The 70854-nt window shown below is 41.3% G+C and overlaps 5 protein-coding genes across 9 annotated transcripts in view; 1 reads left to right on the top strand and 4 right to left on the bottom strand.

Annotated features, from left to right (window-relative positions):
- Positions 1–12709: 12709 nt before the first annotated feature.
- Positions 12710–22001, bottom strand: gxylt1b (glucoside xylosyltransferase 1b). The gene is made up of 7 exons (XM_054624707.1): positions 21718–22001; positions 20259–20469; positions 20011–20142; positions 19171–19422; positions 18842–18965; positions 18436–18608; positions 12710–14480 (listed from the first exon to the last, which is right to left on the bottom strand). Exons 1-7 carry the CDS (start codon positions 21921–21923, stop codon positions 14319–14321), a joined length of 1260 nt encoding a protein of 419 aa, XP_054480682.1. The 5' UTR covers positions 21924–22001; the 3' UTR covers positions 12710–14318.
- Positions 22002–23667: 1666 nt separating this feature from the next.
- On the bottom strand, positions 23668–39550 carry yaf2 (YY1 associated factor 2). The gene is made up of 4 exons (XM_054624485.1): positions 39376–39550; positions 38704–38829; positions 27446–27601; positions 23668–27029 (listed from the first exon to the last, which is right to left on the bottom strand). Exons 1-4 carry the CDS (start codon positions 39399–39401, stop codon positions 26777–26779), a joined length of 561 nt encoding a protein of 186 aa, XP_054480460.1. The 5' UTR covers positions 39402–39550; the 3' UTR covers positions 23668–26776.
- Positions 39551–40924: 1374 nt separating this feature from the next.
- Positions 40925–43242, bottom strand: zcrb1 (zinc finger CCHC-type and RNA binding motif 1). The gene is made up of 8 exons (XM_054624902.1): positions 43136–43242; positions 42898–43000; positions 42721–42749; positions 42186–42297; positions 41961–42068; positions 41698–41807; positions 41537–41612; positions 40925–41312 (listed from the first exon to the last, which is right to left on the bottom strand). The coding sequence occupies exons 2-8, from the start codon at positions 42979–42981 to the stop codon at positions 41163–41165; spliced, it is 669 nt and encodes a 222-aa protein (XP_054480877.1). The 5' UTR covers positions 42982–43000; positions 43136–43242; the 3' UTR covers positions 40925–41162.
- A 31-nt stretch (positions 43243–43273) lies between these two features.
- pphln1 (periphilin 1) lies at positions 43274–60451 on the top strand. 5 transcript variants are annotated; one of them, XM_054624896.1, is made up of 11 exons: positions 43274–43347; positions 43946–44001; positions 44438–44502; positions 44912–45127; positions 45934–45995; positions 47986–48102; positions 48397–48575; positions 48820–48897; positions 50973–51028; positions 54778–54918; positions 59465–60450. In XM_054624896.1, coding segments are annotated over exons 2-11 (1188 nt in total). In that variant the 5' UTR covers positions 43274–43347; positions 43946–44000; the 3' UTR covers positions 59738–60450. The 5 variants fall into 5 exon arrangements, with proteins under 5 accessions (XP_054480871.1, XP_054480875.1, XP_054480876.1 ...); XM_054624897.1 differs by having other exon boundaries at positions 43300–43392; XM_054624898.1 differs by having other exon boundaries at positions 43302–43347; positions 43984–44001; positions 59465–60451.
- A 214-nt stretch (positions 60452–60665) lies between these two features.
- prickle1b (prickle homolog 1b) overlaps positions 60666–70854 on the bottom strand; it is a 27203-nt gene continuing 17014 nt past the window's right edge. Inside the window, exons 2-8 of the mRNA XM_054624585.1 lie at positions 68899–69096; positions 67996–68109; positions 66577–66714; positions 64073–64276; positions 63768–63954; positions 62580–63590; positions 60666–62483 (exon numbers count right to left, since the gene is read on the bottom strand). Of these exons, the coding sequence (XP_054480560.1) occupies positions 61531–62483; positions 62580–63590; positions 63768–63954; positions 64073–64276; positions 66577–66714; positions 67996–68109; positions 68899–69084 (2793 nt within the window). The 5' untranslated portion in view covers positions 69085–69096 and the 3' untranslated portion in view covers positions 60666–61530. The remainder of the gene's footprint in view (positions 62484–62579; positions 63591–63767; positions 63955–64072; positions 64277–66576; positions 66715–67995; positions 68110–68898; positions 69097–70854) is intronic.

Here is a 70854-nt window from a genome sequence, read left to right as displayed (position 1 = left end):
GGTACTTCAGCAGGAGCTGCTTTTTGTGGGTCTGATATCAAGTTAGATGTGATTATTGAAATAAAAGTTCCTTTATTTGTGGCCGCAAACAGCTTTTACCTGATGCTCATTAAAAGTATATACCATTTCACTGGACAGCAGTGTGATGAACCCAACACTTATTTTATATCCTCAGGATTTGAGATGTGTCTCAACAATGATGGACCATGAATAATTGAAATCCCTTTAGAGAGGATCTGTGGATATCACAGCCATCTACTTCTGCAGAGTCTGACTTAGCCTATGAAGTTTCTTGTTAACACATAGCCCATCATGCTGATGGTAACCTACATTTCTTCCCGACAAATTTTGGCGAGTAGAGGGGTGGTAGAGTGTTCTGGAGGAGGGGCAATAAGGTTTGGTGTGTAATTATGCAAAAAATAAAGCTGTGAAGGAATCCCTGAACACAAACTATACAGCATCCAACTTATGGCTTGCAGCTTTTTCTTTTTTTGAATAATTCCTGACTTCCTGAATTAATTATTGCATTCATGGTCTTACTGAATAAGCCCCGCACATGCCAAGGGTGGGCTATCATGATGCAGCTGTGTCAAAAAAACAGTTTCAGTGCTTTAGGCATTTGAAGGTGGGAGAGTGCTTCGGAAGCTGTATCAGGCTGTATCAAAAGGGCATGGAGGCAACCCCCTCCTGTGATAGTGTTTTCTTGCATTTAGGCATGAATCCCCAAAGACTGTGAAAAGTGCTGGCTTAGTTAAGGAGCTACCAGCGGGTAAGTGAGAAGTGTGAGAGGAAGAGTTTTATGTGCTTTAAAGCGCAAGAAAAACAAACCAGATTGCCGCTGTAATTTTGTCGAGATGCCCCGCCATTAAGCTCCCCGCCGCTTTCTTTAAACAACTCAACGCATCACAAAGACGACTAATTCACCTGCAGGCTCCCAGAGGGCCTTCCAGTCACAGCCCCGCCCTTTTTCCTGTACGGTACACGTTCACATGCTGAGCATCTGTCAAAATACATACTCTCCCCGAAGCATTCCCAGACACCTCCATTCAAGGACAAATCAATTAGCAGTGAAAGACAGGCAGATGGTTTTGAAGGACGTCGGCGCCTGTGCCTCAGGTGAGAGGCATCGGATGGCAGCGAGCAACTGTCAAGTAGGATACTCGTCGGAGCGATTCCCCAATGTCATCCGCACACATCTCCCTGAGAGCCTCTGCCAATATCAGACACATGCCGCCACAAAGAGGCAGCGCGCAACCTACTGTAGGATGCAAAAATCGACGCTGAGAGAAGAGTGAATATTTCATAGACATATTATCAAACTGAATTCTAGATTAGCGTTCCTTCCAAACTACCCCAGGTGATGCCAAAGAGGCTCTGTGGAAACTGGGTTAGGGAATGTTTGTGCGCCTAGAGAGCAAAAATGGAAGATCAGAATGTGAATAATAAAATAAATCTTACAACAGAAACGCAGGGAAAAAAAATCAAAAGCATGTTGATAATCTTGGATACAACAGCGGAGTAAGCAAGCTAATCTTTTTTGCTGATTGTAGATACAATGCATCAAAGCGGCTAATTAGGTGATTTCCCCAGCATCTTTCATTTTACCTTCTAACTGATGAGATAACAAGCTAACTGAATTAGCCTACTGCTTATCTGTGGGTAACCAGGACGACCGTTTGGTTTGTTAATAATTGTATGGAGGAAGCCATTTTGAGAACCTGTGGCGAGGAGTGATAGAGGACCTGGAAGCTGAGAGAAAGGCCTATCAGTTAAAAGACTCATTGTCTCCTGTTCAGCCGTAATTAAGGCACACAATGGCGAGAGGATGCAGTACACAGTGGCTAGCATGGAGGGACAAAGCCCCGTAGACAAAGCAGCAGAGATAGGAAATCATTAATTATACAGCAGCAGCAGCTAAGAGCACTTCAACACTGGAGGTGAAGAAGGGCTGATTTAATATGAATTCAGCCTGTAGATCTACTGACGTTTGCATAAGGCTGAATCTTACTGGTAGGCTATCAATATGTTAGCACTCACTGCAGAGCAATTTGCACTGGAGAAAATATACTTATTTTTTTAAATATTTCCGATCGCAAATTAACATCTCATGGCTCATATATTTTCTCTGGCTGTTTTTCGGAATATTTCCATTCATGCAGTATATTAACTCTAGCTGACAAGCAAGCCCAGTCCAATCATGGAAATCGACTCCGCATAACTGCCAAAAAAGATCCTAATGCCTGCTAATTGAGATTCATGGCTTCAAATACCAATCAGATAAAGTGATTAAGTCTTAGCTTGTCCATATCTTTAAATCACAGCTTCCCCTCCCAGCGCATCATCCTCTGATAGTCCATGTCTCATCATTTCATTATTAATCTCTCTTTGTTTTGGAGCACTGTTGCTCCCTCGAGAGCTCAGACTTTCTGCAATTACAATATGTGATTATTCCTCTGCTGCGCTGTAAATCTAAACAATCTATATCTGCCCTCGATCTTCAACAAGCTTGCTGTCCAGTGTTCTGAGCATGTATGAGAGCACCGTGAAAAATACACCAGCATTCACACTTTCAGCCCATTGCTCAGTTGGAGTGTGCTGCTTCACTATTGTCATGCATTTCAGGGTAGACTGGAAATTAAGGCACCAATACGACACTAGGCTACGAGGCTATATGATGGAATGATAAAATAATAAAAAATGATAGGTTAATATGTTGCTTTCCAAAGCACAGACTGTTGTACATATAACTGTAATGCAACTGGTCCAAACAGAAACAATACATTTTAAGCTCAACGTTTAGTTCTTAAAGTACTCTAAGAGGACAATTTTATTTTATATATATATTAAAAGCAAAGTATTTTAGAGCCAAAATGATATACCTGAAGCAATTTACCTGCATATGCTTAATGAAGAACCAGACTAACACTGTGTCAACACAGCCAGCGTAGCAATAGCAGCATGTTAGCAGAGCAGCATAGCTTCAGTCCTCCATGTCAATACTGAATGTATTCAGGCAGAGTATTAAGTGTAGTCCACATCCGTTTTGGCAGCGCTAAAAATCCAACACACAATCACTGTTGTTAAACCAAACAAGCAAGACTTGTACTTGTAATATGCTTTATGTAACATTTATGTGTACACAGACAAACAATGAGGCAAATCCAGATAAAGGCCAGTTTCTTATTGATTACCCTTATATTTTGATATTACATTCTTGGCATTTCATCTCTCCTTGATCATAGAGGTGAACAAACGTAGGACAGATTGCACTGGGATGACATTCAGAAAAAGGTTCGGGTCAACATTTGGATTCAATCACACTATACAACACACACTCCAGACCACTGATCCACCAGGAAAGCACATTCCTTTTTGTCAAATCTTTCCCAGTAACAAAGGAAAGGCAGCCATAGATGGCTCAAAGATGTCACTGATATTTTGTACATTCGGTGAATTTTATATATGTAAACTAATAAATTGGCTGAAGTTTCTTTCTTTCATTTGCTAGTGTAATCACCATTAGATATTGAAAACACGTTGAGAGAAGAAAAGCGGTCTGCATCATTACCAGGAAGCGGAAATGACCTTGCCCTGCAGTGACAGCTTAATCGCTGTTGACCAATACTGAGAGCCTGAATCGCCAGTGATCCAAATTTAAAGCTTTAATCAGCATTGGCCAATATAACTGACAGTAAGCCTGTAGCCAGCCAGACAGCTGAGATAGTGTTCACTTCCACAAAGACTGTGTCTTTTTATGATGCCACTGAATCAAAAAGGAATTAAGCACTTTGCAAACACAACATTACCGTGATGAGCTTTGGATAAATTATGATCCGAAATTGTCATCATACTGCATGCGTGGATACTTCTAGTTGCCATCTGTTTTTATAGCTCCCCAGAGAACAAAGAAATGGAGGGTTTTCAGTGAGTAATTCTTTGGTGGAAGACTTACTTACCAGCAGTGTACTGTTAACTAAAAAGGAGTTTCCACCAGCTGTGTGAGTTCATATATATGGCTCAGTCAAATGATATAATAATCTGTAATATAAAATCTCTGTGCTTTTTCATTTTCAATTCACTATATCGATAAATACATCTCGGGGGCCAGCTGCTCTATTGAAGACGAGAGAGTGTCTTTTTGGCTCCAAAATGTTAATTAAACCATAAATTGAATCTGCCATGAAAAAAAGCAACAGCCCATATCTTTGATCGGTATAGGAGAAATGGAGTTCACTGAAGAAGGGAGGGGTCCATTCATCTTGACTTTGAAGAACATTAGGCCGATGTCTGAGCACGGTCCTTCCCTCACACGCACACACTTGCAGGGAATGTTCTATTGGACGTTAAATTAATTTCCCATTTCGAGTCATTAACCTCTTAATGAATGAGTCCTTAGAAAGTGGAATCATTCCATCGGACGGTATTCAGGGCGTCGATTTCACTTCTATTTCACCATCAGAGGAGCAGCACATAAAAGATTTGGAAGTCATCACGCTGTGCCACGACCTTGACTGCTGTCCAACTGTCGTGTTTGAAATGCCCGAGACCTCTCCACCATTCCTCTTCAATTGAGACACATGTCAGTGTCTTTTTTTATTTTGCTTTGTTACCCCTGTCTTTCTCCCAGTGTGTCTCCAAGTCCGTGCTCTCAAAAGCGTGAGCAGTTTCTTTCCCCCAAAGTGGCGGTGATCTGAGCGACAGGCTGGGATCTTCTGCTTACATAAACTGTCAGCACTGAGGACTCTGTGTATTCCCAGATCAAAGTGAGGCCTGTCTGAGCAGCTGAAGTGCCCTTAATATGTTCGCCCCAGCAAGAGGATCTATGGGCCATGTTCGTGCTGCATCTCTGCTGCTGGTTCGTGACTTGGGGAAAGTCACGGAAATCTGTCCCTCTCTTTTTATTTTAGAGAGGGACAGATTAAAGATCTTAAAAAAAGCAGTTGTATTTCCATGACTGCCTTGTTTATTAAAAAGGTGATCTCTATAAACAGATATCTGCATGATGTGACTGAATCTGGAAAGAACAGGACAAGATTTTGGTATCAGAAGCCTTCTGGTTACCGTTTGTAGTACGACTTGTATTGAGTAATCCCGGTTAAATGCAGGTAAAAAGCCCATGTGGGGTGCAAAAGTGGCAGAACGCATGACGACGATTTAGCTTTATTTAAATAAACTGGGAACTGAGTTTAAACTGGATTCTTCCTACTCAGTTCTCACGTCTCAAGGTGCTAATCTGACTGTAAACACTGACCAGCCCACAGCAAAGGAAGCCCTGGCCTCGATTTCCATTGGCTACACCGGAACATGTGAAATATTGGCCGTTGCACCAGAGATTGTATGTGTATGTAGTATGGGCCATTTACTTTAACATTGAATGTTATCATATAACAGACGGCAGGTTTTCAGTTGTCTCTCAGGGATTCCTTGAAAGGAAACGTGACTGTTCGCTGAAGTCTTTGTCTTTCTTAACACTTTTCCTCTCCTCCTTTCTCCTGCCTTCCATCCCAAGTCTCCCCAGACAATATAAATCCATCTTTGAGGTAGATAATCATGCGTTTTCCCAATTACATCCTTTTTCTCTGTGTTCCTTCGTTAGGAGACCTCGTTAGTCCCGTGTGATGCTATCAGTGATTGATCACGACCATCAGCCTCATATCCCGTCGCACATCCTCCGCCCGGAACATCAAGCGCGCTGAGCCTGATAAACATCACTGATAAACTCTGAATGCATTTGATTACGGCTACTTGGAGCCCTGCCAAGATGCCTCACCATTAGTCGCTCTGCATTTTTACTGGTAAAGAGTATTTCACGGCATATCTTCTTCATGCCTCAGTGCTTTTACCTATAAAATAATAGCGCTGTAAACAGATTGAGAAACAATGGAGTATTTAGACTTAGTCACATCTCTAAATTATGGTATTTTTGTTTATGTGTGTTTTTGTACATTCATAAGCCCTAATGGCACACTTTAACCTGTCCATCACATAACACAACGGGGAAGGAGACGGCTTTAATTAACGGAGTGGATCGTTATCGTCATGGGAACCGATGTGATAGGGTGTTACTGACGTATTTTGCCACCTTGAGAGGTTTGAGAATTATACGGTGTGAAACACTGCATGCACAGACACAGACAGACACACACACACACACACACGCACACACACACCATCAATATGAAGCAGACGTTTTGCCTTGTCTTAACAGAGCTTTAGAGCCTTACATGTGTGTTCAAGCAGATCAATAGGTGCTCACTATAAGATGGACCCAGGCGTAAATTAACACACCAGGGAGCTGCCAAAACAAGACACCAGTACAAGACTCACCGGGGTGTCATTTGGACAAATACACCTCAGCTTCCTTGGTGAACAACAAGTAGTTGGGGGTGCAATTTGCTGTTCTATTTTCATATTTATGACCGAAATATAAATACTGCATTATCATAATTTCCAAGATTCAACCTCACAAGTGAGTACAGCTACTGCAGCCTTTTTTCCAGCACAGCTTTACTTTGCACGTATCTATTATACATAGATAAGTTATTATAGGTTGTTAAAACATTTAATACATAGTATATTTTCCTTGGACTCCATGCCGTTGGCTAAATGTAATTCTGATGATCTAATGTGTTATCATACACGTTTTAGTTCCACTACTTTAGATGAATTGTTCACAGAAGCTACCTGGATCTAATAGTGTGCTCAAATCTTAGGTAACATTGTGAAAAAGACACATTAATGTTGCAATGTCATCGCCAACATAAAACCAGGCGTGTTCCACTGCAGAAGCGCTTGCAATTAATGCAAAGGAAAACACTCTCATTAACAAATCTACCATTTTTGCTGCAGTTAGAGAATAGCTGCTAAATGAATTGCATGTGCTTGTTGTGAATGATACATAATAATAAAAGAACAACAAAGATAATCCAACAAGGATGAGCAGAGAACTTTCTGGGTAACGTGTTAGGAGTCACTGTTATGCCATCATTCTCACTGTGTTCTGAAATGTTGATTCAGTTTGGGAGTTAGAATTAAAATTGACTGTGTTAAGTGCAGAGCCAGTTAGTCAACATGTTATCTTAAAAGCTTTGAAGACTGTCATTTATTTCAGATATATCAAGCTAGTTAGCTAACTGATATACTAACCCCTGGCTAGTTCAGGGAACTTTTTTTTTTTTAGTAGCACTGTCAGCAAAGTTTTTTTGAATGGGTCCCCGTTGCGTTTGTAACTTGTGCACACACGACACAAGTGTTATACGGTTTGATGTTGTTCTTATGTGATGTTGCGTTAATTATTTTTCAATCTTTTCGTGACTTTTAGAGTTTCTTTTGTTGAAAACACCCGTTGTGATCAGATATATAGAAGTAAGTTAGCTGGTGTGGCCCCTCAAAGCATTCTGAAGTTGCTTCAATTTTTCTCTTTGCAACTTTTAACTGACTCTCTGCTCATGCTGAGAGAAAACCCTCTTTAATTCGCTCCATAGCAGGGCATAAAACGTTTAACAACACCATGAATGTGTTGCTTGTTGGCACCAGCAGTATCAGAGCTGCTCCGGGCAAAATCACGCTGGTATGCTCCCACTGCACGCCACTCACATACCCTGAACGCAACACTGGCATTCATCATGTACAATCCACATACTCGCAATGAAAGTTAGGTTGATATTGTTTTGGTGACCTTAAATAAAAGTAGACTTTCTAAATTTCCGTCCATCACTGTCATGAAGTATGACTAATTAAGTACAATAACCCCTTGCCAGCTTAGACACACACACACACACACACACACACACACACACACACACACACACACACACACACACACACACACACACACACACACACACACACACACACACAAAAGACCCTGTAGAGCCTAAATAGTGTGCCCACAACGTACCAGCTCAGTATACATACACAGGCTAGGCAGACACATACAGACACAGTCGCTGTTTCACACACAGAAATATATGCACACAGACAATAGCCTGCAACTCCCCTCCAGCCTGGCAGGTAATTGCTGTCTATGGGGGGACAGGTGCTTCTACAATAGGGCGCCAGTGTCCAGGCCGACTCTATTCACTGCTACTGTAATTACCTAATTGAAAAGCTCACAGGGGAAAGAGAGAGTGTGTGAGAGAGAGTGACTCGGGTGAGTGGGGTAAAAAAAAGAGAGGAGAAAGAAAAAGATAAGCTCTGGGCTTTTGGAAATACAATAAAGCTATATACATTTCACTGCACACACATGACTCACGCATTCATAAGCACACCCCAGTTCTGCAGCCATGAAGAAATATTCACATGACCACACACACAAGTACGCGCTGAGGTATGTTCTGATACAGACCACTCCGGGGGTAAATATTGTCTAGCCGTGACTGAGGGATGGAGTGAAGGAGGGAGCTGTAATGGGAAATCTATTGTTGTGCGATGAGGATGCGGCGGGGAGAAGAGGAGGAGGGTCAGGGTACGCTGGGATATAAAAGCGCCATGGTCACTCTCATTTCTGATGTGAGCCCCTCTATCTCTGCTCCAGCTTTAAGTTTTATATGGGATCTATAGACAGGGGAGAGCGGATGGTGTGTGTGTGTGTGTGTGTGTGTGTGTGTGTGTGTGTGTGTGTGTGTGTGTGTGTGTGTGTGTGTGTGTGTGTGTGTGTGTGTGTGTGTGTGTGTGTATTTCCTCTGTGAAGGTGTATTGTGCACATGTGCATATAAATGTGCAGCTTTGTGTTCCCATGCTGCTGACATTCTCTGCAAAAGGAATATTTTGAATTAGAAATAAACCTCCTCCATTCTGCTTTTTATATCATATCAGTGCAAACATTTTGGGGAAAAGGCTCATTCACTTTCTTACTACATTTGTTTTATCTGCACAAAAACATAAGTGTAAAAATTACAATTAAGTCGCCCGGCTGCTAGTGGTAGCTTCATAATTATAATAAACGCAAGCGTGGTATTGAGCTTTGATAAAGCTAATAAGCGCAATTTTAAACTTTTGCTTTAAAAAACAACATGACTCACTCTGAAGAGAATCCCGGAGCTGTGTGCTTTTGACACTGGTGCTAGCTTTAATGTTTATACAGCAAATCTAGGTGCTCAAACCACTTCAAAACCCCTCGCGAGCCTCCCATTTTGTTGCGAGCAGTAACTCAAAAACCTCAAATGCATGAAAAGACAATAACGGCTCGTTATTGTCCTTGGATGCGTTTGTCTCACGGTAGCAGCCTGGTTTTGGCTCTTATGTGTGCCTACGGTCTAGTACAAAAGCGAAGGAGCTCATATCCCCCAAGGCTATAGCATTTCTAAGGCACACACTCACAGTGGCGTTCTTGAAAAGGTTTGGAGGTGAGAACGTCTGCAACACAATCTATCTTTGAAAGATTGAGCATCTTTGATGAGCACATTGGGTATTTTTGTATTCGCAGTGTGGTTTGTCTTTGGAAGTTTGCGTGCCCTCTGACGGGTGCAGGAAAAGAGAAATCAGGCATGAGAAACTAGGTCAGACACTGAGGTGGATCACAAAGCTAGATTTTTGAAGAGATAATGTGGAAAGATAGAAACTTTGGAATGTAAATAGGTAAGCAGGACACGTGGTTGTCAGGGTAAAATAAAACGGATGAAACGTAAAAAAAAAGGAAATAACATGCATTCAAAGCAATGAGGACAATAAAAAGGATCACATTTGGCAGAGAGACAGATAATATTTGGACATTCCCGAGTGCTGCCTCTCTTGAGAGCAGACAGATTTTTCGCAGAGAGCTGGACGGAGACATCCTTTGGCTCGGAGTCTGACAAATAAACACAGTAAATAAGCTGTGAAGTAAATAAACCAATCTGCCGAAATACCCATCACTCTCGCTCTCTGTTTCTTCACGTGACGTACCCAGTGAATCACTGAAGCAGATTCGGTGTCAGTACGAGCAGAGATGTCATATTCCATCTCGCTGGGCATCAAATGTACCCCGCAGTCGCACACATGTAAATAGGAAGAGCAGCGCATGACATTCTGTTTGTGGGGGAACGTTCAGGCCTGTGTGCCTGCCTCTCTCTCTCTCTCTCTCTCTCATCTCCTGCAGCATTGATATGTAGACCCTATTACAACATGTAAATGACCCCCTACTGTGCAATCTAGCAGTACGGTGTGACATACATGCTCAAATTTGCAGAGCAGAAGTCGTATACCGAGTGAGCGTATGTGTGTGTGTGATGCTTCTCCACCCTAATGCCTCTGCTCGCTGGTTTGAACATGTGTGCATTATGCATCCGTACACTGTATGATTCGAGCTGTCAGAATTAGACAGATGCCGTCTTGTCTTTCTATATGGCAAGTCACATGAATAGGAACGTCATGTGACTCAAAGCGTACGCTCACTGTAAATGACACATACATACAAGCAAGGCGAACGCTAGCGGAGCCCATATTGAAATAGATATGGCTTTCTAATGAGACCTACTTCTAAAGGGGTTTTCAGTGTTATCTTGTGCCTTATTGATGGTTTATAGATCAGCAATAGGAACCACATTCGGACCTGTTTCAGCAGGCGTATGTAACATCAGTCTTTTTTTTATTTTTTTTAGCTTTATTCACACTGGATGCATTTGCATTTGTGGTAATGTGGCTTGTGCTGATGGATTAGCAGCAAAGTTTCATCCTTGACCAGTTCAAAATGATGATAAAGTACATTTCTCATGCTGCACTAATCTGCTGTCGGGTAACAGAAGTTCAGACTGGGCCAGTTGATGAAGCCCGAATTACTGCTCCAACTCTTTTATATTAAATACCTATTGAAGTCTTGAAGTTTGAAAACAGACAGAGTTTGATGCAATAGAGTTTATTCCTTTAAGCAATGATTTAAACCCAAGTTGGCTCTACGGAGGCGAACAGATTTGCTTTGTCCTTAAATATATTTTTAAAATTGTAAACTCTTCCCTGTTTTCTTTGATCTGCAGGTGCGCTGAGCTATCTATCATTAAAATGTCTGTGCAAGCTTTCTGTCTTTTTTAATTGGTTTGGAACGGCCTTGACTCACACCTGCACTTTTCTGTGTCTATTCTTCTCTGCATGTAGTCACTTCTTATATGCTGAAGTGTGTATGTGTAACTTCTTCTATGCTGACGTGTGTGTGTGTGTGTGTGTGTGTGTGTGTGTGTGTGTGTGTGTGTGTGTGTGTGTGTGTGTGTTTTGTGTGTGTTTAAACAACTTTTAGTCATTTACAAAATAAAACAGGTTCTTAAACCATACAAAACACTATATTTTCACTCATTTCAGTATGCAGATGCCATATAGTTTATGGAAAGTTTCAAACATTTAGGTATACTCAGACATTTAGATAATCATTAGTGATAGTCTATTATGATTAAATCAAATCAAATCCTCAGTGGTCCTATTTGATCAATGAATACAGTTCATCCCTGCTAGTAATTCACTGCTACACTGTATGTCATCCAAATGGTTTAAAATACCTGGAATATGTTTCTTTCTTGTTTCTCTGTCGCCTTCTTTTCTTCTGATGATACCATTTATAGGTCCAACTCTGTTTTCCAGAGCAATAACCAAAAGATGGAACTCTGAAGCAGCAAAGTGCCCTAATTGCTATACTGGCAACGGCAGCCTTGTTCTTTTCTTTCATCACTAACACACTCCATCAGCCTTTTCTATGTCGTCGTCGTCCCCCACTATGCACTCATCTCTCCTCTTCAAAACATTTTGTACTGTGACAATAGAGAAAAATAGCCACCCTTACCTGGATTAAAAGAGATATATATATTTATATATTTCTCTTTCTCTTCAGCAAACACACACACACACACACACACACACACACACACACACACACACACACACACACACACACACACACACACACACACACACACACACACACACACACACACATTTAATTACTCTGTGATGTGCCCATTTTCTCCTCATCTTCCACTCTACCCATTCGGACCCTACTCTAAACGCTGGAGGTCACATATTTATTTTAAATAGTTTCTCCTCCAGATGTGATGGCACAAAAGGAATAAAATCAAGAGTTATTTATTACGATATAAAACATGTAGTTTCAGGAAAATGAAACCTTCGGAGGATGGACGATATTGAATTTTTCAACGTGGTGCTCAATCCAAGCCATTGTCTCCCTCCTCCCCGAGGACCTGGCCTGTTACATGTTGCATTTAAGCACACAGGTCAATAAAGGTAATTGATAAGCTCTCATACGGATATATAATGATGAATGACGGATATTTCGGGTGCAATGAATCAAACTACCTCTGGAGCCATAAATGGACAGTTGTATCCCCCACCTAATGGGAATAAGCATAAACTCATTCTCCATAGTCAATGCAGCACAGTGTCATAGACAGGCACGTATACGGCTGGGTTATTGGTCCATCACTTACACTTTATGAGCGCCTCAGAGCCGAAACAGAAATGGTGAAGCACCTCCAGTGGCCTAGTCATAGATTATTGGAAAGTTCATTGATCTGCCCAAGGAGGCGTTAGAAATGTAGCATCAATCTTCTTCATGTTACATCTTTATAGAATAAACTAACAAAGATTCTTTATGTTGGTAAAAATAGAAGAAATCTAATTAGATTTGTATAAATTATGTTACAGGGCACCTAAGTGTTGAAATGATATCAAGTGGAAATGATAGCAATAATAAAAAAAAAAACTCAATTGCTTTAGTAGCTTTCCCCTTATAATATTCCTTTGTCATAAATATTTTTTATTATTTCAAAAGTACCTAAACAATATGATTCATCCCTAAAGCAAGTACCAACATATCAAAAAATGCTACCCTCTGGTGGTTGGACAGGACACATTGCTGCGCAGTTTCACAAAATGATATTTAATGTAAAAAAAAAAAAAAAAAAAAACACAAAACAGCACAAAACATATAAACAAGTAAACATGTCACAAAGGATATCCTCACAATACAACCACACAAACATAAGCACTGATAACATTTAGATTTCAACCCTTAGTGCTAAAAAAAATACATTCAATGGTGCAAACCCATAATAATAGTAGTAAAAAGAAATTGCTTTGGCATTGGAGAGGAACTTGTAGCTTATTCATATTTTCAATAGTATTTTTTCTGCATTGTGTTATGCTAGCTGTTCTGTTTAACGCAAACTGACCTCACAAATCAACAAAGAGTTCATAGTAACGATTAATCATAAATTGCCAGCGCCAGAAACATGCTTGTTCAAAGTAACACAAGAAATGTATGAACTTAGAAGACACGAAACAAACATTTGTGAAGAGTCACATGACCGGACATCACAGAAATGTACACTGACATTACACAACATATACATGACCTGTGACTCTCCTCATATTGCTTTTTTTTTTTTTGTGTCAAGGTAATCTGTGTAACAGATAAAATAAAAGAGTAGGACAAACCTTTACTCAGGAAAACGGTATGCTAAACCCCCGCCACTTTAGAAAAAAAATAAATCACATATGAGGAACTATTTAAATATTGTTTACTTAATCACAAACTCAGAAACTATGATCATTATTCCATGCATGTTCTCTGAAACGACTTCTCTTCCATGTTGTTGGTACTGAAATGGTCCCTGAAGGACACAAAAGTGGACCTGTGCATACATCTCTCACAATGGGCCCTGTGGAAGCCTTTTTCCAGTTGATATGATTACTTTGCCTCTTTTAATAAGAGTGTTTCACATGGTTCAATAAATTCTCCAATATGGAAAGTCAAGAGCTACACTTCCAAACTTTTACAGATATTTTGCACCATAAGGATTACTCACCTTTAGCCAGTTACCAAAGGCAATGACAGGAGAAAATGATTGGAAGAACAAACTGGAATCTGATTGTTTTTTAAAAATAAAAATCCCCAGTTGTCAGTAAAGTATAAAATGTTGTAAAAGTCTGTAATAGAACACATAGTAAAAAAAAACAAAAAACGTGTGTCCACCTATAGTAAATAGTTTTCTCTGCTACGTTCACATAATGTAACACTTAGAGCAGATTTCAGATATTTACATCACGCTCTAATCCAGAGCAATTTAAAAGAGCTGAGCACCAATTAGTCTCAGTTTGAGACAATCCCAACTGTTTTATGGAACAGCTGATCACCACTCATTAGTTGTCCAAAAAGTAGTGTATGCACCTTTGGACAACTTAAATTATTTGTTATTGAACAGTCTGACAAGTAAAAAAGACTGTTATCAGTCAAAAAACCCTGCTGTTCAAATCAGGGATCTGTTTGTCCCGCCAGTCACAATCAAGTCTTTCTGACCAAGCTCAAGGCACACGCTCCTTTTGGTGATTCCATTTGGTCACCGTCCACGTGGAGCCTTAATATCGATGTTTGCCAGGCTGTGTGCCAGTCTCTTGGTGAGCAGCGCGTGGGATTTACCACAATAAGTGTGTGTCGTCTTCAACAGCCCTTCCTCTAGTGGATCCAATAACGACGTCACTGGGTCGGCGCCAAAAGGGTACTGGAACGACAAAATTATTCATTGCTTAGGTTTTGGTGTGATGTATTGTTTTTCTAAATTTGCTCCGAGGATCTGAAGATAAATCCCAAAGCACTCTATAGTCAATCGGAGACTAGGATTCTCAGTTTGAACGTACTGAGCTTACATACTCATACAGATTCAGCAAACAAAAAGCATCCTGATAAAAAGGAACATGTAAAACAATTGCAAACAAAGGCAGATTTAAATGGAATGAAGGAGATTTGCCAAGTGAGATGACTACTCTCCTGTTTCTACAGAAAGCTGAAACACGTGGGTGGTGGCTGTCTAAAGGTTGGAAGCTTGTAAACTTAAAATGAGCTGCTGAAATCCCAAACCGCTATCAAAACTCCCCCGAGGACAGCTCTCAACCTCCTACTGTTCCAGTGGAATTGATCAGATTCCCTCAGCAGGTAAACAAAGTGGTGCTTTGAGCAGCATTTTGGGTTTGGAGGATATCTTTCCCTGGATAAATTAAAATATAAATCCGGAAGGCTTGCTGAACTCAGAAGGGACTCCAAATCGAATCTGATGGGTCAGCAGGGCGTAACATAAAGCAGCCCACATTGTTGGAGTCAGTTTTATGCTATAGGCTTACCGTCCAGTGATAACTGGGGATTACAGAAGAAATTTCATGTCTTCCCAATAATGAAGGAGCCTTTACAATGCTCCGAGGAAATCAAAGGGGAATTACCATTTTTTATGCCAGCTCATTTGCTTGCGGTTTGGTCCCTGATATTGGGTCACAAAGAGAATGGCATTTTTATGAGCACATACTTCCACACACACACCCGCACGGTCATAAAGTTGCATTTACAGTTGGGTGTATTGATTTTGTGTGGCTGATGGGGCACTGTGGGTGTGCAGACTCTGACTCTAAACGTAACATCGGCTGTAAAATTTAACTGCGTCTTCCTGGGCTCAGCTTCTTGCAGCGGAGGGAGGGAGGAGATGCTTTATGACGGACAGACCGCGGTGGTCTGTTTGAGACAGACAGGCGGACAGACAGGGAGGAGCACTGCTGCTTGTATTCCCATTTCTTTGTGTGAGGACACATGGCATGGCCAATGATTTATGTACATTTGTATCCAGTTTATTAAGAAAATAACCTTTTCACAGTAGAATGAACGACTTGTTGTGATATTAACAATGGATGATAGGACTTTTAAATTAAATTAACAACAATTTTAATGATCGATTAATTATTAAAGTTATTTATCGAGCAAAATGCTCATTATTCACTGCTCCCAGTGTCTCAAATGTGAGGATTTGCTGCTTTGGACTGCTCGTCGGACAAAACAAGCAATTTGAGGACGTCACACGGGGATCTGAGACATTTTGATTTCAAGACTGACCATTTGCCGTTAGTAGGCGTTGAAGGAGTGAATTTTGGTGAACAGGTAGCTTGCTCGGGGCCACTTCGATCAGGTTGTTCAACTTTAACAATCGTGTAAAGGAGTCAAAACGACAGAAAAAGCTTAAAATGTGGAGGGGGACTACAACAGAGCCATCGTTAACGTTATCGGCAACACCTGTGCTCTATCTTCTGGGGGAACATGTCATTCCTCACCTGTCATCTATCAGTGCTCAGTGTGATTCCCGCCTCAAACCCTCACCTGACCTGCCTCCGGATTACACACCTGCTCCGGATTAGTAATCAGGTCAGGACATATATGTGCTCTCCAACCAGCTCGCACCCCTTTTGCCAGTTTGTCTCTGTTGCACAAGCATGCCAGGAGGTTCTCTTTAGCCTGGCTCCCTGTATGATCGGCTTGCTTCCGAGTTGAGCTCTTTCTAAATTAGACATTTTCTAAATCACAGTCAACAAGGCAGGATGGGAATGTCAAATGGGAACATAGGATTTACACTTTGAGCGGTGTTTGAAGTAGCGTTTTAGTGTGTCCACGCTCCTTCACATGAGGCAATTGTTTCTGAGAGAAAATCAATTCATGGATGACTGTCACTTAGTTCTATTCTTGAACCATGATATTCCCCCGCAACTATGCAATATTTCAAAACCGATTAAATGTTAGGGTTCAGACACAATGTTATCATGACTCTCCAAAGCCTTTGAAGCACATTTTCATGACCATACATTTTCTGAAACACATTTGTGCATACATTAAAGAAAAAAAAAAAAAAAAAAAAAAGGTCAGAGTCTGTTACCCCACGCTGAAAACAATGTTTTGTCAAGTGACGAATCTGATCTGCCATAACATAATAATATTATTGTTCAACCAACATAGGTTTTCTCAGTTGATTTTGACTGAACCACAAATATTCCTTCATAGAGGTATTTTTGAAGCAGCACCCCATGACTTTCCCGAAAGTTTGTGGGTTTATTTATTTTTCCAAAACTTATACAAGCCTGGAAAATGCTATTTTAAATACCATTGACTTACCAGATTTTTTTCATGGCTGTATGAACCCTGTAAAGAGACTCTTTATTCCAGTCTTCTGTCCTGAACCCTCACGCTTCTACTGAGCTGTTAATGGAGCACTGTCCTGTTTGTCATTCACTCTATAACACTACTCTGATTGCCTGAGATTCTGCTGCAGAAGAACAAGCAAGAAAGGGATGAAATGGTCTGTCGAGTGAGATGAAACACACAGGAGATCAATCCATACCCCTGGCCAACCAGACTTAATCACAGATCTATGAAAGTATCAATACCTACATAGGCTATTGGGAAAAAATGTATGTTAGTGCATGCTATGGGCCCTAGGGATTATGCTCGCTTATAGCTGTAGCGAAACATGTGTGTCCACTGCTGTAATTGATCCTGTCTTATAAAGCTGCAGTTTGAACTGCAGGCCATGGATAAGGTATAGATCGGCCATCGCTCTGATCTATGTTCAATGCTTTGTTAATAGGCTAGCAATGAGACTCCCAACGTTGATGGCTTCATTAAGTAAATGCCACTGGGGTCGTCAATATCATTACACTGTTGGTAAACAACCCATAAACATCCTCATGGGGGCAATTAGCTTTCACTTCAACCTTCTGGAAATGGTAGACATTTGTTTTCCAATGCAGACAATTTGATGTCGCTAACACTTAAGGTGTTTAGGGTCAGCACCAATCCAAAATCTCATCTAGGAGGGTGAAGGAACAGGGCAGTGGAGGAGAGCAGGTGTGTCACCGGGGTTATAAAAGGGCTCCTCTCATCAGATGTTGCACTAAATTACACCTTCAACACTTTGAAAAGGCTCAGCGGCCTCTTGTTTATTTTCTCTTTTAACTTTAACATACCCAAGAGACTTATAACAGGGGGCCAGTTTTCAGTCACTTTTCTGGGGGACACTTAGCGTCCGGCAATCTGTCTGTGTGGAAATAAAAATGGTAATGTGTCAAACTTGATGTGTAAAACCTGTGAGCGTTAGCAGAAAACAAGTGCTTCCAGTCAAAGAGGATTGAGGTGTATCCCCTACTGGTGATGGACTGTTGTTTGAGGCTGCATTTGCTGCTGCCATCAATACCTGACTGTATAATGTCTGTGAGACCTCAGGGGCTTCTGTTAATATTTATGTTTATTGACATGTTTCTGTAGTTAAAAGTAATTGCACTCATCTTGATATGTTGTCTTTTTATCTACCTTTTGGTCTTAAATAATTATTAGTAAAACAGATGACAAAAATACAGGGGCATCTGAATTTTTTTTTGTGTTTGATGAAGATATCTAAAGGTAACAATATTAAGTTATTAAAATATAAATGCTGTAAATTGTATGCACTAAGGGCAATTTTTTCAGGTCCCAGCAGTACATAAAACCCATCATGTCAAATCCATGTCCTGGTTGAACATGTGACATAACGTGATGCAACATTAGAAAAGGCCCATACTGTAACTGAATTCACAGAGCGTAAAGATGGACAAGTGTATTCTCGCATCTCACATACTCCAACACAAAAACACCAACGCGTGGCTCCTGCTCACCTTTCGTATGGCCTCGTAAACAGCCCTGAATGCAGGTTGTTTGTGGTCGTGGTAAACCCCTCTGTTTCCATGCAGTATGTTGATGCCGTCCTCTTCCGCTGACGCACAGTTAATGCCATAGATACAATGATCCGGACGATAATTCCACTGGCATGGAAACTCGAGCAAGCACTCTGTGAATGGAAGTGCACAACCACAGAAAAAAAAAAAAAAAAAAAAAAAAGTCAACAAATCAGTACTCAAAGTGACTTCCTGTAGACTGTGAATGTATGATAAGTAATATCGAACAATCAATAAGCAGTAGTCTCTCTTCAGTTTGTCTGTGGAGGCTAAAACGCATCATGTATAAAATAGTAGAGTGGAAATATACATGCTATGTGTGCTGCATTGGTGCGTGCAGCCTTACCAGGGTTGTGGTGGAAAATGATATTGAGAAGGTCCTGGTCACCCCAGGTTATGTTGAGTTTGTATTTCTGAAGGAGAGGCATCAGCAGCTCCTCCCAACGCAGCCTCACAGACGTCATGTCATTCTGTCAACACAGACATGTATACACAGTGTTGTTTATTATTAAGTGTTGGGAGCTTCCCATTGCCGACTCCATGCACAGACCTTGGTGCAGAACAAGTGCAGCAGAAGGAGGACATCTTGTGGCTAATAAACGTAGTACAGTAATACAGTAAAACATGGCTGAACAAATCTCGTCTGGAAGATGTGTCTTCAGAGTTCAGCGCTACCTTAAAGTACATGTTCCTCATCCGCGTCATGTTCATGAGCATGACCCCCGAGTTGATGCCCGTCCTGCCGTAGTAGGGGTGGCGGGCGAAGCGGTTGTACCAGGCGATACGGGGCTCCTCGTGCTCCGGGGCCATGGCAGCCAGCTGGGAGGAATTAAACTGGGACAGGAACGCCCACAGGCGGTCTACAGGCTGCAGGAAGAGGATGTCTGAGTCCACGTACACGATCGAGTCAACGTCCTTCAGGATCAGCTGCATAGATTGAAACAGACACGCAGAGATAGATGTCACTGAGGATAAAAATAATGTGAATGTTCTGCAGTGGCTTCACAAAGGGGATTTTTTTCTCCGGGCAACAGATTATAATCATCCTCTATCTTGTATAAAGGTAAACTGAAATGATTTTGGAACAATATGTTTGGCTCCAGTGCTCTTGAATATAAAATCTGTTATTCTACTGTCAATTTTCTTCTTCATGTATTTCAATCTTTAGATCTTAAGGTATGAACTTATACAAAAAGGGAAATATGTGACCTAAAATTGGTATAGTACACCTGCCAATCTCAATTTCATTGGAGGATTCAAACATATCTTCCAATGCAGGGCTCCAAGTTTCCATCCACCTATTATCTGTAACTGCTTATACAATTCAGGGTCGTGGGGGAAGTTGGAGCCAATTCCAGCTGACATAAGGCGAAGGCTCCAAGTTTTCCAGACCTTTTATTTTATAACTTGGGTTATATATTGTCTTTAAAAGTAACTGATACTCTCATAATGATGTCATGTATGCATTCCCACTGTGGTTCTCCTGCTTTAGAGTCCTCTCTCTTTAGAACTCACAGGTAAGAAGAGCCTCTGAGAAGCGCAGGGCTTGAAGAGTTTCTTCCACTCTGCTGCATTCTCACTGGGGAAGCTGATGGAGTAGACTGTGTAGTTGAACCTGGAGCGAATAAAACCTGGCCACGACTCCAACTGGAACACAGATGACACATTCAATTACACGAGGGGTATATTGTACAGGAGATATTCACCACAAACAAAGGGTCATTTACAATCAACTTGCAGTTTTCCAAATATTTCCTACTCACAGCTTCCATGAAGCTGGCGTGCAGCTGATCCTCGGCGAAGATGTGCAGTTGGAGATGTTTAATGCTGAAAAGCACAGCTGACTTGATCATGGTGAGAGTCTCTTCCAGCCTCTCCCCACAGGCCACCACGGCCAAATGCATGGGGGGTTCAGGTCTGCTCTGAAGGCCGCCACCACCCGCCTCCACCTGACCCCGCTGACGCATGATGTACCTGAGTGAGAGGAAGGAGAGTCGGAGTGATGATTTAAAAAGTGAATCTCAAGAGTTCTGGGTATAATAAGTCTGTATCATTACATGTTTTTTTTTACAAAAGGCTTCATCATAGTGTGGTAAATGTTTCTTGTTAACATTTGTTACTAATCTTGATGTCAAAGGGCACTTGAATCAACTGTGACTTAAATCCGGCTTACTGTCCATAACGAAAAGACAGACACATTTTTCTTTTTCCCTGAGAAAGATATTAGAAAGACATCAATGTTAAGCCACCAGGGGATGTTTTTAACTTTATTCTCTGCATTTCACTGCACAAATTGAGTATGTGACAAACACATCCTTGAATCTTTAAATACATCCTTGAATGATGGGTGTGTCAAAACTGATCATAATGTGGTCGGTCATCAATTATACCCCCAAGAAGCTAAAACTTTTAAATATGTGTACATACACTTCTTTCTGAAATAACGTCACTCAGATGTGACTCATCTTGTGTTGTGTGATTATCACCATAAGCTCTTTGTGCTGCTATAAACAAGAGCTGAGGCCTGTTTTTAAAGCAAAAATAACAATCACTCTCCGGTTACAGCCTTTCAGATGTGTTTTACTTTGTCTTACGTCAAAGTAAACTCAATGTTTATGATTTGGACTTCAGCTCGGACACTTTTTAAACTTTTTTTCTGACATTTTACAGACCCAATAGCATGTTTATTAAGTAGAAGTACTCCAAAGGACTTTCTCTTTCTCTCTCTCCAGTCTTTCCTACAGCCCTGATGGTGGCAGTGACCTCAGTCAGGGATTTAGAAAAAAGCAGAAGAAAACAGTTGTCTCCTCCTTTTTGATCTTCCATTAGCTACTCCACCAATTGATCCTCCACCTCAAACACAAGCTGTAGTTAAAGCTCAACTTTCAGTAACTTTATAAGTTGGAACATCTATTTTCAATTGTTTTTCTTTGTCATATTTATACATTAACAACTAGATCAAATGTTAGGCTAGTTTTGGTCTATGGGAGTCACACTGTGTAGGCTGTTTGTGTGACACCTGTCCAAGTCTTGCGTTATAACCATAGAAAGATGAAGTTAACTGAGGACTACTTTGTCTGCACATTCCTATACATAAAGTGTGGTACTGAGTAAAGTTTGATATCTACATTTCTACTCATGCATATCGTATGAAATGTGGTTTTTTTTTTTACCCCAGTTGAACCTCGTTAAAGGCAGAACAAACACACATTTAATTCCTACCTATTGTACCAGTGTGGGGGGCTTTTGGGCCCGGTTTTGTCTGCGGTGTCTCGCCTGCCTCCGGGGACTCTCGGTGGGATGAAAACCCTCCGCGGTCCGCTCCCACCGACCGCCACGTCCGCGTAAAATAGTTTACTGTAAACATACAAGCCCGAAAACACGGCAAACACCGTGCACAACATTAGTGCACGAATGTAACGCCGCATTCTTGAGTTTGAAACCCGCAACTCGTAGCTACAGTCATGACATAGAAACTGAGCTCATAGTATGAACTGTGAAGGTTGGCGCAGTGGTAACGCACTTCCGGTCAACGCATACAAAGTAAAACTATTATCGAGCAGGTCTATTGCGCCCTCTGGCGGTCATTTTTGGAAGACCTGCAATTTTTCACTCCACATTTTTTCAATTTTCGTGCTTTGGAAAAATATGTACAGTACCAGTTAAAAGTTTGGACACACTTTCTCATTCAACTACTTTGAAGAATCTAAAATATAAAACATATTCTGGTTTGTTTACCACATAATTCCATATGTGTTCCTTCATAGTTTGGATGTCTTCAATATTAATCTACAATGTAGAAAAAAATAAAGAAAAACCATTGAATGAGAAGATGTGTCCAAACTTTTGACTGGTACTGTAAATACATTTTCAAAAGCAGAAATACTATTTTTGTGGGATGGTCTTTTTAAGGTGTCATGTCATTATAAATTCTATAATATCATATTTATTGACATTTTAATATATTGTGTAAGCAGTCAATAGCTGTTACCTTTAGAGCTTATCCTTCCTTACTACGCTATAAAGTGTAATGCTTGATTTTGAATGCTCAATAAAGCATCATATTTTATCTAAGTCTGCACAGATACAGTACCAGTCAAAAGTTTGGACACACCTTCTCATTCAACTACTTTGAAGAATCTAAAATGTAAAACATATTCTGGTTTGTTGAGCATTTGTTTGTTTACCACATAATTCCATATGTGTTCCTTCATAGTTTGGATGTCTTCAATATTAATCTACAATGTAGAAAAAAATAAAAATAAAGAAAAACCATTGAATGAGAAGGTGTGTCCAAACTTTTGACTGGTACTGTATATTGTAGTGCTTTTAATTACCTATTATTTGTATGCTTTGGTCTGATGGAATGAGTAAATATCTTGTCTTATGAGACAGATTGGGAATACTTTAAATGTTACACACAAATTGCTTTGTACGCCACTAGATGACAATACTACGTCACAATGCAAATACTGTGTGACAATGTAAGCGTGGAAAATAATGTAGCAATACATATTGCTCCTTATCTGTCACACTTTAATTGTTTATGACTCCATATTTATTGTGCCTATGTGGCTCTGCTCATTTTAATTTTGGTTCTATTAAAATGTTGTCTGTAACATGCTCATGGCAATGCTTAAAAGCATTGTTTTGATATCTCTTGTTACACTCGTGTTCTTGAAGACTATATAGTGAGAGGAGCAGGAACTATGTGCTACATCTTTAACCCATCTCATACAAATTCAAAAATGTTGACATGTGACAATAGCACTCCTTATAGATGAAAAGGCTTGGAAATATATCCCCTAATACAAATTATATGCCAGTAATCTCCACCGTATATTGTAATACTTTCATTGTCTGAATTACTTCTGATGTTCTTTTCCTCTCTGCAGCCACGGTCCTTCACAACCATTTTAAGGACTGCATTTGGGCTTTTATTTTGAAGCACATACCCATCTTCCGGGTTTATCTATTCCCTTATTAGTTTCACTTGACGCTCAGCATCGCAACAGAAGCAGGAGGTCGGGACCTTCAATGGGGGAAGGGTGGGAGCGATACGCAGGGTTGAAGCCTCCCTCCCTCCATCCCTCCCTCCTCCTCCCCCCCTCAGGCTGTCTGCTGCAACTTTCAATGGATTTCACCTCTGAAAAGACCCCATTCATGGCTTTAAGTGACTAGTCGTCTTTATTGATGTGGCTCCACTAGACAACAGACCTGGACGTCAAATGCATTTTCATTTAGTGCAGGGGAAATTAGGTCATTGACTTATGTAGTGGTTGATTAATTAGTGTGTAAACCACACATTATGCTCATTACCTGTTGCTTACTTATGGTAAGCCTATATAATCAAGTCATAAAGATTTTTTTTTTTAATTTTAATATTGCATGGATAAACACCATTCTCTGATTTGAAAACTTTGAACCTTCATGTACTGTGTTTGAGGATAAGTAGCAGTTATCAAGTCGTTCACCAGATGGAGCTGAAACAAGAAGTACTCTGCTTATTAAAAAAAAAAAGAAAAAAAAGAAAAAGGCCAGATTAGCAAACCTGTGACAACACAAAAGGTAAAGCATGCACTTGTATGAAAGTGACTAATGACAATAGGTAAAATGATTCTTATGTTTGCATTTTCTTATTCAGACATGTAATAAACAAGTTTACACATTTTAAAAGAAACTGAGCAAAACAAACAAACAAAAAAAAAAATATCAACAAGTGACAACCAACATATTTTTAAGTCTTTCCATTTTTGCCACAACCAAATAACAAACGTCTTTTTCCGAACAGTTCTCACAAGTCCACGCAGCTAGTCCCAGCTAGTGTGGTGGACCTATGAGATCTCTGATACATTAAACGATGCTAACAAACTAGAGACATAGCCTGTCCCACAATATACTGAGACCATAATATTATCATGCCATGACAGCTCTCAGGATTCTGTGCTAAAATGTGAAAGTAAAATTCTGGACAATAACACTGCTATGATGGATAATACAACCACATCAAAACATTGTAGTACAATATTTTAGAAATATCCATTTTTATCTGTGTAGCATTCTACAGGTTTCATAAGTTAGTTTGTAGTTAGGTTGATCTATAGTTGTTCTGCTGAGGGTTTAGTATATTCTAAAGCTCCTCCACTTTGCTACGTCAAAATGGAGGAATTTAAACAGTCTCTGAAGTCCATCACACCGCAGACAATCCACTTTTGCATGTCCAGGAGTCAAAGCTCCTTTTTACATTTTAAAAGCACCATGCTGTGTCCAAACTGGCTCCACAGAGGGGGGGAGAGGAGGAGGAGGGAGGAGGACAGCATCCCCCCCCCTGGTTCTCCACTGCGACGCTGAGCAGGTGCAGCCCTGTTTGTGCAGCAGAGATTAAAAGGAGAATACCGGTGTCACTTACAGCAGCTACAGTCCTTCAAATTCTGTCTATATTTAGTTGATTCCTCAATTTGAAAACAACTATTCCTTTTTTTTTTTTTTTTTCTATTTCTGAGACATACTTAATTTTGATAAACCTGGCTTTAAATTAGCTGTTGCAGGGGGAAATAAAAGTGCCAATACAGTAAAAGCAGGAATATGTATGTACGACAACCGGTGTCATATTTGCGTAGATAGATCTTATTCTGTGGGAGTCATCTGATTGACAGTCACCACAGTGTAACATCTCGGATCTTATTGATTATTGACACATTTAGTCAGCATCATGTACTCATAATGTGACAGATAAAGTATGACCACCATTCTTAAAGCGGACTGAAGTTAATTCAAAGCTGCATTAAGTGTATTTTTTTGATAGCATGAGGGTATAGCAAAACTGCAAAAGCAACTCAAAGAAACAAAGCCCTGAGAAACAGATTTTAGCTATTAATATTAATATGTTAGCAATGCATTTCCCAATTGCATATCTAGCAGTCGTATATCAACATAAATAAGTGTTTCTGGTCTTCTGACTCATCTTAGTTCAATATTTACCCAACTTTTAGAAGCTAGCTCGCTAGTAGCTGGTAAATACTTTCTCTGCTCCAAGAACACCAAAACAAAGAACTTAAAGGCTGCATATAACCAGAGAGTTGCTCATTCTCTTCATGTTCAGCTTTTAACATTACTCAAATTTATATGATTTGATGTCTATAATCAAAAATATCACTTAATGCAAGTTTGTGGTTTTTAAACTGTACAAAATGAATAGCTGCAAAGATAGAGGAACAAAACCCTGATTGCATCTTAAACGTGGCTGACTGTATGCAAACCAAAAAGAGGAGTAGTGTAGATTATTGGCACAAACTGAAAACAGACAAAGACACCGGTATTATCCTTTAATATCATATACTTTACCTTTCTGCACCATTTCAAAGAGGGCTTTTATCAAAACCTGCCCGATAACCCTTATACGTACATAACAAGCATTACCTGAACGAATCAACCTGCTCCAAACATTACCCAGAAGCACCACAAGGTGCCAGTAGGAGTACAGCCGCTATGCTGTGTCAAAAAAAAAAAAAAAAGTCACTCCACAGCAGAGGCAGTCCACAAGTAAAAGCTTGGAGTAACTGAGAGCAGGAGCAAAGGTTGGCTGTGAGCTTGGAGGTTCAGTGTAGGGACACTGAAAGTGCGTCATGGAGGTTCAGGTGTATAACGGGTACGTAAAGCCTCCAGACAGAGGCTGAAGACTCCACATGGGCGAAGAATCGGTCCCTCTGTCGGCCACGTGAGGTGATGTCAAGGGTGGGGCTGCACATTTCGTTAAAACAAAAACATATAAAAAGAAAAGGGAAAAGCCTTGAGAGGCAGGTGCATCTGAAGGAAACCCGCTCAGCACCATAAAGCTTGTCCAAACGTTTATTCAGACATATCTCAGGTCAGTTCTGAGGAAGTTCTTCGTCAGAATAAAGCTGCAGTCTTTGTAAATATTCTAGTAGCGAGGTTTGCATGGCGCGTGGGATCCTTTTCAATTTCACCGCATGTCCAAGTGAAAATTGTAGATCACTAAAGTCTTCCATCACGGAGCAAAAGGTCTTTTATATTGCTTTCTAAATGCAGAATTCCAGTGCTGTGGAGAATATATAAACCTATTAAACTCGCCAAATCTGATGTTTGGTCATTATTCCTTTTTAAGTTGTAGTATCCAGAAGAAAAAAAAAATAGTTTTTAGTCAGTAATGTGCAGCTCTCAAGTGAAGGCAGGATGCTCCACCAGTGACCTGTGGGCCTGCAGATGAGGTGGAGGGTGGAGGCCGTGGGAGGATCGGAGGGTGGGGGTGGGGTGTGTGGACTCAGTGGGACTCTCCGTTGACAGAGCTCCCCTCCCCTCTGGGTGAGGACGAGCGGGAGAGCCCCTTCTCTGTGTTCTCTGAGCTGGAGCCGTTCTGGCTGTGGAGGTCGGCCGTGGACGCGGTGCTGGACGGCGTCGCCGAGGTGGACGTGGGCTTGGCCTTCTCCTTAAAGTCCGTTATGATGACTGTCAGGTCCCCAACCGTCACCTCCAGGTGCTGGGCGCTGCTGCGGTCGATGTTTTTTAACCTCGGCCTGGTGAGGGAACGGAAATCATCAGGGGGGGAGAGGAAAAGGCAAAAGAATCTGAGACATTATTATGAGGATATTTCTTTAAAATCCTGCTTGAGGTTCTGTTCCAAATTGCAAAAATACTATCACTGATTCCCCCATGAGTGAAAGCACCTTCATCTCTTTGCTACGATGTCACTGAAAACTCCAAAGAGCATCTTCCAGACGCTGCTTTGAAATTAATTTTCGGGTGTTTCCCACCCTCCTCACCTCGCTCTTTTGAAGTTCTTCATGAAATATGAAAGCACATCAAGCTCACTTCAGGTGGCGACATAAACACCATCTATAGTTTCTAGTGTTTCTGTTATATCTGATTCCCCTTGATCCCCGGCCCGGCCCCCCCCCACCCCCTCCCTCCAACCCGGTGTCAGCTTGTTTACCTCATCTTCTTGTGACTGTTCTTCTTGAGAGCCGGCTCTCTGTCGCTCTTCTCCCTCTCCACTCTCTCCTTCTTTTCCTTTTTGGGCTGCAAAGGCAACACGAACTGCTGCGTTACCTGCTGCTGCGAGACGAGCTGAGAGACGGGACGAGGCTTCCTGATCCGGGGAGAGGAAAGAGAGGGGAGGAGGAGGGGGAGAGAGAGAGAGGCATAAAGAGGGGAGAGACAAGAGTGTGGCAGATTAATGAGAGGGAAAATCACAGTGAGCACATGGCTTCATGCTAGCGTACCACCGTAATCAAGAGCCAATAATCACTGCCAGTGCTGGTTAGGGTGGCGCTGCTGAAGTGTTCTTAACGCTGGCAGCGAGCGGCACCACACACAAAAAAACACGGGATTCAGCCATCTGTGAGATGTGTGGTATACCTGCACAGGCTTGTTTTAGGGCTCAGAGGGATAAACATTGACAAGCTGAGATCTGCTTTTGGCGAACACAAAGACGTGATAAATTTCAGAATGCACGAGAGGCATGCATGTACGGGTAGCTGTGGCGTGGTGGAGAGCAAGGTAGTTCTCCAATCAGAAGGCCGGTGGTTCGATACCCGGCTTCGGCAGTCGATGTGTCCTTGGGCAAGACACTTAACCCCAAGTTGCTCCCGAAGGCTTGCCATCGGTGTGGACTGGATGTTGCATGAATGTTAGTTAGAGTCTGATGGTGGCACCTTGCATGGTAGCCTGTCATCAGTGTGTGAATGGGTGAATGATATGTAATATACTACTGATTGTAAGTCGCTTTGGATAAAAGCGTCTGCTAAATGACTGTAATGTAATGTACGCACTTAATTTAATGTGACTGTTAAAAATACAAAATTCCTTTCTCCATTCCAGTTTCCTACTTTATAAAACTCCAAAACGAATTCTATGAGACTTAAGAGTGGTGTGATGCTGTATGTGAAGGAGAGAAGTGAGATCAGTTCTGACTACAAGCAAAGTATGACACATTGTTATTATTATTATTATTATTATTATTATTAAAGGTCACACCCAAAATGTCTTCCTCTATCGACCCAAATGTGGAATGTCCAATTCTCCCTGGGGTCTTTGTCTCTTATATCTCGAGGCGAGGGTGTGAACCGCCATAAAACGTGTCACCGGCCGCTTCTTTTTTTACAACCAGGGGTAGCCACTGTCTTGATCCCTCACCGGCTCCCCATCCGTAATCTTTCTCAGTTATGTTCTGTCAGATTGTGATCACATTTTTCGATGATGGACTTTAAGATTTTGATTTAAAGATCACACACAAAACCCGACTTAACGTTCTTACTGCCCTGCATCAAAAGCCATGATCCCTGCTTTGTTATTGATGACAGAAAAACAATGTTCCCTGATGACAAAGCTTGCCTGATAAGTGGGGCTGATGCACCTCCATACTCAAGCTCCACAGAATATTTCAAAGGTGAATCCAATATCAAATAGAAAGTGGAACACGGTTAACAAAATGTTCCTCCTCGCAGTCACATTTCCATCCTCCATGAGTGCCTGCTGTCTCCAAAACGTTACATTATGCAATTGGATTGGCAACAGTTTGCATGCATGAAGGCTGCGATCCTATTTCTGTGCAGGACAGAGTGTGCGTGTGTGTGTGTTTGTGTGTTTGTGTGTGTGTGTTTTGGGGCTGGCAGGAGCCCTAGCCGAGAGGCGAGTGTGTTGAAAAGGCCATCTGTTGAGAGAGCCTCCACATCTAGTGGCTGATTTTGCACGCGCAGACACACAAGCACACAGTTGTATGTATGAATGCACCTATGCACATCGCAGCATGCAAATACTGCACCCAAAAGCCAAAGTGGTGTACACAAATATAGAATGGGTGCACATGAAAACGTATGCATGCTTTATAAATGCAGTTGGCACAAACACTAAAAGGCACATTGAGGCACATGCACAAGACTGCACACACACACACACACAAGCACGCACACGCACACACACACACACACACACACACACACACACACACACAAGTGAGCTGATGAAGCATGAGGGCATGATGAGAACAGCAGAAGAGCACAGTGTGTTTTCTGAGCCCTGTTGAGCACTCCTGTTTGTAATTCGAGCGAAAACAAATTAACACTGAAAACAAATTCATAAGCCAGCTTGTGTGAAATGTAAGCTTTTAACTACTGCTCATAAAATATGAAATATTGGTCATGTAAGGTAAGCTAAGTATTGATTCTCTCGTACTGTACGTTGCTGTTGGTAACACTGTACAACCGTTTCACTCGAGTGTATTAACCTGTGTGTGAACCCTTCCAAAAGTATCGCAATTACAAAACACCAGGTGCTTCAGTTAAAAAAAAATGTCCTTTTGCACATGCCTAATGCAACTACAGTAGCAGGGTGAAACACAGTACAAGTGCAGAGTGTCCAAATGCATTGGACTTGGCGAAATCCATCCACAAAATGAGTTTTAGCACCTAGACAAGTGTTGCTGTGCAATGCGCCACATTTTTTTGTTGCTAAAAAAGAGCCTCTGTGGCCTATTTAGCTTAATTTAGAGGCTTCTACCCCATTTTCTAAGGGGGAATATATATAAGCCAGGGCTGCTGGTCCGCTGTCTTGTTCTAAGGGCAAAGCTGTTGTTTAACAGTTCTGGGATGACCTAAATTGGGGCCCAGCTTCAAAGAGCTTCTCCCAGAGTCAGTTTTTTTTTTTTTTTTTTTTCTTTCCGGAGTTATCACTGCCTTCACAGAACACGCAGTGATGCTAGTAAGGCTAGAGCGAAATGCAAATGGGTCTCTTGGCCTACATAACCGTCTGATAGGGAGGAGATGTGGAGATCCTCTAATATGTCTGTCTTGTCAGCACGACGCTGCAGAACTGCTGACACTTTTTAAAGAAAAGCAGAGACCTCTCACAAGTTCTCCGTTTCCCAGCTCAAGACATTTGCGGCATTCCTTATAACCGACACGATGAAGAAATGTTTTCCCAGTTTACTGAAGCTCGCACACACAAAACGGCAACCGTCACAACAGGCTGGACCACCCTGCCCTCGGGCAAAATGTTACCAGCTTCCAATAAAATAAAATGTAAAAAAAACAAGACAGCCGGCTGCCCCGTTTCATAACCTCCTTTTGATTTATGATTTCTGTTCAGGATGTCATTATGCACTTATATGGTTCCTTCGATTTACGGTGTGTGCTGAACAGATGAATTACGACCGTCTCCGTCGCTCATTAAATGCAGTAAATGAGCACTGTATGTTGAGCTTGATGTGCCATCAAGAAAGAAAAAAAAAAAGAAAAAAAGGCCACCTGAGGCTAATTTTGCTCTTTTCTATTTAAAACCAAAAGAGTGACTGTGCCTGAGAGCGATTGGGGCCAAGTATAAACATATTTGGTACATCCTATCTTCTTCATGTATAACAATGAAGTAGATCCTCGCTAATAGAGCCAGTTCAATAACCTGAAGGTGAAAGAGGAGACGAGCTAATATCGCTCTGTGAGGCAAAGCAGCAGGCCTAAACAGGGCTGCCTCTGTTAACCCAATCAAACGGTTATTATCTTAGCACTTAGGCCTTCGCCACTGGCCTCCATCTGGAAGCTGTGTGTGTGTGTGTGCGTGTGTGTGTTTTTGTGTCTATTGATTCCAACAAGGAATTTTCTGTGCCTAATGTAACGGCCTATTCTTTCTGACATTAATACTGCGTGTTGGTACTGTTGTTCCGATCGATATCTGCTCCACTCGAGCCATCTATTCCACGGCAGCTAATGGAGTCCCACACTGGGAAATTAGGACATTACGAGGCGTGCTTAAACACACTGAATTCCATTTCCCTGACAAAGGAAATTGCAATGTTTTCATTTTTATTCGCTTTTAATGTATATCATTTAAAACATATAGTCTATCTATGAAGGCATGTTTGTTGGCGCACAGCTTCTGCTCAAGTTTCATTACTTTGATTAAGATCATTCTCAAATGTCCAAAGCATAAGTGCTAAACACTCCACCATCTTCTCTCTTGCTTTGGATTAAACAAACAATTTTGCTTTTGACAGCGAGCTGAAGACAAACTCATCCTGTGCTGCAGACTGGAGGAGCTGGAAAGTACAAATGCTGCGACTGATCCCACACACATTTCACTGACAGGGAAACTCTGGCTGACCCCTTTGAAAACATGTCATAGACACACACACACATACACACCGTCTATTGCTATCTCTCCCTCTCTCTCCCTCCTTCTGATGCACCCACTGACCTCACGCTCCTCCACCAACAAGAACCAAAGCAGTGGAGGAACCAACACTGCAAGAAAATGTCTCCTCTGGTCCTGATTTGGTCGCATAACAACTTCAGTGGGTGGTCAAATTATGACTCAAGGATGGTTTGACTGTCAAGTTTCTGCCAGAATGGACAAACAGGTCATGAACACCACAGCTCAGAGACTGAGCAGTTAACACTGGTGGTAGTGTGTGTGTGTGTGTGTGTGTGTGTGTGTGTGTGTGTGTGTGTGTGTATGTGTATGTGTGTGTGTCAGAATCTGTTTATAGATGAGAACAAATAACCTTTGAGAGAAGACGACTTAGAAACACAGCGGCTATGAGTTGACCAGAAGTGTACTCATACTAACTTTTAATTAATAAAACACATGTTTTCAGCTTTGTGATAAAGCATTTGGATTATTAAACTGGAGACAACCCATAAAGCAAATGATAGGCCTTCAGTTTATCTGTTAAAAATACCCAAATCTGAAGATGCATTCGATTTTTCCTGGACAGCAACAATTGGTTTTGCGGCCTTTCAGTGTTAAAAAAATGTAAAATGTGAACTGCATCATCCTTTTCCAAATATACCTGCAAGCTTATTCATAATTGTTCTGACTTAGAACTACTTTCTACCTAAGCATGCATACCAAATGTCAAACCACTCAAGTCTGACTGTGTTTTTTTGGGCCAGACCCAAATAAAACTGAACACAAGCCCGTAATCTCGGGAGGTGAAGTGTTTGTACAGGACAGAAAGGTCCATGCAAAAGGAAGTGCACTGATGTAGGTGGAGTTTATGTCTTAAAAAAAAAAGAAAAACAAGTTTCTTGCTATTAAATTGATTGCAGTCTTTGGGGAAAGCCTTTACAGTTTTAGACTTTTCTTTTTTTTTAAATATTTTCTCAGCTTGAAAAGGTGTCTCTAGTCCTGACGGGGCCCCTCTAACCATTATTCCAGGCATTTACGCTTAATTAAAATGTTGCACTGGTAACACGTTGCATCCATAAATCAGCAGTGCGGAATTCTGCTGATGTTTGGACTGCTCGCTAACATTTGTCGAGTACATTGTGTGATGAGCAAACAGCCCACAGGACAGCTGATGGGACTGCAAATAAGCACTGAGAGTCCGCTGCTATAAACAAATCTCATCTCGCTGTTCTGTGATGATTGTAAGATCATTGTGAAATAGCTTATTTTATGCGCTGTTGAACACGCTCAATCTAGGTAGGTGTGTGCCAGGTTTTCCATCAGCAGGTCGTAGGCTGCTCCTTGGAGCCCCTCCAACCCGATGATTAATGTCCTCTCCCTGCCTGTACATGCTACCACCATGTGTGCGTGTGTGTGTGTGTGTGTGTGTGTGTGTGTGTGTGTGTGTGTGTGTGTGTGTGTGTGTGTGTGTGTGTGTGTGTGTGTGTATAAAAGAGAGACAGATGGCTCTCCACGTCCTGTGGTTTATGACACCTTCTACAGCCCGCTAGCCACACTACACCACATACACCCCTCTCACAGAGGCCCGCCCGCCTGCACACACACACACACACACACACACACATGAATACACACACACATACATAGAGCAGTATGTCATGCATCAGTGTCACCGCAGTAATTACAGGCTTATCACGTAGCCATAATCTTGAGCCACAGTGACGTGATAACAGCCAGCTTCATTGTCCCCGGTGTACACTCCGTGTTTGTATGCAGTGTGGCTGCCAAAACCAGTAGCCCACATGACTGAGCCGACTGTGTGACTTATAAGAGGTTGTAATCATTTAAATGGGACGATCAAACACCGATTGGTGATATACAGCCGCTGTATAAATCATTTCACTTACAGTTGAGAGTATTGACTATTCCAAAAAGGAAGAATGCACACAACCAAGAGTGTCTTGAAAGACCTGGTTATGTTTTATTAATGCCTGTACTTTTCTTGGCCTATACAGTACGTGATCCCAAAGGTGATGCAGGACAATACACTACAAAACCCAGCATTTTGCTTATTAGGGCTAACGCTAAACAAAAACACGTGACAGTCAAAAGTTATGCTCTTTGCTAGTTGCACGTTTTGTGTAATCCCATTGGGGAAATGAGCACTGACGATACCACAACAGCCAAATGGGGGTAGGTTCTGGTTTTGTCTGCTAAAATCAGCTTTCTCCCACACATGTTGCCAGATAAACTACTAGATTAGATTCTGGTTTTAAATCATTTAGATTTTTGACCACGTAAAAGGTGTGAAGCTAGGAAGCTAATACGCAAAACAGAGTTGTAAGAAATGGGTAATCAAATTTATTGCCAAAATTAAAATGCATTCTTGTGAGTGTATATATGCGTGCCGAGGCAGTGAGTGGAACAATGTGGAAGTGCAGCTAATTCACACTTTATTCTCTGCATTTCAAACGGATACATTTCTCTTCAGGCAGCCTCTTAATGTATGTATACAATGTATATTAGTATTCCATGGCAGTTGCACACATTTTTTTTTACCAAGGCAGCTACTTTTAGAGAATAAACAGATAGAAAGGAGAGATAATCAATCCTTTCCTTTTTGCAATAGAAGCGTTGTTTTGCATTTTAATCCCACATTTAGAACCCCCACCCCCCCATTCACTTTGAAGATAAACTTAGTCTATACAACTCGTGCCACGGTTTCACATAATCAGATGGTTCCGTAAACTGATCAGTATTTCATATTTCTAATGGATATCTGCAACAACTGATCACTGGCTAGATTACAAAAGTTCAAGCCAAAGCTTCATAATGGCAACAATTGAATTACAAATAGCTACATCAGAATTAGTATTTTTTCCACGGTAGTCCTTTGTGATTTTGTTGATAACATTTATTCCTTTTACCTTGTTTACGTGTCATTAATAACTGCCTTCTTTTGGTGTGATGCCTAAAATTTTGCTGGCTAGAACAATGAAGATTTTTGTCTTCTCTCAGTTTTATATGCTTGTAAACCTAATATCTTTGGGGTTTCGGCCTATTTTGCAGGGCATTTTTTGACTAAATGGTAAGAAAATAATCGTCAGATTAATCAATAACAAAAATAACTGTTGGTTACTTATACGTATTAGTTTAATACCTTTACTATATATCTGTCCTGCCTCTGTTTGGATTTATTTTATTTGAAAGATATATACAATCAATAAAAAGGCTGGAATCCTGCACCAGATACTCTGAACTGCGTTATATTGAAAGCTACATTTATTTAAAGGCTACACCAACAACTATTAAGCAACTAGAACAATTGCAGGCAAATGTTTTGTGCATGGCCACTGCACATGAACTGTGAGGGCGAGCTTGTGCGGAGGATGATAAAACAACATCCAAACAGCCTCGTGCTGACAGGTTTTCAAGCCAGCCAGAAATGCTTGTTTAGGTGGAGCTGACAAAACTTGTACATCAGTCAATCTGTCACCGAGAAACGCCTTAGGTTAAGTTCAACTCCTGGAGAGAGAGAGAGAGAGAGAGAGAGAGAGAGAGAGAGAGAGAGAGAGAGAGAGAGAGAGAGAGAGAGAGAGTTACACAGAGACCGAGAAACAGAAGGAGAACAAACAGAGAATAGCTGAGAGAGAAAGAGAGGAGAGGAGAGAGAAAGGTAGGGAGAATGTGAATGCAAACAAGAGAGCCGAAGGCGGAGTGATAGAACTAATCAGGACATGATCAAGCTCGCTGTCCTGGCCTGCAGATAATACAATGCTGCTGTACCGGCTCCTGAACGCAGAGCGTGCACACGCTGTGTTTCCCTGGCGGGCCTGACTTGTCAGAGCTCAGCTCGGTGAACAGCACATGCAGGTGGTGTAAGCTAGACACAAGAGAAGGTCACACACACGCCGCTCTATTACACTCAGCCGTTAAACCCAAACCTAAACACCATCCTTAGCCAAATACTACCGTCTGTCAGCACCACTTCACATGACATTTTTCAGCTTATTCAAGCTCCTCCACACACCAGACAGGAGCATTCACTCTGAAACAAGCCTCGTCTTCCATCTTTAAACATTGTTTTTTCTTTTTCTTTTTTTTTTTTAAAGATTACACTCTAATCCAGGTCAAGTCATAATGGGTGCACTTAGGGGCCTTTGCCGTCTTGCTCAAGGATGCTCTGCCTGTATTTCAGATGATGTAGGAAACAAACCTGTGACCTTGCACTTATCAAACGGCCTCCTTTTTAAGTACACCACACCACCGTTCTGTGACTTTCATCTATCAGGCTGCACCTTTTCAAAGGGCTGGGACTGAGCCCAAAGAGTCGCAGGAAGATGAAACGTCTCTCCACTTTTTTTCTCGGGCAAAGTTTTAAGGTAATGAGGCGGCATGATGTGTTGTGGTCAAAAAGCTCCTCTAAAGACCGTTTTAATTAGAAACTGTAAGCTAGCAGCTTGCCGCAGTTATAAAAACATATTATTCCATATCAATCTGCACAAATGCATCAAGTTTGCAGCCAGCGTGCATTTTCCTTTCGCAAAATATAGGTGCAGAGAGAATATTTAAACACTCCTTTCTGGGGTTTTTTTTGCCGTGCAAGTGCAAGTCCCGCTTGTGTTTCCTCAAATTTGAATCCCTAGCTGCACAAGTTTCCGAGCCGCTGACAGAATTAGCGGAACGTCAGCCGGTTCCCTCTTTTGTCTCTCTCTCTCTCTCTTCCATTTCACTGCACCTCCTCCAATAAGCCTGTCCAATTCTGCTGATGTATCCCTGTCTTCAGTCAAACTCTCAGCCTCAACGACGTGCTTTCAATCAGCCGCCAGCTTCGGGTCCCCGCAGTAGATCATCGCTCCACATCAGAGGGATCTAGGCGGCGAGATCTGCTAAACCCCACCTTCATAAAACATTCATCTCCTTGACAGCTATCTACATGCAAACTAAAATATTTCTCTAGCTTGCCCCTGAAATGTTCCCTCTTTTAGCATCCATCACCTCTAGTACTTGCAGATCCTGCCAGGAAAAGGACATTTTATGCAGTTAGGTGGTGTTTTCAACCTGTGACTGGTGATAAGTCGATTTAAGCCACTTCCACAGAGCCCACACTGTGACCTTCAGGCTATGGGACACCTCTTCTAACCAGTGGACACTCATCGCCTGTGTTGAGCATTAATTCATTACTTGGCAGTAACAGCTCAGTCATGCTTGTTTGGTAACCAGCGAGGGGATTCGTCGTGTCCTACATTTGTATTCCGCATGTCGTACGCCCTTTACCACCTTTGGCTAGCTCGCTAAGAAATCCACTTGACTGTTGTGTTCGATCGTAACCCGCTGCGACCACCTGCGTGGCCATTTTGCTGCAATATTAGCCTGCGTGTGGTTGTTTGTGCATGGCCTTGTGGGGGAAAAAAAGAGAATACCAAACACGAAAACATTTGGGCAGCACTGCAGTTGGGAAGACAGTTGGTTTTCAACCTTAAATAAGACCTTCTCATGGACGTTTTTCTTAATTTGTCAGGAGTGCAGCGAGGAACTCTGTGTCCTTGCCAGCTTCCCCCCAAAAATGCCAAGATGAGGAAGACAGAGAATGTCACAGCTTTTGGTGATGTGAGGATTCAGACAGGTTCTTGGCAAAGCTGCAGGCTGCTTGCTTTAATGGAAGCACACACACACACACACACACGCACACACACACACAGAGTCCCTGGAGTGTCCTCTCAACAATCAACGCTCAACTGCAATAAGCTGAACCCTATGACAGCATCATATCTGCTGCTCGATCGCTTTGTTTGTGTGAGCAGCAACTGCGCACTTGAGTGTGCGATTAAACTTGCGCTTATTAACAATGTGTGTGTTTGTCTTCGTATATGCATGCAGTCATGTGTAAAATTTGCATGTTGAGTGCATCTGTGCGTGTGTGTGTGTCTGTCTCTGATGACAGTGGGCTGATTAAGCTGTTGCATAGTAATGAGCTATGGCTGTCTGTCTGGCAGCTGCTCTGACAACCTCCTTTCACAACTAGCCCTCCCACACACATACACTCAAGTGCACACGCAGGCAAATAAGAGCATGCACCAACACAAAGACCACAATTCTGAAAAGGGCATCAAAGCTGACAACTGCACTGAGTTGTTGTTATTGTAGTTAAATCATTGGGGAAACTTGTGTTTACGCATGAGAGGATACATTAAGAGGAAGATCATGTTACAATACACACACACAGACACACACACACACAGTTTCCCATAGCAAGAGCTAACGGCGACACTTCCTCTCCTTCAGCCTTTGTTGTGCTTTCATCCAGATAATGTCTGCCACTAAGGAATAGCGGTCATTTCCTGTCTCAAATCACTGATGTCATGACAAAATACCAACCAGCGTGTGTACCTACATGCTGTGTATTTTTATGCTCGGGTACCTATTTGTGTGTGTGAGTTGATGTGCATGCGTATTGGGAGCAACCCCCCTCCCGCCTGCCCCCTGGTCTGTTACAAATATCTCCGGGGCAACAAGATGGATGTGTGTGTGTGTGTGTGTGTGTGTGTGTGTGTGTGTGTGTGTGTGTGTGTGTGTGTGTGTGTGTGTGCATAAAGAGCAAGCCATCCCTCTCCCTCATTTCACGGAGGTCAGTGTGAACAAGAACATGGAGACGAATGCACTGCTAAAGAGAATAAACACGTTGAGCTTGAAGCAAACTCTGTTAAAGTAATAGAATTTCCTTTGCATAAAATCAAGCAGTAGGAAACTACTAAACAAGAACTGGTGCACACCATGCACACATTTTTTTTTTTTTTTAAACAATAGTAACAGTGGTAAAGGTTTAAACATCTGAAAAAATGAACAATTACCTTAATCCATTGTCTCATGGTACAAATGCACAAATTGCTTAAAGGAGAGGGAGAGAGGGGGGGGGTGAGATTAAACTGTTCCTCATTTTGTTCTGGGTGGAGGGGGGGCTGCTGAGTCCCCCAAGGAACCCCCCCGGGGACCCACTAGGGTATGGAAAAAAAAAAAAAAAAAAAAAAAAAAAAAAAAAAGACCAAAGGTGGTGTATATCCATCGCCTTACCTTGTTGACGTCCCCTTCCTGACATCACACATCATGCACTTAAAAGCCTCTGCCGTGTTCTTGTACGTGCACACGCTGCAGTCCCAAAACCCCTCGTCGGAGGAGGGCTTCGGTTGACGCTTCGGCCTTTAAAAAAAAAAAAAAAAAAAACAATAAATGTACAAACATAAAAAGGGAGAAGAAGAAGAAAAAAAAAAACGTGAAAGAGATGGTGGGAGAAAAAGGAAGGGAGGGGGTTAGGGGGGCGAGAGAGGAGACAACAGTGAGTTCAGCTCGCATCCACGAAGGCTATCGATAGCAAACATCTGGGTAAGCCTATAGGATTTAAGGAAATCATCTGCAAGCGCGCTGTGATCCGACACTGTAATTGGCGATGAGGTTTTTTTTTTTTTTTTTTTTTTTAACACACACACACACACACACACACACACATACATCCGTACGCGAACACAGACACATGCAGGGTGTGTGTGTGTGTGTGTGTGTGTGTGTGTGTGTGTGTGTGAGAGAGAGAGAGAGAGAGAGAGAGAGAGAGAGAGAGAGAAAGAGAGAGAGAGACCGTGGAGAAAACCCATTTTTTTCTCCCCCCCCCTCGTACGCTTGTCGATGTCCGCTCCCCTCTGTCCTCTCTCCTAGCTCTGGATATCTAGGACGCATTAACTCGGTCGTTACCTTGTGGGACTCCTCTTGTCGCCCATGCCAGACCAGGGTTTCTCTGGAGGTGCTGAGACGAGCAGAAGTCGTGTTATTTCCTATATTTTTTAGCAAAGAAGCGATGCGCCTGTGCCGCTCGGCTTCCAGCTGTCGTGGAAACTCCGCTTGGGAAAGAGGTCACATGACTCGCTCTGGCCAATCAGAGGCTGGGTTACTTCCGAGGCTGACATTCCTCTTGATGAATACATGCCGCCTTCCGGTACCCGATGTAAGCTCGTATTTATGTAAACTGAGGGTGTTGACTATGAATTATATTCTATTCATTGGTTATTTTGACAAATTTGACCTGTTATTAAGCGTTTCTTACGCTCACTAGCCGGATGTACTCATGTTTGCACACTGTCAATCGGGGAACAAATACCGGAAAAACACCTTGTCATACTGTGTTTTATTTAAAAGTCCTTGCCACATGTTTGATTCATTGCTGATACGATTATATATAGTGGCTAATGCAAAAAAAAACACGTTAAAAAACTAAAAAAAGAGCACGGAATATAACATTAAAATGAGGATTACGTGCTGTACGCATAACAACCTACAGTAATGTGTTAGATAAATGATTGGCATAACAGCCTACAGTAATGTGTTAGATAAATGATTGGCATAACAGCCTACAGTAATGTGTTAGATAAATGATTGTACGTGTATTTTAATGCATACTTTGACAACTAGTCGTCGCATCAAAGAGAAGTCTATTTATTTGCAGCTATTACCCCTGTGTCACAGACTGTGTGTCCACACTCATTGTAACGAGAGCAATAGCTTGTTAATTTCCGAAAGCACTTAAATGCAACGAAAGCCATAGAAGATAATGTTGCGTCTAAAGCAATGTGTTACCCTCTTATCAGCTCACTCTGTTGGGGATCTTCTCATAGCTCTGCATCTCTGGGTTGGACTCGCAGACTGCAGATATGCCGCAGGAGTTTAGATCACAAGCGAGCACATGAAACATCGGGGAATCCCTCGCTTTGTTTGCGTGCTGACGCAAGCGAGCATCAAAAAACACATTTCAAAGCAAACCATTAGCGTGACTCTCATCTATCATGCTGCTTTTTAAAAAAAAAATGTAATACCTTTTCATACTGGATCTTCATTCTGTTCCGACGACGATGCTTCAAATGATGCAATATTTAGGATTTACACACACACACACACTGTCTGCAGGAGGTTCAGACTTGGTCATTACAGGGTTGCCAATCGTTTAAGCCTTGTTGATTTGTTAATGTATCAAGTAGAAAAATGGTCATATTAAATACACAACCTTATGCTTAACCAGAGACTATTTAAACCGCTTTTGACATTTTATGGACAAAATGTGTTCTATGTGAATAAATAATCCAACAACTAAATTGATCATTGACAAATAAAAATGGATATTTCCAGCAGCATCAGTTTCCAATATACAATTCTTCTTTGAGCTAATAAAAGTAGTAAATTTCTTTCCGCATTCTTTTTCTGATTCTGCATTTAACACTAAACCACCAACAATCGTTTTGGTATGTGGCAGTATGAAACAAGGTTTTATTTACTGACATAAAAAAGAACGAACACATTCAATCAATTTAAGAGTAATTACAGTATTTCTGGAGCAGAAAAAAAAATTCTTAGATCTATGTACAAGAAAAAAACAAACATTTTTTTATCAGTATAAATGGAAGTATCCCAACTATAACACAATACAATTTACAAAAATAAAGCAATATTTGACATACAATTTATGTCCAAACTGCGGATTATTATTAAGTTTAGTCACTAAGCTCCTCCTCGTCACTGAAGTATGTACTCTTTTTGATCCTTGGTTTCTTAGAGTCTGAGGATGTTGATGCGTGAGCACCTTCCTCTTGAGACAGACGTGTCTGCTTCCTCTGTGTCTCCTCTTCCTCAATACGGGCTTGCTGCAGGGACACAAAAGACAGAAGAAATATGACACTGCTAAAAGATCATATCAAAGTCATAATATAGTATGTCGTAAAATATCAAAGTACAATGTGCTATAACAATGTCATTGTATAGTATGCCGTAAGAAAATCATCAAAGTTATAGTATTGCATGTAATATGTGGAAGTGAGTATGTTGCATTAGAGACATCTATTTTGGATTTCTATATCTGCACACTTACCTGAAAAGCTATGGCTTGACTCAGACTATCTAAGGTTGGGTCCTCTCCCTCTTCTTCACTTTCTTCTTCCTCTTCACTGTAAAAAGGGAAAAGAGGTAGGAATGAGACAAACAGCACTACTCATACACAGAATCTCACACTATCAGTTATTAAAGACTTACACGTGCTCATGTTCTTCAGCCTTTATCTTTTTTTTCTTTTCTTTCTTCTTTGGAGGTTCCCTCTCTCCGAGAATGTTTTTGGGGCATGCGTAGCTCATATGACCTGTATCCTGTCATGTTTTATTTAAAACACACACAAAATCAGACAACTCTCTGGGATACTTTTTTTTTCATTCCAAGGCAGAAAAAAAGATTATACTTGCAACTGTAATTCAATAAAAACATAATGCTCTCACAGGATAACATGTTTGATATGCACTGACCCCACATTCGTAACATTTGGTCTTGTCTGTGTAGTTCCGTCTTCTTATAAACTCAGTTGCTCGGCCATTGTCTTTGGCAATGCTCGCTGTCACTGTTCTGCCAAACAACTGGGAGACAAACACATTTGAAACTCAAGACAGTTGAATATCAAACATAACACAAGCAGCTTACGCTCAGTGACTTACAGCATGTGAACACTCATGGTCTTAAAGTGACAGACTCACCTGTTTATTGTTCACTGCTCTTGCACAGTTATGAGCCGATTCTCTGTCCAGGAAGAGAACAAACGCTACCCCTTTACTCTGGCGAGTGTCTTTATCCTTAACGATTGTAACCCTGCATGAAGCATGACAGTTATAAGTACCTATCTTAAAACATGTACAACTATTACAAGTCTTCAGAGCCTTTAACTGAATGCTGTGGGTTATTCATTCACCACTTATGTGTTTGGCTTACATTACATTACAGTCATTTAGTAGACGCTTTTATCCAAAGCGACTTACAATAAGTGTATTCAACATAGGTATTCAAGAGAACTAAGTGCATCTCATTTCTTAAACAAGCATCTAAGAGCATAAACCAGAGCAAAAGTACATTGCAGAAACAAACTAAGTGCAACAAACTAATACGAATACAATAAGTACAACAAACTAATACGAATACAATAAGTGCTAAGTGGAAGGCTCAGGGTAGTACTTCTTACATATTGCTGTAAGATAGAAATAACCCAAAATAAGTTATGAGAGAGACATTACTTACTTTACAACTTTTCCATATTTGGTGAATAGCTGAAATTAGAAAAAGTTACCTGTTTCAATAAAGAAGTTGCCCAGATTCAGAGACCACAGTGGAATTTGACTCTCACTTGTGTTTCTGCCATATAAAAACATTATTAACATTTCATAACACTGCTGTAGGACTGATGAAGGAACAAACCTTGTGCAGGTCATTGTTGGTAAGAGAGAATGGCAGGTTCGACACATACACAGTGCTTTTACTTGGTGCCAAACCCCCGCTCATACTGGACGCATACGACACACTGTGAGACAAAAAAAACCCCAAAAACCAGCCACATTATCATGAAAATAGGTTAATGCATAACTAGTCGCATCCTGTCTCGTTACACATTTAACGTAATTGCAACCAGCAAATTGCATTAACCAAAATGACTCACCAACACAGCCTCCAGCGTTTGAATAATATCTTAATGTGTTTAAAATAGTAGATTTGTCTGTATTTTAATGGAGCTATCGTTTCGCAAAAAGAAACAAGTGATATGTCCGCGCGTCGCAGCTTTATGACGTATGTGCGTCCCTCGTCCAATAAAAACGGACGTTCTCCATGTCGCTACCGGGAGAGGCTAGGCTAACCAAACGATAGCAGAAGGTGAGATTGTTTTCACAATTTGCGTGGAATGAAGGACCCTTTAATGTGAGTCATTCAACACGTGTTGATCCAGTAAATGCAATATTTTCCCCGTATATATGTGTTCGTTATTTTGTCTGTCAGATTAAATAAAACGTGCGGATGTTTGCAGCATACATGGAGGCTAGCTAATTAGCACCGCTAGCTTTCCGTTCTACGTGGAGCCACAGTGGTTGGGAGTTAATTCACCATCACCGTCACCATCGGACAACTTATTGAGGTGTTTTTGAAGCCTGTAGGCTGGGTGTTATCAAGCTAGTGCCATGTTTAATGTGGTGGTGTTGGTCAAAGGTGCATCCATCGATGCGTCAGCTGTTCTGCTGAAAGAAACCTAAGACAGCTCAGCTGCTGGATCCCATCTCCTGGTCAAGCAGTGCTCCCTGTTTTTATTTTTTGTGTAAATAATAAAAACCGCAATATTAATAAGTTTTAAAATAACTGCTCAAAGATGTGTAGGCTTGATTATGAAGCTTGTCTTCTAAACAGTTGTTTGAAAACGTATTACATGTGTATTGCCTTGACACTGTTTTAAAAAAAATATATATATATCTTTTGACAGATTTTGTTGACTGTATTTTCTCCATCACCCCGATTCAGAGGTCCTTGAGTCCAAAAGTAAGTTGGTGATCAACCTTTTTACTTTACAGAACATTCATTTAACACTGTTTTGTTCTACACTAGAACGACAGCACGAGAAATGCCACCACTCCCTAAAGAGATCTAACAAAATAATAGCACATGCAAGAATTTGGACATAATCAGAGCATTTCTATAATGTTTATTGTTTACTGAGGCCAACACCAAAATGCTTTGAGGAAAGACCTGTCCAGTCCCCTGTTTGTCATCAGATTAGATATTAACTATCATTCTATGTTTTTGCATATTTAGTGATCATTTATTTTACTGGAGTAATGCTGTCTCAAGAAGTTGACATTAACAAACATATTGTCAATAAATACAGAAACTAATTTGCATTATTTATTTTGTGGAACATCACTTGCACGGTTGCATGTACAAACAAACAGAATCTCTCTCTCTCTGCCTTTTGCAGTGACGTACAGGAGAGAAAGAAGTATACGAGATGTGTATGATGATCGCTTTATGGCAGAGAGACCGGTGAGTTTGTGCATAATGACTGCACATAAAAAAATAAACAAGTATGTAGACTTATTGTCATACAAGCAGCCTGTCTAAATTGTTTTGTGAAGGAGGGCTCAAATATGGCTAACCACTACAACACTTCTTTTAATTGCATATTACTACGCTAACGGCTATGAATATATGTCATTTTTCCTGATGTGGTCAGACAACAAACAAACCTGTATACCAAGGCTTTACACAGATTATTTAATTATGAATAATCTCTTTAGAGATTTATTTTCACATCAGGTGAAGAAGTCCTAGGCTAGGTTATGTGGTATTTTAGCAGACAGGCACATTCATGTAAAAATGTACAAAATAAGATCACCGCAACAGTTTTAGAAAAACAACTTGATCAAATCATTAAATGTACCCATCCTGGTAGGGTCCTTACCCACGGGCAGCTGGGGCAGCGGAGAGGAGGGGCCCCTTTGGCAGGCCGGAGGACGATTATGGCCGCGGCGGGTACGAATACGAAGGAGGTCCACGTTTTTTTCCAAATGGAGGAGGCCCACGAAATTATCATGAAGATCAGAGGGGCTACCATGGGGACAACCTTCATTTCTCTGCTGAACGCAGAGCTGTTCCACCTTCAAGGAGGGTGAGAACATTAATGTTATGCCGTTAACGTTGTTGTAAGGAACTTCCAAAGACTGCTTGTTTTAAGTTTAGTTTATTTCTAGAGCACATTTAAAAACAAATGTTTTAATCACACCAAAATTATTTTAGAATTATACATAGGCCAAAAAGTTAGGCTTTGAATGTCAGAAAAATTAGCAGCTGCCACTTTTTTACATTGAGTTTCATTGATAAAAAAACTCACCGCACAGATGTAAGTACTTTTTGGGGTCATTGTGCTCCCTGTTTATCATATATGCTTATATTTACAATACTATTAAATACTACTACATGCATCAGTGACCAACTGTACATACATTTTTCCAAGGGTCTTGAACACACTGCAGACATATTACAACTGCATATCATGTTAATATTGTTGGTTGATATTTACACTCATAACTGGCCAGCTGAGGGCGCTATAGTTGAAGGTTCTAGTTGAAATATTTTCAAGCCTTCCCTTATTGCAGTCATTTTTTGTTAATCTTTATCGCTGATTAACTAACATGGTGATATTTTCTTGAGACACATTCAAATTTTTACTAAAAAGGATGTGTTTGCATCCATATTTACCATATTTATCAGTTTGATGGTTATGAATCCATGAAGTACTATTACACGAGCTGTACAGGTGCAAGTTTAGATGTTTGGAAGTCGGACAAACATTTTAAAATCAAAACTTGCATCATTGTTAGTAGTTTCAGACTGATTACTTACAACTAAGTTCCAGAAGACCTGTATTTTTGGTCATGATGAAATCATTTGATTTATATTTTCTTTATTGTGTAGGAGGACTACCCTTACAGAGGGCCCAGGGAAGACCCACACACAGGACGGCCTTTGGAGTTTGGGTAAACTGCAGCTAATATTTCTTCCAAAAAATACCAAACTTACCTAGCAAACCTTTTTTCACAACATTAAAATCACTCATTAGAATTGGATGTTATCATTAGGGATATCAGGGGCTTTTTCTACATGCTTTTTCTACATACTCCTTTTTTAATTGGGTTAAGAAGGGGGTGTCTGCAGTAGCAGGCCTCTATTTTCAGTATGTGTTTGAAATGTTTGCTTAAATAGCAGCAATTATAAATCAAGGTCTGCCCCGGCCCGTATTGGCCTGTCTCACCCTATTCACATTTCTGGAGGTCTAGGTGCTGACCTTGCTCCACAATTGTAAAGGTTAGACCCACCTCTGCTTACCTATTGTAGAGGAACAGTGTCTCTAGTTAGGCTGCGGAGTGGATTCCAAATATCCAGGCTACTGATTTAAGTCGTAGTTGTACCTGCTTGTAATGCTGTTGTCATCTAAGAATTGCAGTTTAACACTATATAAAACAGTGTTGGCTAGGCATAAAAATACATAAATGTAAGAAATATTAAGAAAAAAACTGGCCATTGTGAATGAAAGGCTTTACCAAAGTAAAAAAAATCAATAATTCTGATGCCCTTTGTATTTTGATTTGTTTTCAGTATTACAACTGAATCATTAAGCCATTGATTTTATTTAGAAGAATAGCATCCTTTTTTAAATGTGTTTTTATTTTAATTTTTTAATTTTTTAAAGGTGTGCTGAAGTACAGTAAAACATTCCAACTGTTGCATTTGCATGGTGGGAAACAGTCATCCTTCTTAGTAATTGAGAACGTAGATTAGGTTTTCACATCGCACCTGTGCTGTTTGACGATGCCAAAACATTTTATATATGCGTTTAATATTTAACGGCCGATTGAAATTCCCATATAAAACAACAAAGGGGTGAAATAAAATAACACAACCTACCAGGATACTAGATGCTCTGCGGTCTTTTTATGAAGTCCAGTGTCGAGTGACGGGTTCAGTTATTCCATCTAAAAGCCCCTCAGTCGTATCAACACTGAGAGTTGGTTGGGGGCCAATCTTAAACATGCATTGTTGTATACAGTTGAAGAACGGGACTGAAAATCTTTTTTTACCACTTATCAGGCACACCGGTAAATGAAGACTTTCACTCCAAACAAACATTTAGAGTTGTAAAATGGCACTGATGTCAGTTGTGGCCTGTTGATTGTTGGGTTTGGTGTGGGGAAAGGTCAGAGGTCACTTGAGAATGAGACATGGTGGAGAGAGTTAGCAAAAGGGGCGCTAGAAGCTACAAGGCATACAGCGAGTAGTAAAAGGTCTGTTTTGCTCAATGCATGTACATGTTTGTTTTTCCATTCAGGATTTTTTTTTTTTATTGTGTAGCATAAACTAAATGCACCATGTGACCACCAGCACACACATTAAACATTGATATACGCTATAATTTTAAACCCTCGAGCTTCTCATGAATATTTAGAACCTCTGGAAGATCTGTTGCTCCGTTTGCAATCACAAATAGTGTCACCTTTCTTTTTGATCTTTCTTTTTTTTTTTCTCATGCATTAATGATATTTCAGAAGAAGATCCTCTATATCTAAGCCAGGCGATAAATGTTTGAAGTCATGTTAGGATCCTGACAGAGAGCTGAAGCGACTGAAGTGGTTTTGTCTGCATTATTAGATATCATCTGGCTATTGGATGAGTTCCACCGCCTATGTGTAAAGTCATACCCATACTTGGCTAGTGTGAGGTACTTTACTCAAGATTTTTTTATTTATTTTTTGCTGGCGAAAGAACATGCTCATAAATTGTCACCAAGAATAAGGGTTCACATCCCAGTAATGCAACCCATACCCTGAATACATAATCCTGACGGCATAAGTATTCTAAGGTTGTTTAAAAAAAAAGTGAAATACATATTGACCAAATGGTATCAGTTGCCATGTTTCACAGTATGGATCCGCAACTGATCACAACATTTGTGTGTATTTATTCCCTCAGCGCCCGTGCACCACCTCCTCACGGCGTGCGAAACCAGGGCATCTACCCAGCGGCCCGGTCACTCCCAGAGAGCGGGGAAGACACACTAGTGCAAGCCATCCTCAACCTGGACAGAGGGTACGATGTGAAAGCATTGCCCAGTTGTGAACGGCTTAATGATTGCAGCCATTAATGCTGCAGTCAGAGAGGAAGTGTAGAATTAGTAAAAAAAAAAAACACATGGCATCAGAGTACAAACCTGCACATGTTCTGCCTCAATGCTAGATGGCAGTGTTGAGCTATGTTGGCACGAAAGAAGAAAGGGTTCAGGACTCGATAGTTTTGTCAGATGGGGAACATGGGTTAATATGTCAATCACCAAAACACTCGATGATGTTTGACCCCCCCGTACGTTCCCTCTGCTTCTTCCAGGGAGGACAGAGACCACTACAGGAGAAAGGCGGCCCCGTTCCCTCCAATCAGAGAGCGCTCTCCCGTGCGCCGCGAGGTGGCCCGTTCCCCCCACAGCCGCTCCGGCTCCAGCGTCAGCAGCAGAGGCTACTCGCCAGACAGAGCCAAGAGCCTGCCGTTTCCCTCACAGCAAGGCAAGAGTATGTAGAATCCTTGGAGTTTCCCCCACGCCTGATGCAGTGTAGAGCTCTTTAAAACCCACTATGTGTCCATCCTGGCACATGACATTACTAGGAAGACGAAGCAGAGCATTCATAGTCATGACAGATCAAGGACAATCACCCCCCAAAATGCACATTCATTGTCAAGACCTCTTTTTTTTTTTTTCCTCTTTTATTTCACTGTCTTATCCATGACTGATAATGTGGCTGGCTGGCTTTTCAGATGTGGACGGTCCAGAGGGGGTTTCTGAGCACCATTGGGGGGCGCTCTTTCCTCAACAGACTGGACATGAAACTTTGGGTCTGTACATTGAGCAAGCTTGGACCTGGGTGACCGTAAGATGATTAGTTGTTCCTCAGACATCTCCTTGCATCCTTGTCATGTCAGAGAAATGTTAGAAGGAAATGTCGTGGCTTTCTATGCTCGAAAGATGTCTCCCACTAAGTCATGAGAAGGATGCAAGGATGGAGGACAGAATTAACTGATCTGAAATCAAATTTCATACAGAAAATATTGAAAAGTATAAGATAATACCTCAAATCAACTGACCTTATGAATTCTGACCACAATAAACTCGGATGTCCTATTTGACACTGAAATAGTTTCACTCTGGTCTGAAATAAGTTGCATCATGAATTCTGTTTCCTTATTAATCCCTTGTAATGACTTTGCTGTAATGGGCTCCCTCCTTCCTAAACCGTTTCTACTATCTGTTGTGGAGGTACATTAACATTTTCCATGGTTCCTACACTGATCTGCTGTCTAGGCTTGGAGTTGAAGTTTTAAAAGTAATTATCCAGACCAACTGAGCAGGTTACACTAATGCTGTCCAACATTATTCTCCCTTCAGTTATGAGTTATTGGGCATCACACTGTCTGCTCTGGGAATAACACATTCGATCAGCATAGTGTGAAGGAACGGTAGATTATACAGTCCATATCAAAGCATCTTCAAACTACTGATATGCAGGCATTCGGACATGCAGCTGCAATGCTAATTAAGTTAGCCTCTTTTAATGGCTGTTTGCATCTCGGGTTTATTTTGTTTCAATGATTTATGTTACTGACATTGGATATTCACTGTGACGAGTTTACATAACTAATTTCTCAGCATGTCAGCAATACAGCTTTGATTAACTGGACTGTAAAACGCATGACCTCTAGTGTAACCCTTTCGTTTTCTGCATGGTTTTTTTTGTACATCTCAACCTCCTTAGTTTCCACAAGTAGCACAGTGTTATTTAGGTCTGCTGCCATCTGCAGTGCCAGCCTTCTCTCCTTTTTAAAATTTCCATTTGATTAATGTTGCTACATGTGTTAAAATATTTTATATGTTTGATCCCAACCTCTTGAAAGAAGAACATAAAATCATTAATCATGTTTTATAGTGTAGCATTAGGGCAGTGAGTGTTCTTGCTAGATTGCTGTAAGATAAGCAGGCCTAGTTGTAATGTACACAGCCAGTGACCTTACGGTTGTGACTTCCTAGAGGGTATAAAGAGACTTGTTCTCAAAGTGAGATGACTTGTAAGTACAGTTCAGTATAGGATTGGATCATTTGGCAGTGGTTTTACTTTAAAATGTTGTTTGCTAAGGAAATATACAATTTAAGCTCTACTCCTACATGGGATATTCTCCGTGCTATTTCTTTCATCTGATATTTCTTTTTCAATACAAATCAATGGGGGCGAGATGAAATTACATGCAGTGGATTTGTTTCAGAAACATACAAAGGTTACACTCGTTAAACTTAACCTATTCCCAGTCTGGGTAACCCGAGAGACGCAGAGTGGTTTGTAATGTGTCCAGCAGCCAGCCTTCCTCCCCGCTCTGTCTGCCACTTTGTCAGGCCTCATAAAGTTGCCACCAGGTCGTGTGTGCACTAAGAGAGAAAGGGTATAGGATGTCTGATGGATATTCCTGAAGCCAAAGCTTCCACATCGGGGTGTTTTTGTTTCATAGCGGGGTTGCTCAGAGATCGTGTTTGTTGGTAGATAGGTTGATTGGTCGGTTACAAAACCTTGGATGGACTGTCAGGGAAAAGTTGGTATTGGAACAAAAGAAAAGTGTGAGAGGAGGTTGTGTGGAATTTCGATCCATCTGTATCTTGATTTTTCCAGATGTTCTCGCCTAGGTAGCTGTCCTCATCCTGGATCCAAACATCAACACCTTTACAGATCCCTGATAACCATAATCATATACTCCCTTACTTTGGAGACATACTAATTTTCCATTGAATTTCTGCTATTTTTCCTCCTTCCTTTTAGTTTATCATTTTCTCATTCCAAATCTTTTTTTTCTCGTGTTATTTTGCCCCTAACTCAAGCCTCACTTTGTCAAATTATTTTTTTGTCTCCTTTTTCCTATTTCTCCAGACAAAATTCCTGGCCTGTCACGAGAAGGCTCCCCACACAGCGCAACCTCAAACAAGGTACCAAACTGCAATACTGGATTTTTTTTTTTGTGCTTTAAAGTTGATCTGAACGAACAAGAACACAACAAAAGCCCTTCCTTCCTTTTTTGGGGGGGGGAAAAAAAGCTTTTTGTCTTGTATTTTAAATTTAGTCCCAAAATTGCTGTTTTATTTTATTATATATCGTGGGCTCTGCCTTTGTCACTGTACAGCAGGATGCATCTGGAACTTCTTAAATTCCATCCTTCTAATAAGTGTTTAGTCCCATTGAAGTATGTTAATGGGTTTTAAAGTGGCCCTCACGCAGAGCATAAAAGCCATCAGGCCTATGCTTTGTTTACCTGTGCTGTAAGCAGACTTCAATCACAAGAACTTGTAGCAATGGAGGGAAAAGGGCTCAAATGTCCATGAAAACATGAGCCGTGCTTCCTCAAAGTGCTCTTGTTTAAAAAAAAATTACTTTTACTGTTCTGAGTCGGTATTGAATGTAGATCCCTCCCGCCTGTTTTGCAACTAATAACTTGTTTTGCTGATATCATCCATCTCCAACTATGCAGAGGAGTGTAAATAGAATCAGATGTGATTAGTTGCAATGTGTCTGGCTGCGGCCACCCAGAAGTGATGAGGCTAACTCAGTAGCCAAAGTCCCAGTTTTATCATAGGATCTTAGTCCCTGACTAGCCTCCCTGTGGAACTCATTGGGGTGTGTTTACACCGTTTACAATGAACAATCATTTCCTTTTTTTTTTTTTCTGTTGAAGGGTTTGGCTGACTTTGTTTGGTAGCTGTGTCAGTCTGGTAGATGAAGCAGGTCAGTGGATATTGATGTGTAATGCAGGCGTCTCATGAAAACCAATGTTACTTATGCCACATTCAAGTCATATTGGATGAATCATTTTGATTGGTTGGATAAAATGAAGACAAGCAGTTTGCCAGCCAGTTTGATAACTTTAAACTGATAATTTCATTTAATGCCAAAAAGTGTAACAATTTCATAATGTGTCAAATTCACTTTGATCAAAAAAATCTATGAAACTTTAACTTTAAATGCTGCTTTAATGTCCAAGAAAGCTTATTTATCTCATTAGCAGCCCTTAGATCGTTTTCAGAACAGACTGGAGGTAACTGTAGTGTTGCCATATTTCTTATAGTTTCACAGAATCCTACTTTTGAGTGGCATAGTGGGCACTTTGATATCTTTATGAATCCATGCACTTTCTTTATGCTCTAGAAATTACAAGATACAAAACAGAAGCGTAGTCCTTTCCTCTCTTTATGTGCATTTTTGGTAGAACCACCCACCCATACCCAATCAACTGCTGTGATGAAAGTTTTTACTAAGAGCCCCACCCTTCCACACACTTTGATACACACTGCTGCTTTTATTCTGTTTGATCTAGCCTGTGGTGCATTGTTTTTTTGCTGCTCTGGGGGCACAAACCCGTAACCTTGGCCAAGATGAAAGGCCTGTGCCCCCAGTAAAGCTTGCACTTAAGGCCCTGGCAACTGCCTGCTGTGGGGATTCAACAAACACACAGGCAGGCTCTCTGGAGCCATCACAGACAGAGGAGGGGGTCTGAAAAGCACTAGTGGGTGGAGAGAATAACCTGTAACGGAAAAAGGTCGCCAGAAGGTTTCATCCCTACGCAAGGCATCGAGTCCATGAAGTTACAGAAGGATAACTTTTTACCAACCAAGTTAATTGATTTTGTGATAGGAACAGGGCAAAGAACACAAGTAGTCAGAGGATCACACACACTTTTCCTATAGCTCCACAATAACATTTACATTCATTTTTCAAAGTGAAAAGTCTCAACAACTGTTGTATAATTGCTATTAAATTTGGTCCAGATATTCATTTTTCCATTAAGGTATGGGCATATGATTATGGCAAGATGGTCAACAAGCTCAGAAATATTTATTTGTTGTCGTGGTCGGTTGGTGCGGTTTCTCTACTATTTTGTTGTCTCTGTTTGTATGTATGTTGGCCAGAGGTTGGCCGTCCAAACGTGCCATCAGGGGAACGCCTTGAGCGAATTTGCTCAAATTTGGCCCAATGTCCACTTGCACTTGAGGTTTGACTGACTAGGTCTTGGACAAGTTCTTGGCCAAAACTCCAGAATTGATATGCTGATTATGACAATTTCACACAGATGTCTAATAGGATAACACGATGAAGTAATGACATTTTGGATAGACGTGGATGCAAACTGCAACTTTATTGGTTTAGCTGAGGCAAACAACCGCAAGGCAGTAATTCTAGTTTGAACATCAGTGCGAGATGATGAGCCTTAAAAAAGCTCTTGGGATTTGATCCTGAGGCTGTGACTCTAAAACTTTCGTCTTTCCACGAATGTGCACGGCAGGTTAAAAATAAAGATACACCAACAAACAACAATGATCATTTGTAAAAACAAACTAATTCAGAATCTACAGCAGTAATAACTTGGAAAGGTCAATTCATGGTTCACCAGACCAAGCAAGCTCTTTAGGTCTTATAACCTTTTTTTATTAAATTCATTTTTAGTATCACATTAAAAAGAGATTACCCATACCTCCCGGCTGATGAAATTCCATTTAAGTCAAGTTTTAAATATATCTACCAAGCTTTCTAACATCCCTTCCAGATTGGGTCGTGCCCAGCGAGTTGGAAGTGAAATATTTTTTTCCAATGAGGCTAAGGAGGCTGAACACCGAGAAACATGCATGCACAAGCATACACACTGGACTCCTCCTGAGCATAGCTTCAGGGAGCGAAATGGACGGAGGATTAATTTGATGATGCTTTACGAGTTGTCCCTTTTTTTTATTTTAGACCACACTCGTCTTTGTGACGTACCATCCCCTGTGACTTCTTTACTCATTCATCAGGAGATTTCATATTATGACTTAGTCCGTGGCCTGTTTCCCATAATGTATGAGTGGACTTTAGTCATGGCTGGGCAGTTCATCTCCCTGGCCTTCAAACTCTTATAGTATCAGGAAATGAGCAAAAGAAATTGAGCGGCCATCCAAGTTGGCCTCATTTCTCCCCTTTGCGCTTTCTTTTGGCCTTAACAGTAATGCTTATGGGCACTAGAGTTTCCAATCTATCCATTAGGTGGCTCATCATGGCTTGCCTTTCCAGATTTCCTTGTAAGATATAAAAACAGCTCAAGTATCAGATTCTGCAATTTACATTGAAAAATAAGTGCAATGCTAAGCCAGGAGGTTTAAGTCATAATGTGCAAAGTAATGATAACATCGACGATACGAAGATCCACATCTGTCGTGATGAATTTGGCATATGAGCTGCAGCTTCTTATTGCTGTAATTCCCATGGATCCCCTATTCTTTGACTTGTTGTATATGTAACACTTATACATTCTGGCTTTCCAGCTTTAGGAGCTGAGCTTCATCCTTTAGTACGCCTCACCAACCACATCTTTCCAGTAAAGTTAAACAGTCAGTAGGTCAGGTCATAGTAATGCGCAGGCTGTAAGTCGCTGACCGAGGTCCTTCCACATTCTTTCCCATTATCTGTATCGTGTAATTGCTAGCATCAGTTCTGTCAACTTAGTAGTAGTAGTAGTAGTAGTAAGCAGTAAGCTTTTTTTTAAAGTTTATCTATGTTTTTTATAATCATCACTTCTGTTGTTATCTCGGACATACATTTCATGATTTTAAAAACTTAATTTCTCTCATGCTGTGACATTTTGCTCACTTTTCTGCATCCTCCTTTGAGCAGCGACTCACACCGTTCCCTCCCCTTACTCTTGTTTTTTTAGGAGGAGAACCATCCTCCAGAAGGAGAAAAAGAGGAGCCTCTGGTGGCTCCAGTCGTGGAGGAGAGCCAAAAGTCCACTACAGACAACTTTCAAGAGCGACGAGCCGCGGCCATCGCGGCCAAAGCCCAGGAGATAGAGAAGGTACGCGTCCAACTCCGATTTACATTCAGCTGATCTTTGAACTGGATGAAGTTTAAAATTAGTCGACAAGTAGATCAGTGTTAAAATAACACGTTGTCTATTCAAATGAGCCTTTTTGTGACACCCCATTGTAACAGTGCTTCATCGAAAGCGCTGCAAATGTTTTTCACACATTTTGCGGCCAACATAACTTGTCTTAAGGCTTCTCTGTAGTCTCAACATGAGTTAAAATGATACATCACTGTTTTGGACGAGTGTTAATTGGTATTCATGTTGCATTTGTAAAGGAAAAAAATATATAACATTTTGTGCCAGTTGCTCTCAGTTGCCCTTTTTGGAAAACTGCTGCATTACCAATCCTCTCATTACAAGTTTTTAATTTGCAAGACTTTTCTATAAATGTCATCTTGGTGCACACATGATACTTACCCTACTGTGCTTGGCAAACAAACCGATACATATGGTGGCCTTCAATTCTCTGACTCGCACCTGGATTATTTTACTGGATAGGCATTACTGGAACAGCCAGCTATTACGTGCCTAACAATGCAGGAAATTAACTTTTCTGTCCACCAGTCACATCCTAAACTCCACCAGCCACTTGACAGTCACACATCAGTTTTAGAGCAGAATGATGGTTAATTATCTGCCAAAGTAGCTGGTTGCCAAATGTATCACCATTATCCTCCTGGCTATTGTTAATCTTCCATCCTAACTGGCATAACTGCAACAATTGCTCGTTAGACCCTCCACTAGCTTAATATCCCACATGGCTCCAACATCACAACTCTCCCTCTGTGTTTAAGTCATCTTTACAAACGGCCGCACACAGAGGTTTGGAAACACTAGAATGATGCGCTTTGTACAGGAACACATAAACGAAAGCAGAAACACGAGTAAAGCAAAGGCATGGTAAAGATTTGTGCATACAATAAACGGAGAGCTTAACAGAGCTAAAAACCACCCCAGGCTCGAGGTTCCAGCTCTGCTCGGTTATCTAATGAACGCCATTCCTGCACCAGTGAGCGCTACCGCTGCTTTACTGGGACCATTAAACCCGAGCCAGCTCTGCCCTGGAGCTCACACTGCGCTCTCACATTGAGCTGCGCCACAGAGCCTATAGGCGGTAATAACAACTGTAGCTGACGCTGCAGCTTCTGGCCTGTTTTATAGCCTGTGTCTTTCTACCACCATCTGGGTCTCCTCACGTTCCTAGAGCTCTATTGTGAGCTTTATTTCATGTTTTCAGGTCATTTCCTACAGTATGTATGTTGGAAAATGACTGCCAAGACCCATGTGAAGAATAATCTTTAGGTTGTCCAACTCATGCCCCGTTGCTTTAATCTTCAGATTTAGTTATGAAATTAAGATCTGGAAAGAGTAGATTAAAATGGGAAAAACCAGAGGGAACAGTGTATTCCATTTTCACAGGGATATGAAGTTTCAGCTTTTATTTCAAGGATTTCAGATTATTTTCGAATTGTCAGAAAACTGATGATTATCAGCATTTTTCATCCTCCTGTGCCTTTCTTTGGCTTTTGTGATGTTCAGACTGCTTGCATGAAGGTTGTCTGTGTGTTTATGAAAGGCTGGCTTGTTTGGTCGTGATTGTGAGTTAATTCAGCTTCGTTTCTCAAACCCAGCCAGGTTAGAAATTGTAGTTTAGTAACATTTTGCCCAAAATATTTCCTATCCATCAGTCTGAAAACCCTTTTTGTTTGTTGGTTAACACTTTAACCCTTTAAAACCTTTTTGTAAACACTAATCAAAACCTGGGATAATTGCCCGCACATGACAGTTGGTTACCTGCCAAAGCGGCAGACCAAACCAACGAGCCGCTGGAAAAAACGTATACAGTAAGCACTTGTCTGCTGGCTGGTATTCATTTCCCACCATGTCCAGAACACACAGCTAAACGCTCTAAATTCAGATTTTCTTTTTCAGACTGAAACAACAAAGTTTCAGTAGGCAGTTGTGTTCAGCCACTTGACAAGTGTCGGTCAGATGTTTGGCTTTCTGCACTCAATCTGGTCTAGCCATCTTTTCGGTACATAAGGACACAAACACACTCCAGTCCAGTAGCTGCTCACTAACTGTCTCTACACTTTTCACAGATCACAAGCTGAACTTTCCATCATTGGCCAGACATCGTGCTGGGCAGCATTATACCACTGCCTCACTGTGTGTTTGTGTAGCTAAGTGAAATTGGCCCGCTGAAATTCAACCTGAAACCGCTCTCATTGTCAAAGTTGACTTTGGCTGCAGTGCAGACTAACTGGTTATAGTGAGTGACAAGGCATGAGAAGCAATAAAGGGTATTATGTTTTACTCCTCACAAGCCAGGCTGTGATACAAAGGGAGTTTTATTTCATTTGGTGAGGAATCTAAATATATTTGGCTACAAGACAAAAAAAGCCAGACTGTTCAAGCCTTTTTTGGGTTTCTTTTGGGTACAAAGATGGCAGAACTGGACTGAGGCCCCAACTCTTTCAATCTTGTTCTTTTCTGAAGCCAAGCAGGCCCACATGCTCACCCCTAATCCTTGCTTTAACTGGCTATTGAACACTTAAGTTTAAATAAGTTTTTAGAAGCAGAGACTGTTCTGGACCAACTCCACCCAAAGTCAAGTACTGGCCTTTTTTCCTTCCTGATTGGATAACAAGGGAGGGATCTCAGGATGTGCGTTTTTTAAATACAGGAAGGACATTTTCAGCACATTGTTATCTAGAAACAACTTTCACTGTATTCGTAGAAGTTGTTGTCAGCGCACTGTCGACTGAGACCATAGGACGTTGATAAGCAATTAAAAGGACAGGGTGCTATCAAGCGTTTGCTTTTTAAACGGATTTGTACGTCTGACTGATCACTTATTGTACGTGAGGATGTACATGCACTATAGAAACACCCAGACTGTGTCCTTAAACTGTTTTGTAATCATAATGTTAACCCCAAATTTCCTGTAAATTCACTAATCCAGTTGTTAGATTCAGGTCACCCTATGAAGGAGAATGGACAAAATACTGTTTTTGCTGTAGGTCAAGAGGGAAGCAATTAAAAAGCCCTCATCACGTTTGCATAAAGAGAGAGACACTGGCCTCATTCCTTCAGCAGAAATCATCTTCAGTAAAGTCTCATCATAGTTGATGATATGAGGATTTTTAGAGATGTTTTAAGCTTCACACTGTTTTTGTTCACCATAGTTATTATACAGTGAACATATTTTTATTTTTATTTAATGCCGATTCTGGAAAGTTGCCTACATAAACTCAGTTTGACAGCAGATCTTTATTTGCCATCTGTCCTCTACTTCAACGTGCTCTGTTCTAGGAACATTGTGAAAAGCTATAAATAAATCAGTGAGTTTGAATGCCCCCGCAGCACAGAAGCCACTGTTGGTATCCGGTGAATGACTGAAACTCACCCCTGTCTGGCCTAATTTTACACACACAGACATATGTTTAAGCACACAGATCCCCACACAGCCCCTAGCCGTTGGAAGGGCCCTTGTGTCCGCCTGCGGTAGGGATAAATAAGTAGTTGTATCGGGGGGGGTTAATTCACCTCTACTCAGTCAGGGGAAAGAATTGACCGAGACGAAACGCGGCATGGAGAGACTGAATAGAAAAATAAATAAGTCATGATAGTTGAAGGACAAATGGAAGAAGGAAAGAAAAAAAAAAAAAAAAAAAAAAAAAGAGAGCAGCATTCCACAGAGAAATAGAGATGTGTTTCTGAGGTCGGTCAGTGTGAACTTTGCCATTTTTGTAGGGAAACAGAGCATCTGTCCAATGAGGAAAAGCTCCTCATGTGATGTGTAATTTATTTGTGTATTGTTAGGAAATTGTATGTATGTATTTTTTTTAGCAATAGTTAAGGGACAACAGGAAACGAGGGAGAGAGATTCCACAAAGGATTTTAATGGAAACTGACAATACAAAATATTACCATCAGTTTTAGTTGACTGATATTTTCCCCTCTGGAATTTCATTGTCAGCTCATTTGAGGGATCATGAGTTGGAAACAAGTATTTTGCAAATCAATCCTCTTGATGTGGAAGCCGAGGGCTCCCTCTTTTGTTTTATGAGACATTTGAGAGTCTGTGTGAAATGGCAGCTCCCAAACAAGATTCCAGCACCTCTTCCTTATTGTCCTTCTCACACCTGTCATAAGCCTGTGAGACACCACTAAAGTGGGGTTTTATTGCTACTTGTGCCACCGTGTCCTATATAAAGGGCCCTTATTAAACTTGAGAAGAGAAGTGTTTATCTTTTGACACTACGTGACGTGTGTTGACACCACAATGATCAGCTCAGGCTCATTTACACTGGAATATTTACACCTAGGCGCCAGGTTAAGCAGGAAGGAAACAACTTTTCATCTCCTCATTTAAGAGCTTTTCTCATATAGGTTTTTACCTCTGCCTGTTGACACTTTAAAGTCTTAAAATCTGCATACAAATGGATTTAAATGTGTTTACTGTGTGTCTCAAACCCTGTATACTCGTTTTTGGGGGTTTTTTTAAACTCGTATTCCTTTCCACTTCCAGGTGTACCGGCAAGACTGTGAGACATTTGGCATGGTGGTAAAGATGCTGGTGGCTAAAGACCCCAACCTGGAGAAGCAGCTGCAGGTTCCCCTCAGGGAGAACCTCGGGGAGATCCGCGAACGTTGCCTTGAGGACCTCAAACACTTCATCAACGAGCTGGACGAGGTGGTCCGGCAGCCAGAACCTTCTGTCTGTGACTCAACCACCCCATCAACAGCCCTGACGGGTCATAAACTTTCAAAGACAGTAGCCAATCACAGCTCGTCTTACTGACACATTGGCCATCAGCTCTTCATGAGACTAAGCGTGGAAGGATTGACTTCTGAATATGATGGATATCGCGAATACATTTTTGCTGGACTTGGAATGGATTCTACAGAACAGCAAACTGAAGAAAACCTCAAAATGGAATTTATGCAGCGTTGCATTGTTTGTGGGGATGAACAGTGTTAGTTTGGGACAGACTGTTCTTTACCTTACTTTTCTCTGTTGAGATTATAAAACATTGTTAAAAGTTGATTTAAAATGTCTTACATCACATGGAAATGGTTAATATGGGTTTTGTTATTTAAACGATTTTGATGAAAATATGTTGTTGAGAATAGACGTTCAGTCCTGCAGCATGAACACATTTTTCTAAAAGAAAAGCCAGATAAGATGATGTTTTGTTTTGTAGTATTTTCATTTATGTACATTTTGTAGCAGTAAAATGTATGACTTGGTGCTGCTAAATTTACAGTTCTACATTCTTGTATAAATTTGTACTGTCTGGAAATGCCAGTTTGGTTACTTTTTTATTGTGTTGACTCATTTGCTTTTCAAACTTTAATATCCTTCCCAGAAAAAAAAAAATGCACAAGGCTTGATTATTTTTGATGAAGGTTGTAGTAAACATGGTTTCTGTTAAGTTTAAGGTTGTTTTATTGTTGTCTAATAACACAAGTTACATGCCCAACTGACATTATAGACAATCTGAGACATTTTAGAAACTCATTTAAAATTTGAATCAAGACGCAAATCAGGACTCATAAGTACAAGTTATATGTCATGGGGTATAGATCCCGATGCTGCCCTACAAAATCCCATAAACTCTACAATGCATCTCACTGTTTAAAAATATCACTACAATCTGAGGGTTAAAAGATGTAATTTCAATATTTAGGAACAAAGAACAACCATTCCTGAAACTTTGAGAGGAGAAAATTATTTATTACAAGCGTCTTTACATCATAAAGCATTTATCTGGTTATGTCAGAGCAAGGGTAGTGAACAGTTCAGCTGAATATAGATAATGCAGGTGTTACTGACATTCCTATCATAGTTTGTACACCAATAGCATTGCAGAATATATGTTAAAGACATTGTTACAGAGTAACATGGCACTTTACTGTGAAGAGCACAGTTATGAAGTGGCACCTTCTTTGTTTCTCAAGAAATAATAACGAGGTCTGTTTGTTTACCATTACAACTGCTATTTTTATATATCATACACTTAACAGAAACGATTCTTAAAACCACGGATATAAAAATACCAGTATTAAAATCTTAACTTAGTATATACATTATCATTTGTACTATTATGCATTAAATAATTTTTTGGTTTGCTTATTTTCTACTTTATCAACCCCTGTTCAATGTGTAGCCACTTTAATGCAAAACAATATATTGCTGCAAAACTTTTAATTGACCGTTACAAAAAAAACAAAACGTTATTGCAAATTCTGCAACGAAAGAAAAAGTCGCTACTCTGCCCACTCTGTCTTAAGAAAGGCTTCCAAATTAACCAGTACAAACATGTTAGTGCTAAAATTCAATAAGACCCAGTATATGGGGTACATTTGCACTTACACACACACAAAAAAGATTTTCTGACTATATGTTTCACAGATTTGGGCGAGAAATATGATATGCATTTTGAACGTCTGTTAGGGCATAATATGTAGTCTGTGCAGATGGTGTGCTTCAAACTACCTTTCTAAACCAAGATTTGATCCATCATATAATCAGAAAATCTGACTTTATTGCTTAGTGTAGTGCAGGTTATAATGTAAATGCACTCTGAGCTGTTAAGAGATGATACAGTTTTTGGAGCGGTGGCTTTTTCTGCGACCAGTCTGTGAGCCATGGCTCTGGGGGGAGAGGGCTGTAACCCTAGTAGGGTAGTCCTCAGCGTAGTAGCGCCCAGCCGCTCGAGGCTGAGGGATTGGCTGGCCCAGGAAATAGCCTTCCTCCTCAGAGTCTGATGATGAGGAAGAGCAGGTGGAACAACAGTCATCCTCATCTCTGTAGAGATCCAAGAAATGCTCAACGCGTGGGTCTCCTTGGGCTGAGCCCTGAAGCATATAGTCAGATTGGGTTTGGGAGTAGGCCAAGGGTAGTCTGTGTGCAGGATGCTGTAGGAGCATGGCTCCACATGGAGGGTTTACCAGACCCTGCTGCTGGGGCTCGTACGGCCTCTGAGCTTTCTCCAAAGGCATCATGTGAAGGTTGTTGTCCGAGCGGGTTTTGCGGCTCCTGTGTTGCCGGCCTTGCCGGTGGTTGTGCTGCCTGCTGCGCCCATGGTGGCTAGTTGGGCGGCTTCTCTCTCCGCCCATCTCGTCTGGGCAATATGCCCTCCGCTGTGGCTTCTCACTCATAGGATGCTTTCTAATATTGACGTCAAATCCATCATTATATCCATTGTCCACAGTGTCCTCTGAGAACTTGACCATCTGAGGGGGCCTGGACTGGGACTTGCTCCTCCTCAGAGCTGGGGCATGGACAAAGGAGGGAGGGAGGCCTTCCAAATTTGGGGACAATGAGAGGTGTCCTCCTGGTGTGCCTCCTCTCCTTGACAATGCTACCTCCTCATCTCCCTTCTCCATGTTAAGGTTTAGAGAGTTGGCACTGTGGTGAAGATGAGATGAATTAAAGGTTCCCATATTGCTCATCTTCTCGCAGTCATCTGCTGCTGAAGGATCCTGTAGGGCGAGTGTGTAGACTATAGGTCTATCCCTGCCATCTCCATCCACTGATGCACCTAAAAAGAGCAAGCAGAAGAGTTTTGAACAGCTGTTCAATAGAAGAAAAAAGCATTTTTTTTCTACTGAACACATGCAACCAACAGTATCCTTACCAGTGATGTTTGAGAGCGCAAGGGAGTCCATGGAGTCACCAGCACCCTGCTCCGCTTTCCTAAGCTCATCAGCGATGCACTCAAGGGAATCGTCATACCACTGCCGGGTGTCTGGCCAGAAGGCCCGTCTGCCTGTTCCAGACTGGTCCTGATCCTGGTCTGACTCCAGCTCTTGGATCTTTCTGGCACTGGCAGGTCCTGGATGACTCCCATAGGCTGAGTCTCCCAACCCATCCTGGGACTGGGCCCAGTACATTTCAGGTAGGTGCTTCTTGCTCATCAGCCCAGGGCTAAGGCTGTTGGCACGGGATTGATTGGAAGTCTGGCTCTGGGTGGGACTAGCAGGGGTAGGAAAGGAGGCGCTAACCCCCATAGATGTAGAATCAGGCTTAAGCCAGGGGTCAGAGACACTCATTAGCCTGTTTCTTTCGCTGCTAGGGCTGGGAGATATTAGTGATGGCTGCTGAAGTTGGTTTAACATCCCGCGATCACCAAACTTGAGAAGGAGCTGAGTCATATAGTCCTCATGCTGGGCCCACTCCTCTGGATCCTCCTCTCCACCAGCATCCTGCTCCTCCCGCTCCCTCCAGAACCTCTCCTCCTCCAGGCCTAGACGGGCCATCTTGCGCCCTACGATACCAACGTCGAAATCAGCATCTCCATCTCTATCGCCATCTCCCCCTCCATTTCCAAACTTATAATCAACCGAAGGTACAGCGGCAGGGGGGTCAAACAGCTGTGACTGTGTCCACTGCTCGGCAGGCCTGCTGCTCTTCCCCATGCGCACACTGCGCCGTGATTCACGTGACCGGGCAGACTGGAAGGCGGAATCAGACGAGTCAGATGCATGAATGTCTTCTCCCTGGCTGCAGGCCTTTGAGCAATAGATGCGACCCTGCTTTGGCAGGAAGGGACAGCCAAGCAAGGATGTTTTGCACTGGGCACAACAGAAGCACTTGTCCGCAGCATGCCAGTGCACACCTTCATAGGTCATCTGGGCATGGTCAACACCTAAAAGATTGTAGGACGGATAGAAAAGGAGCATACTATTAGGTATCATACTTCTACGCATGTAGTCAAAGAAATACATCAGCGAGATCTCGTGTTTCACCTTGATTATAAGGATTAAGTTCTTTATCCTAATCCCAAGAGAAACAAATAAACCAGCACCATACAAAAATAACTCACCAATGTTTTCACCACAGGCCTCACAGTACTCTGCATACAGTGACTCGAAGCAGCCAGTACAGTAGGGACGGCCATCTTTCATGATGTAGCGCTGCCCCCCTAGCATTGTCTCGCACTCAAAACAGGCAAAGTGCTTCATGTGCCAGTGACGACCCTCTGCTTCAGTGCACTCATCCGCAAAGATGATCTAAAGGGAAACGCACATACCGCTGTTAGTTCTGTGGAACTCTTTGGACTTGGTGCTGGTAATGCCATGGTTCATTGTAAAACATCAAGTGGGTCGTGTGGCGACTTCTGCGCCTTACCTCGTCACAAGAAGAGCATCGTGGTTTGAGAAGCTCAGCATGGTGTCTCCCGCAGAGGATCTTGCCATTTTGGTGGAAATATATCAGATCCACCAGCAGCTCTTGGCAGGTGGCGCACACAAAGCATGCTGGGTGCCAGCAGGGTCCCGGCCCCGCTCTGGAGGCAAAAATTGCCATCTCCCCTCCATTGATGCCTCCATCACACTGAAAATCAAACACAAACAACAGCTGATTCATGAGATTTATATTTCAAGCATTTTAATTCTTTTTTTTCAAAGGGGCTTATAACCCTTAGGGGTTCATCATTGAGTCCATGACCGTTCTTAATATGCATTAATAATTAATCTGGTGCTAAGTATGTTACATTGAGAGTGAAACCCTGGAGATATACAGAGACAATCACATACAGCAAAGACATTTAAAAATAGATGTGTGGTACAGTTGATGCTTGTGACACATAAGGAATGCAACATAAACAAAAAAAGATTTAGGAGATAACTATTCAAAATATATCACATATCTGCTGATGTTTCAATTGCAGAGCTGCTAAAACAAAGAAGGCCAAACAACAGGTGATCATACTGCAAGAGCCAAAGGAATATGATCCATTCAAAACACATTGGGGATCCTACAGTGATGACAATCATACTACAAATACAGCAACGGTTGTTACCATGCACAGTTTAACTAACTCTTTTTTAAATCCTTGATAATCCAACCCCATGTCTTCGTGATAAGAATTATTTGTGTTAACATGGAGGCAGATGCAAAATAACAATTCAAAAGTGAATGGGATGACTTTGGAGCAATACATTGATACATCTTAGACTCCTATCATAACTTATTTTGCAATAAAGGTTCTGGGACAAATGGAAACTCAAATTAACTAATTAATTTCTTTATTTCCCCCTTGGTATAAAGTAATCAAATATTCATGGGGTGTTGCTGAGGAATTGGACAGCATTTTTGTCCCATAAGCTTAAACCGAATACACTGGCCTTGGTCCTGAGTCCAAAGATCGTATGACTCAACAGAGATCGGAAGAGCATGCCTGAACGTGCAGTCGCGAGTCTTTATATAACCCAGCAGAGCTATGAGACACCCATAGACAACTATGGGATAGCATGCCCAGCTGTTAACCATTATTGCCAGGGTGGACACATGGGGGCCTCGGATACTGGGGTGTTGTGTGTCACCACCAGGGAAACTGGAGCCTGACAAAGTGCGAATGTACACATCTTCGTGATTTATCCTTTTGAATACATAAGCATGTGCAGTCTGTGTACGTCCACATGTGTTGAGGACAAGTCACAGGGTGGTTGTGTGTTTGCAGAGAATATATCGATACACATGCATGCTCAGTATGTCTGAGAATGTGTGTGTCCGTTGAGTTTCCTATGACATTTCAGTGTGTGTGTGACCTTGCATCACTGTGGTAGCATCTGTGTTTGAGTGATGACAGACTTCATCTGCCTGTCCGGGGGATTTAATATGGCTAGCCTGCTTTAGCTGGAAGAGGATGTGGTTTACTCAATGATCAGGGCTCAATTTCCCAGAAGCCACATAACACTAATATTTATGTTTGTTGCATTGAAAGGAAGCTATTCCGGAATGGGATTAAGGACAGCTTGAATGACACTTAGTGTTTTGTTTAAATACCCAAATCAAAAGAAGGAAACAGAGGTCCAGTTTTAGGATTTTGTTTCCGATGCTTTGTTTGTTCATAGTTCGCTATGACTTCAACCAGCATGTCTAGAGCCAGATGTCTCTTTTTCCCTGAAAGCCAAGTTTCCCTTAACCAGCTGTTTGAAAAATAGCTTGGATTCCTAAAAACTTTGGACCTTCCACACAAAGGATAAAGGCGATACTTTGCTTTTACAGTACATGCTTATATAATACTGTTTATGTATTTAATAGACTAAACAATTTCTGTTTTACCAGTGAATCTAAAACTTTGTTCAAGGGTCAACAGATGCAGAAACATGCCGACTCTTTACCAGAATAAGTCTTAAAACCAGCTGCATGTACTGAGCTGAGTATTATACCAGTTGATGTGGAATAATGTGGTGCATATTGTGACTTGTCTGGAAAAAAGTAGGATTTTTAAGACTATATGCATGAATTACTTGTTAACCTGTAAATTATTTTGCAGTGTGTCATGCTGAGATATAGATGGGCGGCAGGAAACTTGTCAAATTCCTCATGAGGAACTGGCTTCTCCGCTTGGCTTGAGCGTGAGCCTCCCAATTTCCCTGCTTCCTCTCTCGCCCTAATTAGGAGGTTTATGTCCATGATTAAAACCATCGCATTAGCCAATCAGGACTTTGCCTCTGGCTGCTACGCGTTGGGATGGTGGGTGTTAGCCGATAGTGATATAAATAACTTAAGACCCAAAGGTTGGTTTCCTCCTATATTACCTTATGGCTACATACACTAAATGACTCAAGTCCACGTGTGAATATGCATAGTGTGTGTTCTCGCTGGTATCCACGTGTGGCACCTACATGTTCACAACGGGTGTGGTGCAGAGCTCGGGGCAGGATCTTGGGTGTTCCTCTCCCCAGTGCCTCCCTCTTCCTCTGGGCACTGAACATGTGGATCTCCCTCTTTTCTTCCTCCGTCAGAGTATGGCAGTAACGCACCTGCAAGAAAGAAAGATAGAGATGAGTGGAGTTAACAAAGTAAAAGCACAGAAAGGAAGATTTTAGCACTCCCACTCATTGCTGATGATGGTTCAGCTTTCATCTTTGCGTGCACCTTTGGGAAAATATATGACATGCAGTCAATAAGAGGCTGGAAAAAAGGGTTTAATTAAAGCTAATTCCCCTGAAGGCTGTGTTGAAAGGATGGCGTGAGCACCAGACAAACCCTTCCTCTGTGTTTAGAGATGGTGATGATGGCCCGGATAAAAGACCAAGAGTATCCTAACAACTAGCTCGGCTGTTCTCTAAACAACAGTAAACGATGCCTGTGTGTGAGCTCCACACACTCACTGTCTCTCCCTTTTGCACACATACACACAACACACACTGAGTGCTTATCCCTTCGAACCACAGTTACGCTAGGAATCTTCCGGCAGTTTGCTCCCTCATCCATCAGGTCTGCCGACAAACATCATAAAACCGCACAATCAAACACTGTGTGTGTTGAGTGTTACTATTGTGTATCTCCCATGTGTGCATACAGAGACCACCTCCGTCAGTAGCCCCCCCCCCCCCATCCTCCTCGTGCCTCCCCTCTGGTGATAACCCCTCTGCCATATCTCCTAATGTAAACTCTTTTAACACAGATGTGAAAGGAGTGCTGTTTACACACCATAAAGCTATTATACAGAAGAAGAGGCTGGCATGTGCTTTACTGTCAAAAGAAGTGCTGCATTCCCTCAACAGATGAGGGAATGCAGCCATTGTTTTAGTTTTACAAGAAGGGATTAGAAAGATTGTTAAGACCCGACTTAGCTGTTGCTTTATAGTTTAGTAAGGGCATGTTATATTTTGACATTTCTTATTGTCAATTTTATACCAAATTAATACAATTTGTATATATTTCTTTTGTCTCGAGGTCATGTTTCTCATTTAACAAAAACTTAAATGTTCTTTAAAGGTAAAGGAGTAAGAGATCTATGAAAGCTTTAACTGATAAAATATGGCATTTCAGTCTAAATGAAAGTGCCAGACACATTTCAGACCAAAGTTTAGCTTAGTTCTAGTTCACAAAATGAACTTGACTCCTTACTCTCATTCATCCATCCCTCAGCTGCAATATGTCTGATGCATTGATTAAATTTTCACAAAATTTATAAGAAGAACTACAAGCTCTAAGATTCTCAGAGGGGCCATATAGGAGCTTTTATAAGTCATAACAAGTTGGCATGTCTGTTTGACCACACACCCCCATCACTGTCTCTCTCTAACTATCTTTACCTCGTTGTCATGCGGCGGCAGCTGGTAGAGGAGCTGTCGGATCCTTTGCTTCTCTCCGGGGCTGTTGACGTACGGCACCTTTTCCTCTGGCAGACAGGAGAAATACATCTGGACCTGCGGATTAAGACAGATGAACGAACATTAGAGGAATTAAAACATTTACATAATGTCCGCTGATATGTAGCTTTGTTCTGTACACTAGGAGTATTATACTCATAGAGTTTGAAGGGCCCTCTGTTGTCATTTTCTTTCCATTATACCATCAGTTAGATAGTCCACATATATGAGAGAGAATTTTGCAGCCGGAGGCCAGCAGTGTTAACAGTATGCTTGAGGAGAGGCAGATTTGAGGGCAGCTGGATATCAGTGCAGAATGACTGCTGCTATATGTGTCCTTTTATTCAGTGATACTGGTGGGCAAACATGTCAACCTCAATCCAGTTACAGGCGTCTGACTGTGACATCTTTCCACACACAAGAGACTGCAAGGGATTGGAAATGTTACGGGCTAATTCACGCTGACAGGGGAAAAGGAAACATTGACAAAATTCTGTAGGTGACGTGTTCATTTCCATGACAATATATGGAAATATATTGGAGGCAGCAAACACTTTCTGACTGAGATGTGCTGAACATGTGTATCTTAAATACAATGAATGTGAAAAAAAATCCATAGCCAGATGTTGGGCTTTAGCATGCGGCATTACTAATCTAAGCCTTAATATGGCTTAGAGAACAGAAAGTCTGCACACATTACCTTACTTCAACTCAAACCCAATGCTGTGAACAACCATGTTTATACTCTCATCCTCTGAAGTAAAATTGAACCACCAAACAGACAAAGAGCGGGGGTCATTTAAGTAATTCAAGTAATTTTGGAGGAAAGATGTAAATGGGTCCTACCTGCTCAGGCCTGAGTCCCGGTGGCACCCACGCATACTCCTCCAGCGCACATCCAGAGTCGTCATCTGAGGTGGAGCTCCTCTGGAAGCCCACAGATATTTTCCCCATCTTGCCCCCCGTACGAGGCTCCATATCCGGGCCTCGAGGAGAAGGGCGCTCCCCTCTTTCGCTGCGCTCCAGGTTCATCACACACGGGCGCTGTGGATAAAAAAGTGAGAACATACCTTTCATTATTGTGAATTTCTTTGTTTATACCTCCTCTGTTTAATTATACCCAAACCTCAGGCTTCTACCTTGCCACTTCTTGTCACTGGCTGGGTTACTGCTGATTTAAGTCTTTTTGCACTTATTGTAAATTCCTCTGTCCTCAGTCAATTAGTTTTAATCTCTAAATTTCTCAACAAGATTATTCTTTTTTTTCCCAGCAGTATTTTAAGGGTTGAAAGAGAACAAAGTTTTTCTGTAACGTATCACGCCATCCTTTCCCAATTCAACCACTTGAGTCACACTCAAGAAAACTAATCTGTTATTTTCCATCCCATTAGTGTAGTATGTCATAACTCCTTTGTTTATCCATTACAGAATCATGCTTGATAAAGTACCTCAAATACTTCTTGTCCACCTTCAAAGGGAGGTTAAGACAAATTTAGGATGATTTATTAAGGAAAAACAATTGGAGGCCTTTTCCAGTGTGGTGTACTTATTCAACAACCAACCATACAGCCTTACAGTACTTACAAAGGTACAACGGTACATTCTTTTTCAACTAGAATTATACCGCTATGCGTGATGCAACAGATATCTCCAGCTGTTATCCACTAAACATCTGTTGCTCTTATCCACTTTGCGACAACGTACTGAAGGTTGTGAAGCATGTGTAAGCAGCACATTGTACTGAGGTGGAGATTTATTTGCACTATGGCTTGATTTGCTGTATTGCTACCCCTTGATCTATGATCAGGAAAAACAAAACAAGTAATGTGGCAATAATAATCTTCCAAAAATCAAATCATCAATCTGCATGTGTCCACTCAGACTGCTGGAGCCTGAATCCACTTTCAGCAGCTTTTTTTCTTAATCTTTACAAGCTGATAACAGTTGGACTGTTACATGAATAGGGATTAATCAGTCTCGTCACTGTGTCTCATGCCTTCAGCAGTAGCCCTCTTATCTCAGCAGTCATGTTCTTCAGAGCCCCCTCGGCCTGATAACAGCACTTTGGTCTCAAGGTGTTGAAAAGGCCACTTGTGATTTGCTTTGCTCTGCCTCTTTGACATGCAAATATGTACAAGAATAGAACTTGTTTGGGTGAAAACTGTCGGAAACTTAACACAGGCCCTCAAAACTGTATGTAGGTTTGATCTTTGACACGACAGCAGCACTTTGAGGGACATTAGGATCTTGATGGCTTCTATTGATAAAACTTTATACCTGTTAGCTGTGACTGTAGAGCAGTCATTAAAATTCATTTGGATTTATGCTGTTATACTGAGGGACTTTAAAGCAAAATAAGCATATAGAGCAATAACTTTTTCATAGCCCGAATTGCACATTCAAAGTGGAATTCGCAGATGCCAACATTATGACAAACTTGAGTTTATTTTACAGTAAATCTTGCAAGAAAAGAGTCAAATAAAATATTATTCTGGGGCAAGGAAAAATTATAGACCTTTCCTTTTTTCTGAGCTCTCATCTAATAATTTCTGTACAGTGATTTATCAGATACAAAATATGTAAATATAAAATTGAAATCCTTTGATTGAAGATTATGGAAGTACTTCAACACCTCTCTACGTCATAAATAGAAGTCAGAGATCACGCCCCATTCCTTCTTTTCCTTTAAAAATGTATGATAATGTATTGATCCTCTAAAGAATGATTATCTTACTTGTACCCCCTCCAAAGGTCACAGGTCGATTGAAACTAAACTCACGAGACAAACGCTGTTGTTGTGCA

The sequence above is a fragment of the Anoplopoma fimbria genome, chromosome 23, assembly GCF_027596085.1.
Source record: "Anoplopoma fimbria isolate UVic2021 breed Golden Eagle Sablefish chromosome 23, Afim_UVic_2022, whole genome shotgun sequence".
Taxonomy (NCBI): Eukaryota; Metazoa; Chordata; class Actinopteri; order Perciformes; family Anoplopomatidae; genus Anoplopoma; species Anoplopoma fimbria.
This window is presented reverse-complemented; position numbering and strand designations above follow the sequence as displayed.

What these genes read in the sequence shown, in the direction of transcription:
- gxylt1b (XM_054624707.1), bottom strand. Translation starts at nt 21,923, where the DNA reads ATGCGGCGTTACATTCGTGCACTAATGTTGTGCACGGTGTTTGCCGTG. An exon ending in ACGCCAGCTTCATGGAAGCT is followed by an intron (nt 20,143 to 20,258) that starts GTGAGTAGGAAA and finishes TCTGTGTTCCAG; the next exon opens with TTGGAGTCGTGGCCAGGTTT. An exon ending in TTTACGAGGCCATACGAAAG is followed by an intron (nt 14,481 to 18,435) that starts GTGAGCAGGAGC and finishes TTGTCGTTCCAG; the next exon opens with TACCCTTTTGGCGCCGACCC.
- yaf2 (XM_054624485.1), bottom strand. Translation starts at nt 39,401, where the DNA reads ATGGGCGACAAGAGGAGTCCCACAAG. An exon ending in AGGAAGGGGACGTCAACAAG is followed by an intron (nt 27,602 to 38,703) that starts GTAAGGCGATGG and finishes TCCCCGGATCAG; the next exon opens with GAAGCCTCGTCCCGTCTCTC. An exon ending in AACAGTCACAAGAAGATGAG is followed by an intron (nt 27,030 to 27,445) that starts GTAAACAAGCTG and finishes TTCCCTCACCAG; the next exon opens with GCCGAGGTTAAAAAACATCG.
- zcrb1 (XM_054624902.1), bottom strand. Translation starts at nt 42,981, where the DNA reads ATGAGCGGGGGTTTGGCACCAAGTAAAAGCACTGTGTATGTGTCGAAC. An exon ending in CCAAATGTTACGAATGTGGG is followed by an intron (nt 41,808 to 41,960) that starts GTCAGTGCATAT and finishes AAAACATGACAG; the next exon opens with GATACAGGTCATATGAGCTA. An exon ending in GTCAAGCCATAGCTTTTCAG is followed by an intron (nt 41,313 to 41,536) that starts GTAAGTGTGCAG and finishes GTGTCCCTGCAG; the next exon opens with CAAGCCCGTATTGAGGAAGA.
- pphln1 (XM_054624898.1), top strand. An exon ending in ATCCTCAACCTGGACAGAGG is followed by an intron (nt 48,103 to 48,396) that starts GTACGATGTGAA and finishes TGCTTCTTCCAG; the next exon opens with GGAGGACAGAGACCACTACA. An exon ending in AAGCCCAGGAGATAGAGAAG is followed by an intron (nt 54,919 to 59,464) that starts GTACGCGTCCAA and finishes TTCCACTTCCAG; the next exon opens with GTGTACCGGCAAGACTGTGA.